This window comes from Nicotiana tomentosiformis, chromosome 3, assembly GCF_000390325.3.
Source record: "Nicotiana tomentosiformis chromosome 3, ASM39032v3, whole genome shotgun sequence".
Lineage (NCBI taxonomy): Eukaryota > Viridiplantae > Streptophyta > Magnoliopsida > Solanales > Solanaceae > Nicotiana > Nicotiana tomentosiformis.
The window spans coordinates 17,453,049-17,525,137 of record NC_090814.1 but is presented as its reverse complement, the minus strand read 5'-3'; the positions used below and the strand labels follow the sequence as shown (position 1 = coordinate 17,525,137).

General features: G+C 37.9%; 1 protein-coding gene across 2 annotated transcripts; it reads left to right on the top strand.

The window, feature by feature from the left end:
* Positions 1-43,069: 43,069 nt before the first annotated feature.
* LOC104104883 (bZIP transcription factor TGA10) lies at positions 43,070-50,285 on the top strand. Of its 2 annotated transcripts, none has more exons than XM_009613069.4 (11): positions 43,070-43,795; positions 43,917-44,017; positions 44,549-44,628; positions 44,789-44,923; positions 45,042-45,110; positions 45,219-45,278; positions 45,397-45,474; positions 45,590-45,665; positions 45,888-46,150; positions 47,312-47,551; positions 49,924-50,285. In XM_009613069.4, exons 1-11 carry the CDS (start codon positions 43,536-43,538, stop codon positions 50,071-50,073), a joined length of 1,512 nt encoding a protein of 503 aa, XP_009611364.1. In that variant the 5' UTR covers positions 43,070-43,535; the 3' UTR covers positions 50,074-50,285. The 2 variants fall into 2 exon arrangements, with proteins under 2 accessions (XP_009611364.1, XP_009611363.1); XM_009613068.4 differs by having other exon boundaries at positions 43,072-43,795; positions 45,879-46,150.
* Positions 50,286-72,089: the final 21,804 nt, after the last annotated feature.

The window sequence follows — 72,089 nt, the reverse complement described above, 5'->3', positions numbered from 1 at the left end:
TTCTAGAAGGTATCGGCACTAATTGGCGAAAGTTAGAAATTTGAAGGTTTGGAATGTTCATAAGTTTGACCGGGAGTTGACTTTGAGGATATGAGGTTCGGATTCCGATTCCAGGAATTGGAATAGCTTTGTTATGTCATTTGGGACTTGTGTGCAACATTTGAGCTCATTCCGGGTTGAATTAATATGTTTCGGCATGGGTTTTGGAAGTTGAAGTTCAAAGTTTATTTAAAGTTAAATTGAGGTGTGATTCGTCGTTTCGATATTGTTTTGTGTGATTTGAGGCCTCGATTAAGTACGTGTTATGTTATGGGAGTTGTTGTTATATTCGGATGGGGTCCCGAGGGGCTCGGGTGCGTTTCGGACGAGATTTGGATCATTTTGGAACAATTTGGTTAAGGCTGGTTTGGCAGGGATTCTGGTGTGACCGCACCTGCAGAGCTATGGGCGCAGGTGCAGAGCCGCAAAAGAAGCAGAGTGGTCGCAAGATCGGAAAGGGACATGTTTGGAAGCATCGCACATGCGAAGTTTTGGGCCGCATCTGCGTTATCGCAGAAGCAATGGCTGAAGCGCAGGAGCAGACGTTTGTGCAGATGCGCGATTAATATCGCACATGCGATGGCGCAGGAGCGGATGTTTATCTGCAAGTGCAAAGAGACATTTCTCTAGTTGATTCCGTAGAAGCGGGCTTCAAGTCGCAGAAGCGGCTAAGTTATTGGCAGAAGCGAACATGCCTGGGCAGAACTATATCTCGAGGTTTTGGTCGTTTATTTCACAATTTTGGATTTTGGAGCCCGGTTTGAGCGACTTTGGAGAGGAATTTCACCACACGAATTGGGGTAAGAATTCTTAACTCGGTTGTGATTATATTTCATGAATTAATCTTCGTTTTGCAGCGTATGATTATTGATTTTAAAAGAGAAATCGGAGGAATTGTCTATAATTTCATAAAATGAATTTTCGAGTTTTGAACATCGATTCGTAGTCGGAATTGAGTGAAACTAGTATGTTTGGACTCGTAATTGAATGGTTTTCGGAATTTGTGGTTTTCGTCGGGTTTCGAGGTGCGGGCTCGTGTTTGACGTTTTAGTTGACTTTGGTATTTTGATTGGAAATTCGACCTTTATTATTTGGAATTGTTCCATTAGGCGTTATTTGATGTATTTGGGTTACTTTTGGCCAGTTGAGCCATTCGGAGGTTGATGCGTGCGGAATTGAGTTGTCCGTGCGGATCCAGATATTGATATTATAGCATGTGAGTTGTCCGTACGGTTGATATTGATATGAGCTTTGGGAGAGTTGGTTACCGTTAATGGATCAGGTTGAACGCCTCAACGTGCTGATATTTGGTTATTGCATTTCATTTTTACATGCAAATCCCTTGACTGATTACCTGATTTACTTGTATATCTTCCTTATATGCTGGATTGTTGACTGAGCATAACACTTTAAAACCAAGAATTGTGAGCATAAAAAATGGTTTTACCTGAGATTGTTCCTGATTTGATCATACACATGTTCTATATTTGTTGGAAATATTGAACTGCACAGGTGTTAGGGAGTATCATCTATAGTTCTTGCTTTTTTTATCTCGCCGAGGTTAGTTAGGATACTTATTGAGTACATGGGGTCGGTTGTACCCATACTACACTTTTGCACCTAGCGTGCAGATCTTTGTGTTGATGATGTTGTGTACGGCGGGGGCTGATATTGAAGATGTACCTGCGTTCCAATTATGGCTATCACCTGTCCTTGGTAGCATTAAATTCAGATTCTGTTCATTTACATTTCAAACAGATGTTGTAATTATTTCAATTTAGTTTTGTAAAAATTTAAATCTTAGTAGCTCATGACCTGTACTACCAGTCCTTGGAAATATTTTGTATAAAAGTTCAGTTATATTATCATCATTTCTCTAAGAAAATCTTATTTGAATTAGATTATTGTTAAATTGGCTTATCTAGCGAGTCGAGTTAAGTGCCATCACGAGCGAACCACTTTGTAACTTATTTATTTTTCTTCTGTAACTATCATGGGCCAACATGGCCACAACCCATAATAAGTGTAAGTGGAAAAACATTGTATCACTGAATCATTTTTCTTAAAACATGAATACATATGGTCCGTCAAGGCCTCTGACATACTGTACAAAATGGACCTCTGTCTACAAAGTCTCTAAGATTATTTGACATCAAATGGGATAGGGTACCGGCCTACCCATAAGTCTTTAGCAAAACTCTGACACGATGACCCAGAGACTCGGCTGCACTCCGAATGAGGTGGAGTCTTACCGATCCTTTGCTGAATGCCAATCTCGTCTACTATGAGGGCTCGTCAAACTGATTATATACACCTGCAGGCATGAATGCAACATCCCCAACAAAAAGACGTCAGTACGAATAATGTAATGAGTATGTAAGGCAGAACTGAAACATAACAATAAGTCAACATTAATTAAAGACATATAAGAATTAACTTGAATCTCTGAAGTGCCATCGTATATGCATACTTATACTTATATATATAATACTTATCTTTAAATCTATTATCCATATCGTATGATGCATGACTGTCCAACTGATCAGTGGTAACTGTCCGACCGGCATTCGCACGGTGGTAAATGCATGACTGCCCAACCGGCCGTAGCTCGGTGGTAAATGCATGACTGTCAGACCGGCTGTAGCTTGGTGTAAATATATAACTGCCCAACTGACCGTAGCTCGATGGTAAATGAATATGTATGACTGCCCAACCGGTGGTAAATAATAATACATAACTGCCCAACCAGTGGTAACTGCACGACCGGCCGTAGCACGGTGGTAAATGCATGAAGATGCATGTATATGTATCACTTTATGAGAATGAACAATATAGACATCTGTCACGACCCAACTGGAGGGTCATGACTAGCACCCGGGCCATACTTGCCGAGCACCAATGTACATTTTATCTAACCTTCCTTATTATCTTTAAGGGTCGACAAGATCAATATAAATGGTAGACATGGATCATGAACATCCAACAATGAAAGATAATGTCATGAACATACATAACATGGGACGACAAGACTGTCAAGAAACTATATATAAGGTACGAGCTACCATGCTGCCGTGAAAGACTATACAACAAAAATCAGCCGACAAGGCATTCCAAACCATACATGAGTTGACACCTGTCTATGAGCCTCTAAAGAAACATAAGTGCTACAACATTGCCGGAACAGGGCCCCGACATACCCATAATGTCTATAACAAAAATGCATACCAAGACCACGGCAAGTCCGGAGAAGGGATCTCGCCAATAACCGCTGAACTGGACAGCCTACTGTGGTGGGGGAGCTGTGTCTACCCGTCTATCAGGACCTGCAGCACGACATGCAGCGTCCACAAATAAAAGGACGTCAGTACGAATAAAGTACTGAGTATGTAAGGCAGGAAAGCATAAGTGAGAACAGTAATGTAAACAGGGATAGAGAATATACAACCTGTGACATCTGGGTACCTCTGAGGGCTACTGACATGAAATACATGATACATACATATATATACATAAACTTTTAAAACATACGCCTTTGTGGGCATCACCATCATCATATCGTACCCGGCCATAATAGGCTCGGTAAAACGTACCCGGCCATCATAGGGCTCGGTAGAATCGTACCCGGCCACGTGGAGCTCGGTAAAACCCAACTGATCAGTGGTTGCACAATAGGTGCCATACCCGGCCGACTATAGCGCGGCTCGGTAGAGTAAAATAGATACATATATATGATGCATGCTGGACTCATTGGAATCACATTTTGAACCTTTCGGAGTGACGTAAGGTCGGTATCCTTCGTACACGTTATTAGGATTAACTCTTCATCAAGAATCTTATAAGAATCAGGAACTACCAACAACATTGATAATATAAGAATAAGAGAAGTAACATCAATATCAATCGTTTCATAAGAAGGGCAGCAATGTAAGTACTGCTAGCTTCTAAGAGTAGAGTATCTTTGGGAGCTCGTTCATTACATTATGTACAATCGGAGTCGTGCAAAAGAATGAAGGGGATAGCCTCACATACCTTGTATATACTGCCCAACCTCAAGCTATGCAAATGTCACGACTCCTTAGTCTACAATAAAAGAAATGACACTATCATTATCGTTTAAGCGTCGTAACTATTATGTATCGACCGCAACCTATTTTACGATGAAACGGACAGCACCTCCCCTATTTATATGACTTCACACAAGTCAATACAATCACCAAACAGCCCAAACAACATCATTAATAATCATATTGAGCCTCCCAAAACAGTCCACCAACCAACAACATTACTACCAAGCCTTTCGATATATATTTCACAAGTTCTAGCTTCAACGACTTAGCCGCAACTTGGATAATCTTAAATATATATAGAGTAAGAGGTTCCTTACCTTTAAAAAGAAATAACAACTCCAATTTGACCTTAATTTTCCACGAAATATCCATCCAATTCTGCCACAAGAACAAGGAAGCGAAACTAGTAATTAATTCGGGTTTTTCGGCACTAGAATTACTTTAGAAGACTTGAAATCACCTAGGGTTGATATTAAAAACTTGAAGGAGTATTTACAGAACATAAAACACTTAAAACAACCTCCCACACGAGCTGGAACAACACAAAAATCAGCAACAACAAGAAGAACAAGAAACTTACTAGCGCCACGGGATTCCCGACATTTGATTTGTGTTGTTTGCCCTTTGTTTGGGTCTTGGATCATGAGAGAACCTTGAGAGAATGTTTTTAGGGTTATAAGGTCTGAATATACTGAAAAATAATGACTTAAAACGGGGTTGAGTTATCTTATATATGTCCAAATGTCTTAAACCGCCTTTGTGGGCCCCATAGAGAGCAGCTTGGCGCACTCTCGCGAAAACGCGAATATCTCTCTATTCCGAGATCGTATCGACGAACGGTTTAATGCGTTGGAAACTAGACTCATAGATCTTCAATTTGATAGGTAGATCACCCCATAATTCCAAGCACATTGGGAGTAAAATGCAGTAACATTTGACCTAAAGTTTAAGTAAAATTATAAACGTAAGTTGCGATAACTTTTATCGACTTTTGTTTCATAACTCGCTTGAATTCAAGACTTATGATAAGGATATTATATGATTAAAATACATTAAAACATGACCTCTTGGGACAATTAATCACCTCTAGTGTTACCCAAAAATACGGGTTACAATATCCTTGATTCGTTTAACTTCTAATACTTGTTAACCACTCTTATACACCCTTGTATCGTTTAAGACCAATAGGATTAACTTCTTATCATCTCAAAGATAATCTCTTCTTGGATTTACATCGACTAACTTACGGCATGATCTAAGGTACGCGAATTTGGGTTGTAACACCCTTTCCCCCTTAGGAACATTCGTCCTCGAATGTAAGGGTTTATGGGGTGTCTAACTCATCATGGATTTCGACAGAAATTTCCGGCTGAGTTTCCCCTATAAAATGGAAACTAGCCAAACTTGCAAGCAGTTAAACCCAACCTATGGCCTTACAAGATTATACAAAGCATTATGGATATGTACATTATCTGCATATCACCATTTTGTAATAAAAAAAAGAGTATTCACAAGCTATTGCTTACCTCATAGAGTCGTTTCACCTTATAATGCATCCTTCTTTCCCCCGACATCCTCGTTATCTTCACTCTGGAATAGGTAAAGGTATTTAGACTTCATCTCCTCTTCTGCTTCCCATGTCATTTCTTCTATATTCTTGTTCCTCCATAATACTTTGACGGAAGCTACATCCTTTGTTCTCAGCTTGCGGACTTGTCGATCTAATATAGCCACTGGCACTTCATCATATGATAGATCCTCTTTAACTTGTACATCTTTGATAGGGACGACCCGAGAAGGGTCTCCAATACATTTCCTCAACATAGATACATAGAATACCGGGTGGATAAATTCCAATTCGGATGGAAATTCTAACTCATAAGCAACCTGTCCAATTCGTCGAAGAATTTTGTACGGCCCAATATACCGCGGACTCAACTTACCCTTCTTCCCAAAACGCATAACACCCTTCATTGGCGAGATCTTCAGGAAAACCCAATCACCAACCTCAAATTCCAGATCACGACGTCGGACATCAGAATAAGATTTTTGCCTGCTTTGTGCCGTCCTCAGTCGCTCTTGTATCACTTTCACCTTCTCAATGGCTTGGTGAATCAAATCTGGCCCATATAATTCTGTCTCACTGACTTCGAACCATCCAACAGGTGATCTACATCTCCTCCCATACAGTGCCTCATACGGGGCCATTTTAATACTGGAATGGTAGCTATTATTGTAGGAAAACTCTATAAGTGCCATGTGGTCATCCCAATTCCCCTTGAAATCTAGAACACATGCTCGTAGCATATCTTCAAGCATCTGAATGGTACGTTCAGCCTGTCTGTCAGTCTGCAGATGGAATGCAGTGCTGAGATTTACTTGTGTGCCTAAACCCTTCTGAAAAGACCTCCAAAAGTTAGCCATAAATTGAGCTCCTCGGTCTGATATAATAGATACCGGCACACCATGAAGCCTAACAATCTCCTTGATATACAACATCGCATAATCTTCAGCCGTGTAAGTTGTCTTAACTGGCAGAAAATGGGCAGATTTTGTAAGTCGATCAACTATCACCCAGATGGAGTCGAACTTATGATAAGAGCGAGGTAATCCAATAATGAAGTCCATATTAATCACCTCCCATTTCCAGGTCGAAATCTCTATATTCTGAATCAATCCACTGGGTTTCTGATGCTCGATCTTTACTTGTTGACAATTAGGACACTGGGCTACAAATTCTGCAATAGACTTTTTCATGTTATCCCACCAATACTGCTCCTTAACGTCATGATACATCTTTGTCGAGCCGGGATGGATAGAATATCGGGACTGATGAATCTGAATCATAATCTTCTCTCGCAACCCTGCCACACTAGGCACACATAATCGGCCCTGGTATCTTAGTGTCCCATCTCCTCCGATCTTAAAAGCTGTAATATTACACTGCTAAATTCCCTCTCTCAATCTTACTAAGGTAGGATCTTCATATTACCGTGCTTTTACCTCGGCTACCAAAGATGATTCTGCTGTATTCTGTACAGTAACACCTCCGTCGTCAGAGTCCAACAATCTGATTCTCATATTGGCCAGCTGGTGAAGCTCTTTGGTCAACCCTTGTCTACCTGCCCCAATATGTATTAAGCTTCCCATTGACTTACGGCTGAGAGCGTCTGCCACAACATTGGCTTTACCGGGATGGTACAATATCTCGACGTCGTAGTCTTTCAGTAATTCAAGCCATCTACGCTGCCTCAAATTCAACTCCTTCTACTTAAAGATGTATTGTAAACTCTTGTGATCTGTGTAGATGTCAACATGGACGTCGTATAAGTAGTGCCTCCATATCTTCAAAGCATATATTACAGCAGCCAATTCCAAATCATGAGTCGGGTAATTCTTTTCATGCTTCTTCAATTGTCTTGATGCATAAGCAATCACCTTCCCACGTTGCATTAATACACACCCCAAACCTATACCTGAGGCATCACAATATACCACATAACCTTCTGTTCCTTCTGGGAGAGTGAGCACTGGCGCGGATGTCAATCGATTCTTTAGCTCCTGAAAACTATGTTCACAAGCATCAGACCACTAGAACTTGGTAGCTTTCTGTGTTAACTTAGTCAATGGTGCTGATATAGAGGAAAACCCTTCTACAAACTGCCTATAATATCCTGCTAGCCCCAGGAAGCTGCGGATTTTTGACGGTGTTATAGGTCTCGGCCAATTCTTCACTGCATCGATCTTCTGAGTGTCGACACTAATACCCTCATCAGATATCACATGGCCAAGGAATGCTACTGAGTTCAGCCAGAATTCACATTTAGAGAGCTTAGCATATAACTTATGATCCTGAAGGGTCTGTAATACTATCCGCAAGTGGCCCGCATGTTCCGCCTCCGAACGAGAATACACCAGAATGTCATCAATGAATACGATCACGAACACATCAAGATAGGGCCTGAATACACTATTCATGAGATCCATAAAAGCTGCTGGGGCATTTGTTAGCCCGAACGACATCACCAAGAACTCAAAGTGCCCATATCTTGTCCGGAAGGCCGTCTTTGGAATATCCTTCTCCTTAACCCTCACCTGATGATACCCTGAACGCAAGTCAATCTTGGAGAAATACTTGGCACCCTGGAGTTGGTCAAATAGGTCATCAATCCTTGGAAGTGGATACTTGTTCTTTATTGTAAACTTATTCAACTATCGATAATCAATACACATCCTTAACGACCCATCTTTCTTCCGCACGAACAAGACCGGCGCACCCCAAGGTGAAGTGCTAGGCCTAATGAAAGCCTTATCCAGCAAGTCCTTCAACTGCGCCTTCAACTCTCGCAACTCTGCCAGGGCTATCCTGTATGGAGGGATAGAGATCGGTTGAGTGTCAGGCAATGCATCAATGCTAAACTCCATCTCCCTTTTAGGAGGAAGGCCTGGGAGTTCATCTGGGAAAATATCTGGAATAGGTAAAGGTATTTAGACTTCATCTCCTCTTCTGCTTCCCATGTCATTTCTTCTATATTCTTGTTCCTCCATAATACTTTGACGGAAGCTACATCCTTTGTTCTCAGCTTGCGGACTTGTCGATCTAATATAGCCACTGGCACTTCATCATATGATAGATCCTCTTTAACTTGTACATCTTTGATAGGGACGACCCGAGAAGAGTCTCCAATACATTTCCTCAACATAGATACATGGAATACCGGGTGGATAAATTCCAATTAGGATGGAAATTCTAACTCATAAGCAACCTGTCCAATTCGTCGAAGAATTTTGTACGGCCCCAATATACCGCGGACTCAACTTACCCTTCTTCCCAAAACGCATAATACCCTTCATTGGTGAGATCTTCAGGAAAACCCAATCACCAACCTCAAATTCCAGATCACAACGTCGGACATCAGAATAAGATTTTTGCCTGCTTTGTGCCGTCCTCAGTCGCTCTTGTATCACTTTCACCTTCTCAATGGCTTGGTGAATCAAATCTGGCCCATATAATTCTATCTCACCGACTTCGAACCATCCAATAGGTGATCTACATCTCCTCCCATACAGTGCCTCATACGGGGCCATTTTAATACTGGAATGGTAGCTATTATTGTAGGAAAACTCTATAAGTGCCATGTGGTCATCCCAATTCCCCTTGAAATCTAGAACACATGCTCGTAGCATATCTTCAAGCGTCTGAATGGTACGTTCAGCCTATCTGTCAGTCTGCAGATGGAATGCAGTGCTGAGATTTACTTGTGTGCCTAAACCCTTTTGAAAAGACCTCCAAAAGTTAGCCATAAATTGAGCTCCTCGGTCTGATATAATAGATACAGGCACACCATGAAGCCTAACAATCTCCTTGATATACAACTTCGCATAATCTTCAGCCGTGTTAGTTGTCTTAACTGGCAGAAAATGGGCAGATTTTGTAAGTCGATCAACTATCACCCAGATGGAGTCGAACTTATGATAAGAGCGAGGTAATCCAATAATGAAGTCCATATTAATCACCTCCCATTTCCAGGTCGAAATCTCTATATTCTGAATCAATCCACTGGGTTTCTGATGCTCGATCTTTACTTGTTGACAATTAGGACACTGGGCTACAAATTCTGCAATAGACTTTTTCATGTTATCCCACCAATACTGCTCCTTAACGTCATGATACATCTTTGTCGAGCCGGGATGGATAGAATATCGGGACTGATGAATCTCAATCATAATCTTCTCTCGCAACCCTGCCACACTAGGCACACATAATCGGCCCTGGTATCTTAGTGTCCCATCTCCTCCGATCTTAAAAGCTGTAATATTACACTACTGAATTCCCTCTCTCAATCTTACTAAGGTAGGATCTTCATATTGCCGTGCTTTTACCTCGGCTACCAAAGATGATTCTGCTGTATTCTGTACAGTAACACCTCCGTCATCAGAGTCCAACAATCTGATTCTCATATTGGCCAGCTGGTGAAGCTCTTTGGTCAACCCTTGTCTACCTGCCTCAATATGTATTAAGCTTCCCATTGACTTACGGCTGAGAGCGTCTGCCACAACATTGGCTTTACCGGGATGGTACAATATCTCGACGTCGTAGTCTTTCAGTAATTCAAGCCATCTACGCTGCCTCAAATTCAACTCCTTCTACTTAAAGATGTATTGTAAACTCTTGTGATCTGTGTAGATGTCAACATGGGCGCCGTATAAGTAGTGCCTCCATATCTTCAAAGCATATATTACAGCAGCCAATTCCAAATCATGAGTCGGGTAATTCTTTTCATGCTTCTTCAATTGTCTTGATGCATAAGCAATCACCTTCCCACGTTGCATTAATACGCACCCCAAACCTATACCTGAGGCATCACAATATACCACATAACCTTCTGTTCCTTCTGGGAGAGTGAGCACTGGCGCGGATGTCAATCGATTCTTTAGCTCCTGAAAACTATGTTCACAAGCATCAGACCACTGGAACTTGGTAGCTTTCTGTGTTAACTTAGTCAATGGTGCTGATATAGAGGAAAACCCTTCTACAAACCGCCTATAATATCCTGCTAGCCCCAGGAAGCTGCGGACTTCTGACGGTGTTGTAGGTCTCGGCCAATTCTTCACTGCATCGATCTTCTGAGTGTCGACACTAATACCCTCATCAGATATCACATGGCCAAGGAATGCTACTGAGTTCAGCCAGAATTCACATTTAGAGAGCTTAGCATATAACTTATGATCCTGAAGGGTCTGTAATACTATCCGCAAGTGGCCCGCATGTTCCGCCTCCGAACGAGAATACACCAGAATGTCATCAATGAATACGATCACGAACACATCAAGATAGGGCCTGAATACACTATTCATGAGATCCATAAAAGATGCTGGGGCATTTGTTAGCCCGAACGACATCACCAAGAACTCAAAGTGCCCATATCTTGTCCGGAAGGCCGTCTTTGGAATATCCTTCTCCTTAACCCTCACCTGATGATACCTGAACGCAAGTCAATCTTGGAGAAATACTTGGCACCCTGGAGTTGGTCAAACAGGTCATCAATCCTTGGAAGTGGATACTTGTTCTTTATTGTAAACTTATTCAACTGTCGATAATCGATACACATCCTTAACGACCCATCTTTCTTCCGCACGAACAAGACTGGCGCACCCCAAGGTGAAGTGCTAGGCCTAATGAAAGCCTTATCCAGCAAGTCCTTCAACTGTGCCTTCAACTCTCGCAACTCTGCCGGGGCCATCCTGTATTGAGGGATAGAGATCGGTTGAGTGTCAGGCAATGCATCAATGCTAAACTCAATCTCCCTTTCAGGAGGAAGGCCTGGGAGTTCATCTGGGAAAATATCTGGAAATTCATTAACCATGGGGATTGATTGTAGAGTAGGCGGCTTCGCCTCCGCATCCCTAATGCGAACAAGATGATAAATGTAACCTTTTGAGATCATCTTCCTTGCCTTAAGATAGGAAATAAACCTACCTTTCGGCGTAGCAATAATCCCCTTCCATTCAATGGCGGGTTCACCAGGAAACTGAAACCTAACCATCTTCATACGACAATCAACATTTGCATAGCATGAGGCCAACCAGTCCATTCCCATTATCACATCGAAATCAACCATTTCTAAATCAAATAAATTTGCCGAGGTTTGACGACTACAAATCATCACAGTGCAAACTCTATAAACCTTTATAGCAATCACAGAATCTCCTATCGGAGTGGATACCGCAAGTGGTTTACTTATCAATTCAGGTTCAATGCCAAACTTATTAGCCACAAAAGGTGTAACATATGATAAGGTAGATCCTGGATCAATTAGCGAATATACATCATAAGAAAACACAGACAATATACCTGTAACAACATCCGGAGACGACTCGAGATCTTGTCGACCTACTAGAGCATATGTTCGATTTTGAGCACCACTCAAACTCGGCACTGAACCTCTACCTCTACCACGACCTATCGACTGTTGAAAATGTTGTGCTGGAGGTCGAACTGATGAGGAAGAACCAGACACAGATCCAGTCGGCTGAGCCATACTACCACCTCCTCTGTTAGGACAATCCCGCATTATATGGCCAGGCTGTCCGTAAGAATAGCACGCATCGGAACCTCGACGGCACAGTCCAAAGTGGGCCTTGCCGCACTGATCACAACGAGGTGTTGGGGGTCTCGTCTGACTAGTATCTCTATGAAATTGTGAGCCTCATGCCCTCGAACACTGACCTGAACCAGAATAGGTAAATCGATCATACCGAGGCCTCTGAAACTGTGGAGGAGCACTAGCTATAGGTGGCGCCGAACTCCTCAAAGACTGGGGCCTGATACTGCCTCTGAACTCATCAGAATACCCTGCAAATCTCACCCTCTTATGCTGCCCCCTATACTGCTCCCTATCTACCCTTTGCTGGCGCTTACGATCCTCTAGGGTCTGGGCATAAGCCTGAATACGGGAAATATCCATGCCTTCTACCAAGGAGGCTGTTGTGCACTCATTTATCAGATGTGGTCCCAACCCGTTCACGAACAGGTGCACCCTATTACTCATCTCGGCCACCATATGGGGAGCATACCTTGCTAAAGAATCAAATTGTATACTATACTCTCGTACACTCATATTACCCTGTTGAAGATTCAAGAACTTATCAGCTCTAGCTCGTCGTATCTCAACTGGCAAGTAGTGACGAAGAAAGGCCTCAGAAAATTCCTTCCACACGGCTGGAGGAGCGTTTGGACCCCTAGATCTCTCCCAACTATCATACCAGAAAACCGCTAAATCCCGTAACCGATAAGAAGCCAACTCTACTGCCTCCGTATCACTAGCATGCATAACCCGCAATGTACGATGAACCTGATCAATAAATGTTTGCGGGTCCTCCTTGGGGTCTGATCCGGTGAACACTGGAGGGTCTAGATTAATAAAATCACGAACTCTTGCACTAACCGGTTTATCAGCATCACCGGTATTCTGCCTCTGAGCCTGAGCAGCTACCAAGCTAGTCAACAACTGCACCGCACTGCACATATCGTAGTCTGTAGTGCCAGACAGAGGAATTGGATGTACTGGGTGCCTCCTAAAATCCTCTGGAGGAGACGGAGAGGTATGAGACGGCATCTCACTCTGAGCCTCACTTTGGCCTGCTCTGGCTGGAGGCACCTGAATGTTACCCTCTCCCACAGCTGTATCAAGCCGTTTACTAATTGCTTGCTTCCTAGTCGAAGGCATCGCTGAAAGAAAACAAGGTGAATATTAGATATGAACACTTACTACTCAACTCTACGCACGATCTAGATTCAGGAAGAAGGTAACAACCCTAGATGTCACGTAGCCTCCTGATTATAAATGTGGCGCGCTACACATCCATAATCAAAACTCTACTAGACACGGCTCATAGACAACCCCTAGGACAGACTTGCTCTGATACCAAGTTTGTCACGACCCAACTGGAGGGTCATGACTAGCACCCGGGCCATACTTGCCGAGCACCAACGTACATTTTATCTAACCTTCCTTATTATCTTTAAGGGTCGACAAGATCAATATAAATGGTAGACATGGATCATGAACATCCAACAATGAAAGATAATGTCATGAACATACATAATATGGGACGACAAGACTGTCAAGAAACTATATATAAGGTACGAGCTAACATGCTGCCGTGAAAGACTATACAACAAAAATCAGCCGACAAGGCATTCCAAACCATACATGAGTTGACACCTGTCTATGAGCCTCTAAAGGAACATAAGTGCTACAACATTGCCGGAATAGGGCCCCGACATACCCATAATGTCTATAACAAAAATGCATACCAAGACCACGGCAAGTCTGGAGAAGGGATCTCGCCAATAACCGCTGAACTGGACAGCCTACTGTGGTGGGGGAGCTGTGTCTACCCGTCTATCAGGACCTGCAGCACGACATGCAGCGTCCACAAATAAAAAGAACGTCAGTACGAATAAAGTACTGAGTATGTAAGGCAGGAAAGCATAAGTAAGAACAGTAATGTAAACAAGGATAGAGAATATACAACCTGTGACATCTGGGTACCTCTGAGGGCTATTGACATGAAATACATGATACATACATATATATACATAAACTTTTAAAACATACGCCTTTGTGGGCATCACCATCATCATATCGTACCTGGCCGTAATAGGCTCGGTAAAATGTACCCGGCCATCATAGGGCTCGGTAGAATCGTACCCGGCCACATGGAGCTCGGTAAAACCCAACTGATCAATGGTTGCACAATAGGTGCCATACCCAGCCGACTATAGCGTGGCTTGGTAGAGTAAAATAGATACATATATATGATGCATGCTGGACTCATTGGAATCACATTTTGAACCTTTCGGAGTGACGTAAGGTCGGTATCCTTCGTACACGTTATTAGGATTAACTCTTCATTAAGAATCTTATAAGAATCAGGAACTACCAACAATATTGATAATATAAGAATAAGAGAAGTAACATCAATATCAATCGTTTCATAAGAAGGGCAGCAATGTAAGTACTGCTAGCTTCTAAGAGTAGAGTATCTTTGGGAGCTCGTTCATTACATTATGTACAATCAGAGTCGTGCAAAAAAATGAAGGGGATAGCCTCACATACCTTGTATATACTGCCCAACCTCAAGCTATGCAAATGTCACGACTCCTTAGTCTACAATAAGAGAAATGACACTATCATTATCGCTTAAGCGTCGTAACTATTATGTATCGACCGCAACCTATTTTACGATAAAACGGACAGCACCTCCCATATATATATGACTTCCCACAAGTCAATACAATCACCAAACAGCCCAAACAACATCATTAATAATCATATTGAGCCTCCCAAAATAGTCCACCAACCAACAACATTACTACCAAGCCTTTCGATATATATATTTCACAAGTTCTAGCTTCAACGACTTAGCCGCAACTTGGATAATCTTAAATATATATAGAGTAAGAGGTTCCTTACCTTTAAACAGAAAGAACAACTCCAATTTGACCTTAATTTTATACGAAATATCCATCCAATTCTGCCACAAGAACAAGGAAGCGAAACTAGTAATTAATTCGGGTTTTTCGGTACTAGAATTACTTTAGAAGACTTGAAATCACCTAGGGTTGATATTAAAAACTTGAAGGAGTATTTACAGAACATAAAACACTTAAAACAACCTCCCACACGAGCTGGAACAACACAAAAATCAGCAACAACAAGAAGAACAAGAAACTTACTAGCGCCACGGGATTCCCGACATTTGATTTGTGTTGTTTGCCCTTTGTTTGGGTCTTGGATCATGAGAGAACCTTGAGAGACTGTTTTTAGGGTTATAAGGTCTGAATATACTGAAAAATAATGACTTAAAACGGGGTTGAGGTATCTTATATATGTCCATATGTCTTAAACCGCCTTTGTGGGCCCCATAGAGAGCAGCTTGGCGCACTCTCGCGAAAACGCAAATATCTCTCTATTCCGAGATCGTATCGACAAAAGGTTTAATGTGTTGGAAACTAGACTCATAGATCTTCAATTTGATAGGTAGATCACCCCATAATTCCAAGTACATTCAGAGAAAAATGTAGTAACATTTGACCTAAAGTTTAAGTAAAATTATAAACGTAAGTTGCGATAACTTTTATCGACTTTTGTTTCATAACTCGCTTGAATTCAAGACTTATGATAAGGATATTATATGATTAAAATACATTAAAACATGACCTCTTGGGACAATTAATCACCTCTAGTGTTACCCGAAAATACGGGTTACAATATCCTTGATTCGTTTAACTTCTAATACTTGTTAACCACTCTTATACACCCTTGTATCGTTTAAGACCAATAGGATTAACTTCTTGTCATCTCAAAGATAATCTCTTCTTGGATTTACGTCGACTAACTTACGGCATGATCTAAGGTACGCGAATTTGGGTTGTAACAACATCCTTAACTGCTAAGAGTAGAACCACTTATGAAATATCGTGTACACATCGTTACTTGGATCATGCCAAAAGAAAAAAGGATTAGCCTTAACATACCTGGAGTAGGAAAAAAATCCGTATGATATTTTTGAAAGAGGTTGAACCATACTCCCTTATAATTGTAAAATCTCACGTTGCTTTGAATTGTTGAAGATCTTATCTTGCTTATGTGACTTACGTTAATAACACACAAACAAAACCAAGTTGGTGTGACAAGCAGAAGAAGACGGAATTGCGTAGCAAGTACACCAAAAGTAGAGGAGCACTTTATGAGTTTGAGCACTTATCGGATGCCAATAACAATAAGCAATCTCATCAGTTGTATCATCGATGAACATAAGCATCTGACTTGAACTAAAAATGGCAGCAGAATACACTATGCACACTCGTGAAAAGAATTTAACTTAGTTGAGAACTTCCATATAACACCAGTTTTGATAAAAGCTTAAGAGAGATGAAAATATTCAATACCTATAGTCAAAGACCTGGGAACTTGCCCTTACATCCTTCATAACTGACACCATACTTCCAATGAATATTAATATATGACTCTTACTTTATTAAATGGAATGACTAAGACTTTGCCACATACTAATATGACTTTAAGAGTCATCTTAACTAATCTTATATGGCTGCCACGTTAATATTTATTCCAAAGACCTTAATTAATTAGCTAATCTCCCACCAAAAATAATTAATTACCTCAATTATTCACATAATTAAGAATTATCCCGACTTACATAAAATACTACTATTAAAATATTAAAATCTTAACAATTTATGGTATCATAAAAAATCAATAGATACATTTTTATTTTATTAAAACATCATTGTAAAAATGCATATATTTTCTCAACTTCTAATTTTCATAATCTCATATAAAGAGTACAAATTCTCGTACGCTTAATTCTTAAAATGGTAAAAAGATAACCTTCTTTTCTTGTAAGAAAATAATTTCTATCTTTAAAATAAAGAAAATCTCATAAACTTTCTTATATTATGTGTATAATTTACCATATTCGAAAATAGTAATAATGATAACTATCCAAAATTATACTTATAAAACTTTTATTAAAATACTCCATTTAAAAGAAAATACTACATTAACATAATATGTAACGGTATCGATGTTGTTAAACTTACGGTGTCTTACGGTCACAAATCCTCATAAGAATCTGTCGAGTTCTTACTCGCCTATTCAAGCTAACCTAACGCCTATATGTCTATGGAGTTAGAATCAACAAGAACGCATTTATAATTCCTGTAAATCAACCAAGCAAGGCAATTAGGTAAATGTCTATCCTAACCACGAATCTATTCCCCGATGCCCGAATTCAAGAACTTGCTATACTCAATCCTATATGCAATCTAGAATTCTCACTTTCGAGTTCAATTCTAGATTCGTAGATAGTATTCAATTGGTGATCAAGCAATTAAATAATTAAGCGCAAGATTGAATAAATAAACCAATATGATAAATCAAGAAGGCAAAATCAATATCCGAATAACATTAGTCATGAAAGAACCACAACCCTAGAACGTGAAGTTTAGCTCCACATAGACATGGTAGCCAAACAACAAATCATACAAAGAAACATAAAAATTACTAAGTTTGGTGGGAGACAGATGGAACTTGATGAATTCCGGCCTCCACGGCGGCTCTGTGCTTGTGTTTTCCTCTCAAAAACGTCCTCCCCTTTTTAAAATAGGTTTAGGTTGGCTTTTATATGAGTTGGGGGCGTCTTGGGGTCGAAATAACTGAGTCCCGGTCGAAATAGGACTTGTTCACGTTTTTGAGCGTCCAGGGCAGTGTGGGGTGCTGGCCCTGGCGCTCAAATATTTTAGCTGCTGTAAATTGCGCCACAGCCAGCGCCCCACGCTAGCTGTGGCCCTCAAATTTTACTTTTTGCCTTTTTGTCCCGATTTTACTCCAATTCGCTCTCTTTCGTCCCAAATTGCATCCGAATGATCCCTACACATAGAAATACCAAACTTTAGCACAAATACTCATATTAAACATCTTAAATCGTCGAGACATGAGCAAAATGTGAGGCGGTATATATCAAAATATGCATACATTAAGCCGATTATCAAGTTACATCAAGCAAATAAATCAGGAGTCTAATTATTAGACCCAGAAAATTATAGAAATCGTGATTAAGAACATTGCAGACTTACTCTAATATCAGAGGTACAAGAGAGATAGTACAACAACCATATTCTATAACGTCTTTATGATAAAGCCAGTTAGAAGAAATACCAGCCTCATAAGAAGTCAGTATGAAGCTCCCATCGGATTGTGTATTCACCAAAGGTGCAAGTATTATAATAGAGCTTCAAGTTGTGGATGTGAATTATACCTATGTGGAAGGAAGGTTATGAAAGAGATAAAAGATGTGATAATAGTCCATACTTCAGATAGAAGGCTAGAACCGTTGGGATTCAGTATCCAGGAATGATAGTAGCGTTGTCAATGGCATACCTTCCAGCCTATGGTTTCTAGGTATCGAGAGGTCTAGTTAAGAGAGTAAAAAAGAGTTTGAAACAATGTGATATCCCGCTTGATGTTCCAGAATAACACAAGGAAATCTATGGTACAAGCAAGTTGAAGGAAGGTTGCGAGTAGTATAAATGAATATGTGTAAGTCGCAAGCTAAAGTATGGTAGAGTGACAAGGTTTTAGGAAGACAGGAGATAGGATAAGAAAAGGCGAGTGAGAAGGTGACGAAAATGGATAAGTCCTCGGGATTAAGCCCAAGAAAACAAGAAGAGCTCATGGTTTCTCTAAGTTATAGAAAACTCAGTATAGCCTGAATAAACTCAAAGGAGTCTAAGACTAGTAGCATTTAGAAGAGATGGAATACTGCCCTAGTAGTAGAATGAGGGTGTGATTGTGATAGATAAAGAATGACGTTTGGGCCTTCAATTGAGTAATGACTTGAAGAGGATTTCATGAATTGTACGAGATTAAAATACCCATGTAAGGTGAGTCATATTGGGATGCTATAAAATACGGTTATGGAAGTATAGTATCATCCCTAGGTGGATCAATCTAATCATTTCAGATATTCTTAGACGAGACGTAAGCCCTAGCGGCAGTGTTACATAAAAGGTCAAGTTATCAATGGTAGATTATAGATCAATATTGAGGTGAATCAACAATGGATGGATAAGAGTTACAAAATATGAGATGAGAGTAGGTTGTCATTCTTAAGATAAACAGTAACTAGGAAGCATTAAAAGACTTAGATTTATATATCTATGATAAGAAGCGAGAGAGTAACCTAGAATTAGGTAGCAGACCTCGATAATAATAAAACCAAGGTAGCAGTTATGGTATAGTATGACCTACCTAGATGCAGTAAAGTCATACGGGTGAATAACCACGTCTATGAAATAAGATATAACAATATTCGTAAGTTCGACAAAGTACCGAGCAAAGAACTTCAGTATACCTATAGATGCCCAGAGGGACATCTTATTAAGCTCTGTATATATTTACAAAGTGAGGCCTAGAGATTGGCTAAAAGCTAGAGGAAAAAAAAAGGAGAGAAGAGCCGCATAGGCGCACTTACAAAGTCAGAGTCGTACAGGCTACATGATAAAAGGTAGCAACAGTTACAAGATTGGAAGGATTCCTGCCACGAGTCGTGGTGTGAGAAAGAGGCCTAAAGGGGGGAATGCCCTGGCCTTTGGATTTATTCACAGAACAGTTGCCTAAATGGCAAAGACAATATTAAAACCATTCGTAAGAAACATCCGGTTATGAGACTGATAAATGCATTAGTCAGCATTCGAGTACGAATGTTTCCAAGGGGGAAATGATGTTACGCCCCGCAGTATTACATCGATGTTACGCTCCGCAGTATTATATTACGACGATGCTATACCCTGTAGTGTTGTACGTTGAATTTGTCATAAGATAATTGACATCAGTTCAAGGACAAGATTATTTGAAGATTATGAGTATTATGCTATTTCAAGCAAGTGACGAGTAAATTCGTGAAAGTGAGAGGGTAAGCAAATCGAAGAAAATGAATTTCGTCGAAGTTTGACATTTTGAGATAAAATACGGTCCAAGCTACAATACCTCGTATTTATTGATTAGTACCATACAAGGTACTACATGACCATGATAGTATGATGTATAAGGTGTATTAAAAATGAGTAGTATTTTATGTAGTTTGAGATAATTCTTAATTATGTGGGTAATTGATTAATTATTGGATAATGGAATATTTCCTAATTAATTAGGGAATTATTAGATAAAGATTAAATTTCTCAACGTGGTAGCCCACCCTTAAAACTAAGTGACTCATAAGTCAAATTGAAAGGTGGCAAACTAAAGTTATAAACACAAGTCACTACAATCTTCATTACGTATAAAACATATACTTAGAAGATTTGTAACCATTCTGCTTCATTTGGTCTTTAGATGTTCAAGTGATTCAATTATAATGTTCTTTCTATTACAAAGACATGTTAGAATGTATTAAGAGAATACATAACATTTTCCTACTACAACAGTAAAATAACACACGATGGAGCACTTAATTTCATTGCATCTTAAGCAACGTGAGATTTTGCGATTCTAAGGGAGTACGGTGCAATCTTTCTCAAGAATATCATACGGATTTTTTCCTACTCAAGGTATGTTAAGGCTAAGCCCTTCCTTCATTTTGGCATGATCTCTTAATTACACGAGTTTGATAACGAGGCATAAAGAGAAGTTCGTATTCCTGAACTTATGTACATTATCCTAGTCTTATAAATTATAGTATTCTCCCTTATCGGGACTTTATATTCAATTGAGTATTGTCTACTTTCAGTCAAGAGAGAAGAGGTTCTATATATATATATATACAGTATTACAGTATTTTCACCACCATCGAGCTATAATCGGTGGACAGGCCCCTATTGAGCAACCTCTGATCAGATGGTAAGTTATATACCGAGTCTACTAAGGACAAGCACCTATGAGCGAGCCCGGAATGGCTGAGATACAGAGCCTAGTATGGCCGAGTGCCTATGAGCGAGCCTACTATGATAGAGCAGTTATTTATACCGAGCCCTATATAGCCGGACAACTATTTTACTTATATATTGAGAGAGTTGAGTCAGTATCAACATGTAAGCATATCTTCAGATTATCTTTGACTCCCAGTTACTTTCAGTTATTATATTATCAGTTCAGTTTCAACTTTCAGTTATTTTGTTGCCTTACATACTCAGTACATTATTTCGTACTGACGTCCCTTCTGCCGAGGACGCTACATTTCATGCATGCAAGTTCAGACAGACAGACGAGTAGACCTCCTCAGTAGGTGTTGCCCGAGTTCAGCTTGATCGGTAAGCTCTGCATCCTTCGGAGTTGCCGGGTCTAGAGTTTTACATACATCTTGTGTATATATGTATATATATGTTATGGGTAGGTCGGGGCCCTATTTCGATCACAGTACATCCATCAGTAGAGGCTTGTAGACATATCCTATCAGTTAGTGCAATATGTTGAGCTTGTAAGCCTTGTATGTATATTTTGTTGGTTTGCCAGCTGTAGTAGTTATGACGGCCTTATCGTCCCATCTTTATATTGATGTTTATTCAGCGTTCGTAAATTGTCTTACAATGTGGCCCATGGCCAAAGTATGATATTATATGTTCAGAGTCTCTTAGTCGCAAGTTGGTATGCAAGGATAGGTGAGGCACCGGGTACCGGTCTCGCCCCCCAGGTTCGGGGCGTGACAGTTATGTTCTTCCTAGTTGGGCGGAGGCTTATGCACCAGATGATGTCATTACATATATGGTTTCGGTTAATTATAGAGATGTATTTGTGTTATGTAGATCTGGTCCCATTTATTGGTAAGATTCATCCTACCTTGCTTCAAATATTATTGTGTTTTGTGATTCTTGTACTCTTATCATGTGTTCACGCCAGTTGGGGAACTCTATTGTGATAGTCGTGTCTATCATTCTGGTTTAGTTGCTAATGCAGGTCATAAGACTTGGGGGCGACTTTCTATTAGTTAATACCGTAGGTTTTAATGTGATTTCTAGGTGATTTGTCCACGACTTGTGATTCGGGTGTTGTATAGGTATGAGAGTCTGTTATGTGTTGCAGTTTTGGTTTTATGAGATTTAGTTAGTAGAGTGTCTTAGTTGTTGACATGTTTATTTTACTCATGATTCTGAGTGAAGGATGGGGACCCGGTGTTCTTTGTGGATAGGTGTGTTTATATTGGGCTATGCGCCGCGGTGGGGTTATGTTAGGGAAAGATTCGTTATGGTTGTTGCATGTGTCTTGTTCCTTCCAAGTAGATTGAATCCGTAATAGGGTATCGGTGGAGAGTTGTGCCCATTGGACTTGTTTGATAGGTCTCTCATGTTTTCCTCTCTTCATATTCAGTCGTATTCGAGTTATGTTATCAACCTGTGTTCGAAAATAATTTTTGCAAAAAATAAAATAAAACAGAAGCAAAAACATAATAGAAACAAAATAAATAAAAGTTCCGAGCCCAACAGAAAATTGTGTTTCCTTAAGAAATTTAACCCCCTCATTGCTGCCTAAGGTTATTAGATTAATCCCTCCCAGGACAGAACGGAACAACTATTCAGTAAGCAATGAAAATTACAGAACTTCGTCGAACTCAACAAACGACAGTAAATCACACTTATGCTTATGTTTTGCTTTGAAAACAATAGTGCATAAATGCAGAAGAGAGAGGGAGAGTATGCAGATTTTCGGTGGTTGAAAAGTTAGGCAAAACCTCTGAATTTATAGCTAAACAATCTGGGTTGAATAGGTGTGAAGGTACCTATTCACATGAGGTACCATTTCGGCAGAAGTTTGGTCGCGAATTTTAAATTCAAATCGACCGTTAGACCGTTAGGAAATTAACCGCAAAATAAAATCCGCACTAAAAAATATCAGGAAAAAGAAAAATAAATAACGGAAAACGGAAAATACATTTGGTCCAAGAAGTTATCAATCAGTCGTATCAATGGACTGAATCCGAATCTGAAACCGAAGTCGAGTCGAGCGACGGCGACAGCGTGAGGCACCATGTTTTTCTCAACTCTTTAAGAGCTAGAAGATGTGCTTCTCTATATAAGCACAAAGATTTTCTTTTCATGTTTCGATGAGGGACAAAGGGAATTAGTAAAGGAAACACTTCAAACTTTTCGTTTCCCTCCAAATCTTTTCCCTCCATTTTCTATTTACACCTCTTATCTAATTAGATAAAAACCCAACAAGTTGTGCTTATTGAGTTTGGATTGCGATATATGTGCTCGAGTGGCATTTGATGTGAGTCTGTTTGCTAGTACCGGGCTTGGTAATGTGCCGCTATTGTGGTCAGAGTTGTTGTCATAGTCATATGGGTGATGTGTTATGTCGCGTGGTTGTATCTTGTGGATGTATTCATAAGCTATTACAGCTAGTTGAGGATTTTATAGAGTGTGTGATGATAGGGCACTTAGTAGATATTAAAATTTAATTCTAAGGCTTATCTCCATGAGTAGAAGGAATAATCATCGGTTGAGATGATGTTGTCGGGCCTATGCAGATTGGGGTGACGTTGGATCGCCCATGGGTACGTGTATGGTGAGTTTGTGATTTGATGACTTGGGAAAGACTCTTGGCACGTTCGAGGATGAACGTTTGTTTAAGGGGAGGAGAATGTAATGGCACGACCGGTTGTTTTGAGCTTTTATGTTCCGTTTAGTGATTCTAGGACTTGAGTAGCTTCATAAAGTGTATTATGACTTGGCTGCATGGTGGGGTTCGATCTTCGGATGTTTCAGGATCTATTTTGATGAGTTATTGTCATTTTAGAAGCTTAAGTTGAAAATGTTAACCGAGGTTTGACTTTTGTGAAAACGACCCCCTAACGGTCTTTTGATGGATCAGATAGGTTCATATCATAATTTTGGACTTGCATGTATGCTCCAATTCATGGTTTCATATGTTATTTCAGTGATTTGATAGCGCGAGCGAGTTTGTGTTATATTTTTAAACTTGTGTTGATGTTTGGTTTGGAGCCTCGAGGGCTCAGAAAAGTTTCAGACATATTTCAGAGTGTTTGATAGAGTTCAAGTTCTGCTGGTTTTGCACAAGTACTTCAGATCTCGCATTTGCGGGATATGGATCGCATTTGCGAGATTTGGATGTAGTCTTCTAGGTTAGCATTTGTTAACCCAGAGTTCGCATTTGCGATGGGGGGTCTGGGTGAGCTTGTTTGCATTTTCGATCTTGAGGGTCGCATTTTTGAAGTGTTCGATGTTCGCATTTGCAAACTTAATGTAACATTTGAGACGTTAGAAGGATTGTGAGGGTCTTCGCTTTTGTGATCTCTTTCTCGCATTTTGCAGGGTTCATATTTGCGAACCCCACGTCGCAATTGCGATACCTGCGCCTGGATTTTAGTCTCATTTTAACATTTTTGAACCCTAGACTCAGTATGAGGCTATTTTGAAGAGGGATGTTTATCTACAATCATTGGGTAAGTGATTTTATTTAATTTCCAACTATTTTACATGATTATATGTGAGTTTTAACATCAAAATTATGAGAGTCAAAGTGAAATTTTGAGAAACTTTGTCTATATTTTAAAAAAATAGAATTTGAGTTTTGAGAGTCTATTTGGACTGAGATTCAGAAACAAAACACATGTGTAGTCGGAATCTACCCTTGGACACGGTTTTGACCGGGTGAGCCCGGGGTTGACTTTTGTTGACTTTTGAGAAATTGTGCAAAGATCATAGCTTTAATTATTGGAATTGATTTCTCTTGCATTATTTGATGTTATTGAGTTGATTTTGGTTAGATTTGAGCCGAGCAGAGGTGAATTGTAAAGAAAAATCTATCTTAGAGTACTGATTAAGCGCTTTGAGGTAAGTATCTTGCCTAATGTTGTGTGGGGGACTACTACCCTGTAGGGATTGGTTTGTTTGAGCTATTTGAACTACGTGAAAGACGTGTACTCGAGGTGAAAAGTGTGTACACGGATTAATATGTGGACTTGTAGGGGGTGTTTGGTTTTGGTTTGGGTAAGTTTTGGAGTGAAATGGGACATATAGTCTCTAAGTCGGAGGCTTAAGTTGAAAGAGTTATCCGTAGTTTGACTTTTATATAGATGACTCTGGGATATAGTTTTGATGGTTTCAATAGCTCCGTATGGTAATTTTGGACTTAGGAGCGTATCCGGATATTGATTTGGTGGTCTGTAGGTCGTTTTAGCTTGAATTAGTGAAAGTTAGAAAGTTGAAGGGTTGGAAGGTTGAGAAGTTTGATCGGGAGTTGACTTTATCGATATTGGGGTCAAATTTTGATTCCGAAGGTTGGAATAGGTCTGTCATATCATTTATGACTTGTGTGCAAAATTTGAGGTCAATCGGAGTTGATTTGGTATGATTCGGCGTTAGTTTTGGAAGTCGGGAATTCATAGTCTCAATAGGCTTGAATTGGGTTGCGATTTATTGAATGAATGTTGTTTGATGTGATTTTTGGCCTCGAGTAGGTCCGTTATATGTTTCGGAACTTGTTGATATATTCGGACGGGGTCCCGGGGGCCCCGAGTGTGATTCAGATTGAATCCAGAATAATTTTGGACTTGTATGATTGCTGAAGCTCTAATGTATCTGGTGCAATCGAACCTGCGCACTTTGGGTCCGGGGTTGACTTTTAGAGTTGAAGTTTTATTTCTCTTTAAAGATTGCAACTTTATTGTGAATAGCATCCTATAGTTTATATTTATGTTATGAAGAGTTTTTTGCTAGATTCGAGCCGTCCAGAGTTGGATAATCGAGGGAAAGGCTTACTAGTGGATTGAGTTAACGTGTTTTGAGGTAAGTGTCTTGCCTAAGTTTGTGTAGAGGAATTACCCCTTAGGATTGGTATTGGTTTGTGTTAATTGTGATATGTGGAAGCCGTGTACACAAGGTGAGGAGTGTGTACATGGGCTAAATGTGGTACTTGACTAGTTTAGCAATGTAGATTCCTTTCTTGCCTTTAATTGAGTTACCATAGCATGCTATATTCATCATCTTTAGTCTATCTTCACGTGCTCTACTTATCTTATCTCTTACTTGTTAATTTCCTTTACATGTTTTTTTAAAGTTATTGTTTCCTAGATCTATTCCATATTCATTATTTAACTGTTGAGTTCATTACTTGAAGTTGTTATTTTTGGAATATCTTGTTGTTGGAATTGGTATTGAGTTATAAAGGTCGTGATTCATATTGAGGCAAAGTTGTAAAGTTTTAAAATACTATTCTTGTTGAGTTATTCCCTTTCGATTGTTATTGTTGAGACTCTTGTGCATATTGTGGTTGAGCCATGGGCTATTTATTGTGAAAACACCATTATTGTTAACTTCTTTGGCAAATTGTAATATTGGGCACTTGAGGTGCGATTTGTGATACGTTATGATATTGATACGCATGCGGTGGTATAAGGATTGGGGTTGAAATGCATGCGGTGAGATAAGGTGGGCTTGATACGTGTGTTGCTAGTAGGGCAACTACTTGAAGCCACATGGTATGATAAGGTGGGCTAAAACGCGGGAAGTTATTTCGGGAAAAATGATTTTCGAAACTAAATGCAAGGCTCCCGTGGTGATATAAGAAAAGATTGTGAATTGTTTTGTGATTTGAGACTACGAGGAGGTACTCGGTAGTGATTCTTGTTGATACTTACTATTACTTCACTTGTGTTTTCGTTGCTTAGTTTCCTTGGCATATAATTCTTTATTTTCTTCCAAGATGCGTTATTGCCTTAGTTCAGTGTAGCTAATCTTTGTATATTTCTTTATCGTTTCATTTCCATTGTTATCATTATTACACTGTTATATACCTGTTCAGTTTCTTATTTATTCCAGCAGGGCCTTGACCTGACCTCGTCACTACTCTACCGAGGTTAGGCTTGGCACTTACTGGGTACCATTGTGGTATACTCATGTTACGCTTGTACATATCTTTTTGTGCAGATCCAGGTACCTCCTACCAATCTAGGCACCAGTGAGACGAGATCAGTTTCAGAGACTTCAAGGTATACATGTCGGCGTCCCCAGGCCTCGGAGTCACCCTCTATCTAGTCTACTTTATTTTCTTTCCCTTTTATAGACACTGTTGTATAGGGATGATCAATACTTATTTGTAGAGCTTGTGACTTGTTATCACCAGATTTTGGGAAGTTTGTTATGTTGAGTTGTGAAGTTTCTTTTATGATAGTTGTTGAGTATTAGAAAGTTTTATCATTATTTCAGTCATATTCCGCATGTATGTTAGGCTTACCTAGTCTTAAGAGATTATGTGTCATCATGACATCCTACGGAGGAAAACTGGGGTTGTGACACCAAGTCCAAAGGAAGAAAAGGTTAAAGTAGGTGGTAGCATTCTTCTTGATATTGTTGATATTTGGACGTTCCATTTACAATTAAATAATAAATTTGAACTTATTTTAGATAATGTGTTTTGTATTCCTAATTTTGGACAGAATTTAATTTCTATTCAACTATTGGACAAGAATGATCATCTTGTTACTTTTGGAAATAATAAAGCTAAAATATTTTATGACTCTAAATGTGTTGGGATTTGTTCTTTAGTTGTTGATTTGTAAAAATTACTTTTGGTTATTTGTCACGGCCCAATTCCCACTAAAGGTCGTGATGGCGCCCAATATCACCGTAACTTAATTATTTATTTTATTACCTTTGAAATCATAATTTCTTATTAATTAAATAAAATTATGCATTACTGTAACGAACTGACTGGTCGTTTTGAGAATTTGCACTTCACTTGGTAGTTTACGAGCGTGAATAGCTCCGTCTGATGTATTTTGACTTGTCTGAATCGTCGGTTTTGGTTTTCAGGTTATTCGGGACTGATTTGGAAGAAGGATTCTCAACTAGGGAGCTTTAAATTTGAAAAGGTTGATCAAGTTTGACTTTTTAGCATTTGACCTCGGATTGGAATTTTGATGGTTCCGTTAGTTCCGTTGGGTGATTTTGGACTTAAGAGCGCATCTGGATTGTGAATTGGAGGTCCGTGGTTGAATTTGGCTCTAAATGGCAAAAGTTAAAATTTTGGAAATTTTGACCTGAAGTGGACTTTTTGATATCGGGGTCGGATTCCGATTATGGAAGTTGGAGCAGGTCCGAAATGTCAAATGTGACTTATGTGCAAAATTTGAGGTTTATCGGACGTGATTTGATAGGTTTCGGCATCGGTTATGGAAGTTTGAAGTTTCAAAGTTCATTGATTTTGAGTTGAGGTGTGATTCATCATTTTGATGTTGTTATGTGTGTTTTGAGGCCTCGAGTAGGTCCGTGTAATGTTATGGGACTTGTTGGTATGTTAGGACGGGGTCCCGAGAGGCTCAAGCGTGTTTCGGATTGATTTCAGATCATTTTCCTTCATGTTTTCACTGTTGTGTTCTACTGGCTTCTGGTGTCTCAGTCCTTCATCACGTTCGTGTGGCAATTATCGCGAACGCGTAGTGTATTCCGATGGCAGCAACAAATTATTCTTCGTGATCGCGAAGTATGTCCCGCATTCACGTAGAGTTGGGGCAAGTCTTCTTCGTGTTCGCGTATGGAGGATCGCGTTCGCGTAGTGATAAGGTTGGCAGCTGGGAGTTGGAGCATTCTTCTATGCGATCGCGGAATGTGAGTCGTGTTCGCAAAGCCTTGGTAGCAGTGGTCATTGCATTCGCCTGGGGTGTATCGCGAATGCGTAGAGTCTTTTGAGGCAGTGTGAGTTTTATTCATCGCGAACACGGTGAATTTCCCGCGTTCGCGAAAGAGGGGTCCTGGGCAAATTATAAAGTACTCTATTTCGAGGGTTTCGGCCATTTTTACATTTTGAGAGCTATGGAGCTCGGATTGAGATGATTCTTGAAGCAATTTCACCATATGAATTGGGGTAAGTGTTCTCTACTCGGTTTTGGTTATATTTCATGAATCTATCTTCATTTTTGGTAATTGGATTGTGAATTTTAAAGAGGAAATTGGGGGTTTTGGCCTAAAGTTTCATAATGTGAATTTTTGAGTTTGGAACATCGATTCGAAGTCGGATTTGAGTGAAACTAGTATGGTTGGACTCGTAATTAAATGGGTTATCGGATTTTGTGAGTTTTGTCGGGTTCCGAGGCGTGGGCCCAGGTGTGAAGTTTGGCCGGTTTTTGGGTTTTGATTAAGGATTCGATCTTTATTATTTGGAATTATTTCCTTAGGCTTTATTTGATGTATTTGAGTTTCTTTTGGCTAGTTTTGAGCCGTTCGGAGGTCGCTACGTGCGTGATGGCATCTTTGGAGCATCGCTTCGTTTGCTTGGCATTGGTATTGGCTTGTTCGAGATAAGTAACTCTTCTAAACTTAGTGCTGAGGGTATGAAACCCCGTAATACGTGTTATGTGATTGGTATTGAGGTGACGCACATGCTATGTGACGAGCATATGGGCGTGCACCATGTGAATTGGGACTCTGTTGCTTCTATGGAACTGTATAGTGGTCCTACTTTTTTAATATCCGTGTTTTCACCATGTGATAAAGTAGTTAAGCTGTCAATCATGCTAGATATCATGTTTAGGCATTATGCTGATACTATTTTGACCCATAGTGGTCGTTTCTTACTGTCATCTCATTGATTTTATTGATATTTCGTACTCGGTCATATCCATGCATTCATACCATATCTCAGTCTCAGTTATTATTTATTGATACATCATATCATTATTATCGAGCTAGTTTCATGACATTGTGAGCCCGTGAGTGAGGCTGGAGAGATTAATGACTGAGTGAGAGTGATATTTTGGGATCGGGCTGCACGCCGCAGCATGTTATATTGATTACATATTTTGGGATCGGGCTGCACATCACAGCATGTTATATTGATTACATTTTATAGGATCGGACTGCCCGCCACAACGATATAGCGCTTAGACTGAAGGAGCCTCTCCGGAGTCGCAGTCGACTATATATATATATATATATATATATATATATATATATGTAGATCGGGTTGCACGTCGCAACAGGCCTTATAGTCATATGTGGATCGGGCTGCACGCCGTAGTAGGTACTGTACAGTACTGAGTGAATGAGTGTGCTGAGCATTGAGCATAGTGAGAGGGAATGCGAGACAGTGAGATTGAGTACTCTGAGAGTGTGAGTACATGAGCTCATCATTGAGATGCATTGCATTTGACATGCGTACTTGAGATACATGCATAAAGATGCATTTCCTTCTGCTACCCGATTTTGTGACATTTATGATTTTACCTGTATCTTGACATGTAGGTATAGAGACGTACTTTCCTCATGCTATCTGAAAATGAAACATCTTACTTATTATTAAAAGGAGTTTTGGGAAAAATCACAGTATTCAAACTTACTCGTATTTTGGCATTTTCGGTAAAAGATTTGGGTTTTCACTGAGATACTTGAAAAGAAATGCTTATTTTTCTGGAACTGTGACCGAACTGAGCATTTTATTTCTGAGATACCTCTTTTATTACTTGTACTATGTTGTTATGAACTGTTGTGGAATATTAGTGTTTGACCCGACCTTTGTGTTAGCTCGTCACTACTTTCAACCTAAGGTTAGGTTTGTTACTTATTAAGTACATGGGGTCGGTTGTACTCATACTACACTTCTGCACCTTGCGTGCAGATGTTGGCTACTGATGTTGCTGTGTTCGATGGGAGTTGGATTTGATAATGTACCTGCATCTCGGTTGTAGCTTCCTCTTGTTCATGGTAGCCTTAGATCTACAAAACTCTATTAATGTATTTTTTTCGTAAATAGATGATGTATTTACTTCATTTCATCTTTGTAAACTCTATTCTTAGAAGCTCATGATTTGTACTACCAGTCCTTGGAAAATGTAGAAGATTCAGTAAATTACTTTTGTTTATTGTCTTGTTAATATCATTAGAATTTGATAGTTGTTAATTGGCTTATCTAGCAGGTTGGGTTAGGTGCCATCACGACTAGTTGAATTTTGGGTCGTGACAATTACAAATCATGGTACATACAATTTGGTAAAATAAAAATAAAAGTGTGACAATGTTAGCAAAACCATAAATAATTACTAGAATATCCCAAAACACGATGTCACAAGTGCATGAACATCTATTAGGAAGTATAATAATAATACAACCTATGTCTGGAATATGAGATAGACAGAATAAAGTAAATAAATATGATGGGACCATTTGCTAAATATTTTCAAGACACAAGAATCATTGGTCAAGTAATCATACTTGTACACCCTGAGCAAAATGGTGTGCCAGAAAGACGTAATTACACATTGATGAAAATGAAAAGAAGCATGATAGATCGGACCAATATCCCAAAACATTTCTGGGGTGAAGCTATTAAAGGTACTGTCTATATCCTGAATCGAGTTTCGAGTAAAATTATTCCTAAGACTCCTTTTCAGTTATTGACTAACACAAAATCAAGTTTGAATTATTTTTGAGTTTTGGAATGCCTTGCATAAGTCAAAATATTTGATCCGCTCTAAAAGAAAACTAATCCTAGGACTATTAACTATTATTTCATAGGATACCCAAACCATACAAAAGGGTACGGATTTTATTGTTCTTCTCGTGGCATTAGAAATATTGAACCTCGTACTGTTAAATTTTTGGATATAGATTTAGCTGATGGAAATAACTCTCAATCTAATGAGCCAGGAGAACAGTGCACATGATATTACCCCTGTGGTGATAGAAGATGAGAATATTCAAGCTAACAAATTATTTTATGAAGCTCCTGATAGTTCGTTTCAGTGATTTTAAAGAGATAGGAGATTGGCTATTTTTACCGATTATCAAGTGTATTTGGGGTGAGACTGATTATGACATTGTCCAAATTGAAGATTATATGACATATATAAAGCTATTAATAGTCCTGAATTAGAAAAATAGTGTGATACTATGAAAGATGAGATAAAGTTCACTTACAATAATGATGTCTCGAATATTATTGAGTTATCGGATGAGAATAATCCAATAAGATGAAAATGAGTTTATAATACCAAGAAAGATAATCATGGATATATTAAATTGATTTAAGGATGGGTTAGTGAAAACGTCTTTACTCAAAAGAGAAAATTGATTATAATGAGAATTATTATCTTGTATCGAGTAAAGATGGTTTCAAAATGATTGTGGCATCGGTGGCCAATTTTGACCTCAAGCAATACCAGATGGATGTTAAGATAACTTTTCTAAACGGGGAGTTATATGAGGAAATTTGTATGAAATAACCTGAAGGTTTCATCGAAGTGGAAAAGAACACTTAGTGTGTAAGTTCAAAAGTTCTGATGTAAACTTTTGATTAATAGTATTTGAAATTTAATAATGTTGTGATATCATTTGTTTTTGTGGAGAACAAGATTGATGAATGCATCTATTTGAAGATTAGTGGGAGAAAATTCATTTTTTTTTCATCTACGTTGATGATATTCTACTAGCCAACATTTATCATGGAATTTTTTTAAACCAAATAATTCTTGTCAATACACTTTGAGATAAAAGATCTTGGGGATTCTTTTTTTGTTTTGGGCATCGAGATTTTTTGTAATAGATCTCGTAATATTCTTGGGTTGTCTCAGAGATCTTATGTGGCTCATATTCTTTTCAGAATTAATATGCAATACTGCAAGCCTTGAGCTGTACTAGTGGTCAAGAGAGACAAATTGAGCAAGAAGCAATATCGCAAAAATAATATTGAAAGCAAAGCCACGAGAATTTTTTTATGCTAGTACAGTTAGCAGTTTGATATATACTCAGGTTTGCACTAGACTTGACATAGCTTTTGTTGTAAACATCCTTTGTAGAACTTGTCTGATCTTAGTCATGATCATTGGGTTGCGGCCAAGCCTATATGTTGATCGGTTGAGATACAAAAGTGTTGATATTGTTGAATTAGTTGGTTATTTTGACGTTGACATTGGCGGTTGTACAGATGATTATAAATTCATATCTGGTTGTATTTTCACCCTTGTTGTTGGTGCCATTTTCGAGAAGAACGTAAAACAGATGTTGGTTACGTCGTCAACAATGTATGTTGAGTTCGTGTCTTGTTATAGTGCATCCACTCAAGCTGTTTGGCTCCAGAATTTTATAACTCAAAGTTGTTGAGTCAATTCATAGATCCATTGCAATCTATTATGATAATCAGTTGTATAGTGGAACAAAACACATGCAAATCAAGTTTTTAACAGCCAAAGAGTTGGTAAAGCAGGGAGACAATATTTTTTAAAATATTCATACAGATGAAATGCTAGTTGATCCACAAACTAAAGTTCTTGGACCCATTGATTTAAACGTTATGTTATAAATATGGTGGAGTCTTTTGATTCTTTAATTTAGTGGGAGTTCTTCATATTGTGTAGTTTTGAATATTTAATTTATGAAATAAAATGCGTATTTATTCTTATATTTTATATTTATGATGATAATCATTTCTATTCATATTATTTATTAGTCACATCATAGTATCTTGAGGTGAAATAAGGGTCGCCGAAGAATTTTTCAGACATGCAGTTATATGTAACTTTAGTTGCTCTATAGATAGAGAAGATGCATTTTAGTAATACTATATCTTGATATAAAAACGGGTTCGTCAAAAAAGGCATCTATTTTTGTCACGATCCAAATCTCACATGTCGTGATGATGCCTATCACAATACTAGGCAAGCCGACAATCACAACAAAATCACGCATCTTTAATCAAGGCATAGGCCACCACATTGGTCTCTCGGACTCCCTCTCCTCACGCTCCTAACTACGGACCAACTCTAGCCACCGAGCAATATCAACCACCTCGTCGAACATAGCACTTGATATATTCTCTCGAGCCATAACAAAGCGCAATCCATAGTTGAGGCTGTCAATGAACCTCTTAATCCCCTCCCTCGCTGTGGGAACCAACCAGATCGTGTGACGAGCCAACTCTGAAAATCTCATCTCGTACTAGGTCACAGACATACCCTCTTGGAGTAGCAACTCGAACTGCCTACGCAACTCCTCCCTGCGGGTCGGTGGCACAAACTTCTCCAAGAAGAGAACGGAGAACTCGTGCCATGAAAGTGGTGCAACACCGACTGTCCTGCTCCGCTCATAGGTCTCCCACCATCTGAAGGCAGCCCCCATCAGCTGAAAAGTAGTAAATGAGACTCCACTAGTCTCCAGAATACCCGCCGTGCAGAGAATCCGCTGGCACCTATCCAAGAAGTCCCGAGCATCCTCTGAATCAGCCCCACTGAATGATGGAGGCTTGAGCCTCCCAAATCTCTCTAGTCTCTTCTGCTCCTCATCACTCATAACGGGACCCATCTGGGCCTGAGCAACTGCAATCGACTGGGCTAGTAGCACCCACGGTGTCTGAAGTCCCTACAACACTTGCTCTAGAGTATGGTCGGCGGGAGTCTGAGCACCTCCCCTGGCCTAAGAAGTGGCTGGTGCGGCCTAAACTGAAACCGTCTGAGCAAGGCTAGTACAAACAGTCAATATCTGGGCCAGAGACTCCTGAAGGCTTGGAATCACAATGGGCACACCTAGTGCCTGAGCTAGTCCCACGCTCAACCACATCTGGAATCTGCTCCTGAGATGGAATAACGGGTAGGTCTGCATGTGCTGTTATAGCTGCTATACGAGCTACACCTCGGCCTCTACCGTGGCCTCGGCCTCTCGTGGCCCAAGCTGGTGGTACTGGTGGCCGTCTACTTGATCCGATAGCACGTGTCCTCACCATCTGTGAGATAATAGAATAATAGAAGGTTAGTTCCCGGAATCAACAAATTCGCACGACAAGAATACAAGAATGTAAAGTTTTCCTAAGGTCTCAGTAGCCTCTCGAAGATAAGTACAGATGTCTCCATACCGATCCGTAAGACTCTACTAAACCTGCTCATGACTCATGAGACCTATGTAACCTAGGCTCTGATACCAACTTGTCACGACCCAAATCTCACATGTCGTGAAGGCACCTATCGCAATACTAGGCAAGCCAACAATCACAATAAAATCACGCATCTTTAAATTTGGAAACACATAGTAATATAAGTTCAAGAAAAAACTTCTCATAAATACTGATAAGAAAATACCACGACTCAATAAAATATCATCCAAAATCCGGGTGTCATCTATACAATAATATGTTCTGACTACTGAAACACTGTCTAGGAAGGTAGAATGGTATAAGTAAAACTAAAAGATAAATGAGGAGAGTCAAGGTCTGCGGACACCAAGGAAGCTACCTCGATAGTCTTCGAACTGAATAAGCTCCAACACTAGCAACCTCTATACCCGAAAGTACATGTATCTGCACACAAAGTGCAGAGTATAGTATGAGTACAACCCACCAAATGTACTCAATAAGTAACAAGACAACCCTTGAGCTGAAAGCAGTGATGAGCTCAACCAATACAGTCCAAATACAGAATTTAGCGGAACAGAAATGACAAGAAATATGGCAATAATATCTCAAAAAATCTCATAATATGTTGGTACACAGTACAGGAATGTAGACATGCTTCCAGGTTTAACAGTTAAGCTCAACACAGATAAAATATGCCAAGTATGACTGACATGAGGAATATTACATCTCTATATCTACATGTTAATGTGCATGTCACATGAGATGCAGCACAGTGAAAATCTCACGTACTCACACTTTCATTGTACTCAATATGACTGTCTCAATTCTCGCTCATCACACTCAGTCACTCAGCAATGTACAGTACCTGTGCTCACTGTTATATGTTAGACTTCGGAGGGGAGGATCCTGCCCAAGCGCTAATAAAACCTGCTGCACCGTGCAGCCTCATCCCATCATGAATCAATAAATACATGCTGCGGCGTGCAGCCCAATTCCATCATGAGTCAATAGTACCCGCTATGGAGTGCGACCCGATCCCACCAATATCACTCATAAATAGGCCATCGGCCTCACTCAGTCATCAATCTCTCCAGTATCTCGGGCTCACAACACCCATGCCAAGCAGCCCAAATCAATGATACATGATGTGACAATAAATAATAATAGAGACTGAGATATGATATGCATTGATGGATGCGACTAATTACATAACTGCAAATTAAGCAAATAACTCAACAGCAAAAAAGAACGATCGTTGTGGGTCCCAATAGTACCATCACATAGCCTAAACATGATTTCTAACATAAATCACAGCTCGAATTCTCTAACACATAGAGTACAGTAATAATATTCAGATAAGATGACAACACAGTTCCACGGAATTGACTGAGTCACAATTTCTACGGTGTACGCCCACACGCCCGTTACCTAACATGTGCGTCACCTCCACAATGATCATACAACACGTAATTTAGGGATTTATACCCTCATAACCAAGTTTAAAAGTGTTACTTACCTTAAATCGAGCAAATCTCTACTCCAATAAGCCCTTGCCTTGTGAATCAGCCTCTGAACGCTTCGAATATTTCCACAAACAACTCGATACAATCAACTCAAGCTATAGGAATCAATTCCATATGAAAAAGCTAAGTTCTCGGACAAAAGTCAAAAAGATAACTCAAAAAGTCAACCCCGGTCCCACGTCTCGGAATCCCATAAAACTTAAAAAATCCAAAGACTCATTCAACCACGAATCCAACCATACCAAAATTATCAAATTCCGACATCAAATCGTCACTCAAATCCATAAATTTTACTCTCTAATCCCTAGTCCAAAATTCCCAAAATTTCACCTTAAAAACACACAAACTAGGTGAAATTCAATGGGTATTCAATATTAATGAATAAAATAATCAAAAGTGACTTGCCTCTTGAAATCTAATGAAATCCCCTTCAAACATCGCCTCCAATCGAGCTTCTAAAGTCCAAAAATCATAAAATCTCGGAAACCCTTCGAAATATATTCTGCTAGTGCTTTCGCACCTGCTCTCAACTTGACCGCACCTGCGATCCCGCAGTAGCTACCATTCTTCCACTTCTATGGTTTCCCTGAAGACTTCCTGCCCCTGCCTGCGAATAAGGCTCCGCATTTGTGGAGCCGCACCAACGACATCCTATCTACTTCTGCGGAGACTGCTGCCACACGCCTTCATCTCACCTGCACTTCTCTTCCTGCGATCTCGCACATGCGGCCAAAAACCTTGCACTTGCGCTGCCTCACAGCCCCAGCTGAACCCGCTCCTACGATGCCTCCTTCGCTTATGCAATCGCACACCTGCAACCAAATTCTTCGCAGATGCAATCGCACCAGACCTGGTGCACTTCAACAATCCCTCAAGTCCAAACTTCGATCCATTAACCATCTGAAATCCATCCGAGGCCCCCCGGGAGCTCAACCAAATATACCGACAAGTCCTAAAACACGATACGAACTTAGTCGAGGCGTCAAATCACTTTAAACAACATCAAAAATATGAAACGCATCCCAATTCAAGCCTAATGAAACTAATGAATTTTTAACTTCTACAATCGATGCCGAAACCTATCAAATCAACTCCGCTAACCTTACATTTTGCACACAAGTTATAATTGACAAAACAGATCTATTCCAACATCTGGAACCAAAATCTGAGCCCGATAACCACGAAGTCATCTCTCAGTCAAACTTCTCAACTCTCCAAACTTCTAATTTTTCAACTTTCGTCATTTCAAGCCAAAATCACCTACGGACCTCCAAGTCAATAATCGGACACACTCCTAAATCCAAAATACCATACAGAGCTATTGGAACCATCAAAACTCCATTCCGAAGCCATTAACACACAAGTCAATATCCGGTCAACTCTTTCAACTTAGACTTCCAACCTTGGGACTAAATGTCCCAATTCATTCTGAAATATCCCCGGAACCAAACCAACTACTCTGACAAGTCACATAACAATAATTGAACATAGAATAAGCAGTAAATGGGGGAACACGGCGATAACACTCAAAACGACCGACCAGGTCGTTACAATTTTTGATATATGAAGCATTTTGGTAATACACAATTGTAATGTAAATACGGGTTCACCCAAGAGGTGCGTCTGTTATATGTCTTTCTGATATATAGAGGATCGATAAAGTAATAGTGCATGAATACATAATTTTATTATGTATATATATCACATGCGACACTATTTCTTACTACACGCGCGAGACCTTGTTTTTGTTGACTTAATTGAGGACATTGTGATTACGGAAAATCATATTTTGATAATAATACATAGATCGCCATAGTCTGGTGTTCAAGATTGAGTTGGCATTGGTCAATTAAAGTTTATGGAGTTGGTTTTGAAAAGGTAGCCACAAATATTTTCTTTTGTCACTCTGAAAAAAGAAAAAAAAACTCTTTTTAAGAAAATTAAATTTTCTTCTTTTTTTTTGTTTTAAATTTTTTTGTGTGCTAATTTAGCACAAGTGGGAGAATGTACGAAAATAGACTTATATTATTAAATATTTTATTTATATTTTGATCCGAGTTTGATGATAATCCATAAACAATGGGAAGGCACATCAAAATTTTATTAATTGGAGCTAGGTCCCCCCCTTTAGTCCGTATATAAATACACAATCAGGGTTATTTTATAACATTTGTTGTGTGTCTTTCATCAATTCGTGATATGGTTTAAAAAGGTATCCATGCATTCTTGCCAATTTAAATTATATTGTGTCCTAATATCATGTTTGATCTTGGGTTATATTGTATTACTAGTATTCTTACGTGATGGTCACTGCTCAGACAAAATTATTCCATCCCAACTCGGATGTTGTTTGGGATAGCTTGTTGGTCCTTAATCAGGCTCACATTTTTACCTTCAGCAGATGTACAACTGAAATGTGTGAAAACAATTGGAGTATTTTACAACAGTATTGTGGTTTTTTCTTTTCTAAATGTAAGGAAACGGAATTTAAATATATGGTTTCTAATCAGTAAGCGTTGTGTCACGACCCCAAATCCACTAGTCGTGATGACACCTAACCCAACCCGCTAGGTAAGCTAACTAATAACCATCCAATTTCAATAATATTAATAAGACAATTGAACAAAAGGAATTATCTGAATCTTATATATTTTTTCCAAGAACATATAATACAAATCATGAGCTTCTAAGAATAGAGTTTACAAAGCGGAAATGAAACAAATACATAGTTTGTTTGAATAGTACATAAACAGAGTTTTACAGATCTAAAGCTACCACGAACAAGAGGTAGCTACAGCCGGGATGCAGGTACATATTCAATCCAGCTCCCATCGAACACAGCAAAATCAGCAGCCAACATCTGCACGCAAGGTGGAGAAGTGTAGTATGAGTACAACCGACCCCATATACTCCATAAGTAACAAACCTAACCTTAGGTTGAAGGTAGTTACGAGCTAACAGAAAGGTCGGGTCCAACATCAATATTTTCCAACAGTTTAGAACATCATAGTACAATAACAAAAGAAGAATCTCAGAAATAAAAGGCTCAGTTCGTACACAGTTCCAGAAAAAAAAATAGGCATTTCTTTTCAAGTATCTCAGTGAAAATCCAAATCTTTTACCGAAAAGCCAATATACGAGTAAGTTTGAAAACTATGATTTTTTCCAAAACTCCTTTCAACAAATAGTAAGATGTTTCATTTTTCAGATAGCATGAGGAAGGTACTTCTCTATGCCTACATGTCAAGATACAAGTAAAATCATAAATGTCCCCAAAACTGGGTAACAGAAGGAAATGCACCTCTATGCATGTATCTCAAGTATGCATGTCAAATGCAATGCATCTCGATGATGAGCTCATGAACTCACACTCTCAGAGTACTCAATCTCATTGTCTCGCATTCTTTCTCACTATGATCAGCACACTCAAATACTTAGCGTTGTACCATACCCGCTGTGGCGTACAGCCCGATCCCTATTTATAGTCGACTGCGCTCACTGAGGGTGTGCAGACTCCGGAGGGGCTCCTTTCATCCCAAGTGCTATAATCTGCACGGACAACTCACGTGCTGCACGGACAACTCACGGGCTGCATGAAAAACTCACGTGCCATAATATCAATATCTTGAATCGCACGGACAACTCACGTGCTATAGTGACAACATTCCTCACAAACAGGCCCCCGACCTCACTCAGTCATCAATCTTTCCAGTCTCACTCACAGGCTCACAATGTCATGAAACCAGCCCGACAACAATGATATGATGTATCGATAAATAACTGAGACTGAGATATGATATGAATGCATGAATATGACTGAGTACGAAATATCAATAAAATCAGTGAGATGACAGTAAGAAACACCACTATGGGTCCAAACAATATCAGCAAAATGCCTAAACATGATATCTAGCATGATTAACGGCTTAACTACTTTATCACATGATGAAAACACGGATATAAACAAAGTACCACTATACAGTGTCATGAAAACAACAGAGTCCCAATTCACATGGTGCAAGCTCACACGCCCGTCACCTAGCATGTGCATCACCTCAATACCAATCCCATAACACGTATTTCGGGATTTCATACCCTCAGCACTAAGATTAGAAGAGTTACTTACCTCGAACAAGCCAATTCCAATACTGAGCAAGCCAAGCGATGCTCAAAAATGCCATCTCGTGCGTTCCGACCTCCGAACGGCCCGAAACTAACCAAAAACAACTCAAATACATCAAACAATGCTAAAGGAACCAATCCCGATCGAAAAGATCAAATCTTGAATCAAAAGTACAAATCGGCCAAAAGCCCAACCGGGCTCGCACCTCGAAACCCAATATAATTTATAAAATTCGATAACCCATTCAATTATGAGTCCAACCACACTAGTTTCACTCAATTCCGACTCCAATTCGATGTTCAAAACTCAAAAATTCATATAATGAAACTTTAGGCCAAAACCCCCAATTTTCTCTTTAAAATTCATCAACCAAAAGCTTGAATCGAAGATAAATTCATGATATAAAATCAAAAATGAGTAGGGAACACTTACCCCAATTCATATGGTGAAAATTGCTTCAAGAATCGCCTCAATCCGAGCTCCATAGCTCCAAAAATGCAAAAATGGCCGAAACCCTCGAAATAGAGTACTTTATAATCACTGAGCGAATTAATGAATCGCGGTCGCGGAAATACCTTCGCGATCGCGAAGAAGAAAATGCACTGCCCCTGAAAATACACTATGCGATCGCGTAATAATCTATGCGATCGCGAAGCACAAACTGCTCAGTCTCGAAAAGAACATACGCGAACGCAGCCCCAAGCTCGCGAACACGATGAAGAAGCCATGAAGTCCTGCCCAGCTCAGCTCTACAATGCGAACGCGTGCACACCTACGCGAATGCGATGCTCGATCTGCAATAACCTATGCGAACGCGGACCCATATTCGCGAACGCGGTGAAGAAACACCCAGCCTCAATTTTTCTCATTACGCGATCGCATCTCTCAGTTCGTGATCGCGAAGAACACTGTGTGTACCAGACATCAGCAGAACCAGCAGTGAAGAATGAAGGAAAAACAGCCCTAAACCAGTCCGAAACTCACCCAGGCCCCTCAAGGCCACGTCCATACATACCAACAAGTCTCATAACATAACACGGACCTACTCGAGGTCTCAAAACACACATAACAACATCGGAACGACGAATCACTCTCAATTCGGATTCAATGAACTTTGAAACTTCAACGTCCACAACCGATGCCGAAACCTATCAAATCACGTCCGATTGACCTCAAATTTTGTACACAAGTCACATTTGACATTACGGACCTAGTTCTACTTCAGGAATTGAAATCCGACCCCGATATCAAAAAGTCCACTCCCGCTAAAACTTTCCAAAATTCCAACTTTCGCCAGTTCAAGACAAATTCTACTACGGACCTCCAAATCACAATTCGAACGCGCTCCTAAGTCCAAAATCACCCAACGGACCTACCGGAACCATCAAAACTCCGATCCGGGTTCAAATTCACCAAAAGTCAAACTTGATCAACTCTCCCAATTTAAAGCTTCAACAATGAAATCCATTCTTCCAATTTGATTCCGAAATACCTGAAAACCAAAATAGACGATTCCCACAAATCAAAATACATAATACGGAGCTACTCACGCCCGTAAACTGCCAAGCGAAGTGCAAATGCTCAAAACGACGGATTGGGTCGTTACACGTTGTCTATCCATAGTTCTATCTTGAAGATTTTCAATTTTGTGCCAATCCGCGTACTTGAAAATAGCATCAACATTGGAAGTTCAAAGGACATAAAATTGCAAATATCTACAACTCACTTTTCTCCGTAAAAGTAACTCGAACTAAAATCAAACCTATCAACTTCATATTTGTATTTTCTGAGAGTAATATTTGCATTAGCTAGAATTGTCTTCTAAAAGAAACATTATTCCTTTTTTTGTGTGTGACAAGGGATGTTGTGAGTTGTGACTGCTCGTACAAGGTACTCTTCATCAGCAACAATTTTCTTTTTCAAACAATTGACCTACGATCAAATAACTCCCACGAGCTGTTGTAAATCATTATAAGTTAGAGGCAAAGTGTGATGAATTTTGTACTCCCTTTTTTTTCCCCTCTCCACCTTTCTCCAAATTTTATATTTCATTGACATTAGAATTAAACTCACTTATTGCGGGGGAGACTCCTATTAGTATCACTTGATTGTAAGTCTTGATGGTAAATATTAATTGAATTTAGCTTTTATACACTATTAGTTCAAAAGAGTATCTATACTAGTAGCTAATTAATTACCTAAAATAATTAGAATTAACTGAAAATAATAAGTGGAACTAACTATATGATAAAATAAGGCAGGCCGAGAATTGATAAAATTACACAACTAATATAAAGTTAATTAGTGCTGCATTAATGTATATAAATTAAATCCGTATTCTCCTCCTCAATTCAACACTTGTACGTGTTAGTTCAAATAAGCTACAAGAAAATGTCAATGGAAATAAACACCAAGTATCAAAGGCATAAGAGTCATTACAGAAAGTCGAAGACTGAGATAGATGGTCGGACAAGGAAGCTCAAAAGCGGTTTCTATACAAACCAAAAGCCAAAGACTCAGATAGCTAGTAGTAGTAGTATTATTATTCTTCTTCTTTCTTATTTTCCTCATAGTCTTCAGTGATTTCGCCGAGTGGAACCGTTTTAGAAAGAGAAAGTGTTGAAACTCTATGTGAATATTATCCGCTTTATCATCCTCGTCTTCTTCTTCTTTCTTTCTTCTCTACCTTTTGTCTTTTTGCTTCTTTAGCATTCAATTCTTCATTTTCTTATCTTCTCATCAAAAACCTTAGCCTTTTTCTTAAATAACACCACCGACTGGACTATCCTTTCCTCTCTTTGGTTTTATCTGATTATGGTGATCTTGAACAACTCTATAAGTAGCTCCGTAGTACAAGCAAATAGTAAAAGAATAGTTATCATCTTCTGCTTTATAAATTTGAGAAATGGGATTTGAGAGAGCTTTTGTTGAGAGTTCACCTGAGCAAGAAAATAAGCTTTTTGTTGGTGTTTCTTATATGGATTCCTCTAACAAAAACCAAGACCCGTTAGAGAGTAATAATCAGATATCATTTGGAGGTCAGCATCAACATCATCAACAACAGTTTTTTTATAATCATCATCAACAACAGCAGCTTCAAAATAATAATCAGATATCTTTTGGGATGATGCAACAATCATCTTCTGCTATTCCTGGAAGTCTCATGTAATTAAATTCATTTTCCTTGTTTGTCATATCAAATTTAGAGATGCCTCAAAAAATTAAATCCCATGTTATCATTTATTTTTTATTGACTTTTATTTTTCTTGGTTTTGTGGATGAGCAGAAGCAAAGACAGTGCTGGAGCTTATGATTTAGGTGAACTAGATCAAGCACTTTTTCAATATCTTGATGGCCAAGACCCTTCATCAATCCAAGAACAAAGACGTGAGCTTTTGATTTTTTTTTCCTTCTTTTTTTGTCCTTTATTTTTCATGTCTTCTGAGTTCTGATCAATAAAGGGACTTAGCTTTTTGTTTATATTTAATTTTAGGTCTTTTCCGTTGAGATTCTCTCCATGGGGAATAGTTATTTTCCAGTCATGAGAAAAGCATGCTTTCAGATAAATTGAAATCTCTCATAGCACTCCTTTGACCAGATCCTCTCACAGCAAAAACAATTTCCCTTTCTTTTTTTTTTTTTCTTTTTTTTTTCTGATTTCAAGAAAATAAAAGTAGCTTTCAGCCTTTTTCAGTTTCAGCTCATCTTTTTGTTTTCTCACATATACCAAATCTGCTTCTACTGTAAAATGTACGAATTAAATAAAAGATTTTTTTTTTTTAATCTCTGTTCTGAGCTTCTTTTGAGAGACTAAAGTGCATGACCTGTCAGAAATACAGAAACTCTCTTTCTTGAGAAGAAAGGATCTTTGAAATCTTAATTTAATTAAAAAGAATTTTGTCTGTGGTATAATTGCAGAAAATTCAGGGATGAGACCACCAACTCTGAACATATTTCCATCTCAACCCATGCATGTCGAGCCATCAACAACAAATACGGTAAGTTAGATTATATAAATATGGATAAAATATAGGGTATCTATATTCAAGAAACCGTTAAACATTTTTTTTTTATTTTTCTTGCTATTAACAACTTTATATAGGTTTTTTAATTAAGACCTACTGAATTATTTTCCTTGTTATTTCCTGTGTTTGGTAGATGAATACTGGATTAGTTTCTCCAGCAATGAGTGGTTCCAAGAGATCATCTCAGCCGTCCATGGAGTTGTCCAATAATCTCAAAAATAACGATGCTCCTTCTGCTTCTGGTCCTGAACCACCAAAAGCTGCTAAGGTATTTTAATGCAAAATTTCATTTTTGTATATATTTGTTCTTTATAGATACTATAGTATTTCGTTTTTATTTTAATTTCTTCTTAAAGATCTAATGTTTTCCTTCAATGTGGTGACAGCGAGAGGGAAACAGGAAGGGTCCAACTTCAAGTTCAGAGCAAGATGGACCAAAAACACCAGATCCGAAGGTGAGACTTCTGGTTTTATCAATTGAGGAAATTTTATCTGTTTATCTTCCCTTTTACTAATTTACATAGTATTAATTTTGTGGAATTTTAATTTAACTTTCCTTGCAGACATTAAGGAGACTTGCTCAGAATAGAGAGGCAGCAAGGAAAAGTAGGCTTAGGAAAAAGGTACTCCTTATTATTCACTTTTGAGTTATTGTTGTTGTTTCTGTTAAAACATTTTCTTTGGGCATTATTCTGTGGAAAAACTTTGTTTTGATCTACTTAGCTTGCTATTTCGTTACAGGCTTATGTTCAACAGCTAGAGTCAAGTAGAATCAGGCTTACTCAATTAGAGCAAGAGCTACAAAGGGCTAGAGCACAAGTATTATATTTCCCTTCTAACTAACTCATCTTATTTTAGAGATTTACCTACTTTAGTTTTTTTTTATTAAATTTTTTCAAGAAAATAAAAATTCCCTAAAATTTGCATTTTTTAGGGATACTATTTTGGAGGAAACTCTCTTTTAGGAGGAGAAAAAAACCTTCCTGTTAATATGGGCAACATGAGCTCAGGTACATCTGCATTTTTCCCTTTATTGTTTGTTTCTTTTTTTACATTTTGGATTTAACTTATATATTCACTGGCAGTATATTTAACATATAGCAAATAGCTACCTCATTTTTCAGGATACTAATCCCAATTATTAAGGAAATTACCTATAGTTATCTTTTTAGATAATCTGTGTAAAAGTTTGTTTATGTGGAGCTGATTTTGCTTGAATGTAGATGCTGCAGTTTTCGACATGGAGTATGCGAGGTGGCTAGAGGAACACCATCGACTAATGTGCGAGCTTCGAAACGCAGTGCAAGAGCATTTTCCAGAAAACGAGCTTCGAATCTATGTCGACAATTGTGTAACACATTACGACGAGATAATGAACCTCAAGAGTATGCTTGCAAAATCTGATGTCTTTCATCTTGTTTCTGGTATGTGGAAGACTCCAGCTGAACGTTGCTTCATGTGGATGGGAGGGTTTCGGCCATCTGAGCTCCTCAAAGTACGTATACGTAACAAAAACCTAACAGAAAATTACATCACAATCAAGAATGATTAAAGATACATGCATGCAAACCCTAATTTACATATGATAAAATGTTCTTTTTTTATAATCACAATATTCGAACTAACTTGCGTACCCTTTGACTATTTTATATACTCACAAAACAAAATAATTTTTGCACCACCTAAAATATAATTGCAAGTAATATTTGTAAAAAGTAGGATTAAAAATCTAAAAAATATGGACAAGTACTTGATCAACAGGTCAAAATATATTGATAATTCTAGTATTAGCGTATCGGAGTATGAGTTAAATATTAGGATAAATGTACTTTTTAACTCTCTTTTTTCTCATTTTATATTGAGTAGTAAAATTTGTGTTTAAATTTCCAACTGGGTTGACAAAGGTTGGAGAGACATCATGAGATGCCTCACGAGGGATACAAGAAGTTAATTCCATGGGTGGAACTTGTGAGAACATCTCATGATGTTCTGTAATTTCTGTTATGTACGTAATACTATCAATGAATGACGAAGTAAGACATCCCCAAGCTTTCCCTTTTAGGATCACGTTAGGTATTATTCCATACTCAACCATAAAGCCATGTCTGTTACCACCTTTCTTCTGGTTTTCTTCCCATTATATTTCTCCCTTATATCTAGTTGAATATTATGTGTATGCGTGTTTATACACATAATGTTCACTTCTTGTTATCGAGCTCTTATTTAAGTGATCTATAGTGTAATTCTTTTTTTTATATCGTGGGTATAACTAAAATCCTTATTTTTTTAAAATACACACAAGAAAAACCTATATGTGATAATTTCTCGATATCTTATACTATACGTGTAATAGTGGGGTCGAGGAGTGATGAATCTTGCACGGTTATCAGATACCCTATCTCTATCTTTGTCTCTATATTTCATTGACACAAAGAAACAGTCATGCTTTCTTCTAGATCTATCAACCTTTAGTTCGGGGTAAGAAGAAACAAAAGACCTTTTGGTAATTATATTGTGAACTACAACAACCTCCACGTCTGTTTTTTTTAATCAAGATCGTACTTTCTGATTATTGTTAATAGTATTTTGGAAGTTTATATTTGGATAAGCTAATGATCTTAGTTTGGTTTCATTTTTTTTTTGTTGGAATGATTAGATTATCCTGAGTCAGATTGAGCCATTAACAGAACAACAACTTATGGGGATTTGTGGGTTACAACAATCAACACAAGAAGCAGAGGATGCACTCTCTCAAGGGCTTGAAGCTCTTAATCACTCTCTCTCAGACACCATTGCCTCTGATGCATTGTCTTGCCCTCAGAACATGGCCAATTACATGGGCCAAATGGCTCTTGCCATGAACAAACTTTCCACTCTTGAAGGTTTTGTTCGACAGGTACGTGAAGTTATAAAGCCTCTCCGGTAAAATGAAGAGTTTAAAGTTAAATTATTTTTAATTGTAAAAATGTGTCCTTCTTTTTGGAACGCACGAATAAAAAAAGTGTATCATCTAAATTGAAACAAAGGGAGGAATAAATAATTTTTATACCATCAATACATAACAGTTAATTTTTAAAAATTTAAGTGATCTTAAGGAATACAAAGGAATACACTACCTTTTCCCACAACAGTATTATAACAAAGAGATAAAGTAGTGCAAGTGATGTTGATGGATAGGTAGGGCCAAAGAGAAGAAGAATCTGCTCCTACTTGAGTTGGAAAACCTACTCCATCTGATGACCTACTACTTTCTCCAGCTGATTTTCTATATCTAATTAAACAAATACGTACATGCCCTAAAATTAATGGCCGTAAACTATAGGGAAACCCTCGGCTACAGAAAGATGTCATTGGTTTTGGTCACACAGATTTTCTAAATATTGCTGTTGATCTCGAGGAAAAAATATGTGGGACCCCTAGTGAGGATATATTATTTCTGTCCCATATGTGTCCTCACACATATACATAGGAAAAGAACGAGAAGTAACAAATTTAATATCATTCTGAATTAATTCTCTAATGTTCGAACATTTCTCATCCATAAAATTGCTTAAGTTAATTACCTTAACCAAAAAAGGGAAAAAGAAATAATATAAAGAGTACATCATCTTCTTTCATTCCAAATTCAAATACAATGGGAAAGGCAATTTACAGACACATTAGTTTTCTTATGGAGGAAAATGGCTTAATGCTGTGAGAACTAGGAGCATATAAGACCTAATAGCATAGAGTATCTTTAATTATCAATTTTGCAAGAAATTTCTCAATCAAAGTCACAAGGAAGAACAGATTTATAGAAAGGACACTACGAAATAGGGGAGTGGCTCAAAAATATCCATATCATATACTCTCTCCGTTTCAATTTATGTGAACCTATTTCATTTTTAATCTGTGCCAAAAAGAATGTCATTTTTCCTTATTTGAAAATAATTTACCTTAATGCAATGATTTATTTCCTTATTTGGAAATAATTTACCTTAATTTACCTTACCTTATATGTGCCTCATTTTACACCACAAATTCAAAAGTCTTCTCTCTTTTATTAAATTTCGTGCCCAGTCAAATGAGTTCACGTAAATTGAAACGGAGGAAGTATAATTTAGGCCCATATAAGTATGATGTCATAATTAGAAACCTTTTGACTTAAACTACATTAAATAGACCATACATTTATATCCACCATGACCCCCTAGTTTCTTAAAAGAATGGGAGAGAAAAGGAAATCCATTATCAACTTCACATAATTACATGAAAGTCATGGAACTTGACTCTCTTAAGTCATTCTTTTACTCAACATAGAAACTTAGGGACTTTACTTTTGAAACTTATAATTCTTGTATTTATAATAAATGTGAAAGATCATTTCTTGGTTCCTTTTCTGTTGTGTTTTCTTTTCTTCTCATGGTTGCTAAATGTTGACAAAACGTTATGATTGTTAATTTTTAGAAAGCCACATTTTCCCCTCATTGTAAATTTGAGAATACATTGTTGTTTTCTAAATTGTACCTTAATTGTTTTTGTTATCCAAAAATAAGACAGCTGACTGTTTGTCTTTCCAAAAGGTTGTTTTCAATAATCTAATTATTTCGACACTACATATAAAAATAATTTATTCTAAATATATAGATTGTATTTCAAATACTCCAACGTAAAACCATTAGTTTCTAATTGAGATGCCACCTACAAGGTAGTATAAGCTGATTTTCTCGTTGAAACTACTAACTTTTTTTTTAATGCATCTTTCCACCATAGATTCTCTTTATAATGCCTTTTCTATGCATTTTATCTGTACAAAATTTGCATTAGAGTGGTCGATATACAATTGCTCACGCCGCCAAGATCCAACTATATATTATTTCCTTTCGTAGTTCCCTCATAGTTGTTCTCTTACCTTTACCAATGTCTAGAAAATTAAAGGAAAGTAACTGAGGGGGTTTTTTTGGGGGGGGGGGGGGGGGGTAACGAAGTCGGATTAAAAAACTAAGTTTTATAAAATCGTAAAGTATGTTCGTAGTCCATTCGACAATCAAATCAATCACTACAAAGTCAGAAGATTATAGGATTGCCACATATTTCTGAACTCCTTGTCAATATTAAACTCTTAATAAAAGAATAAAGTAATCCCTTCAAAAGTCAAACTTATATGCATGACTTCTTACTTATTTTGTTTATTTGATTTCACCTACAATTATGTTGAATAAACTAATTCTTGACAAAATTAAATTAGAAACATTGGAGAATAAATGATTGTTTATTTTTCACTTACAGGCAGATAATTTGAGGCACCAAACAATTCATCGGCTGCATCAATTACTCACAACTCGTCAAGCCGCTAGGTGTTTTCTGGCAATCGCTGAATATTTTCATCGGCTTCGAGCTCTCAGCTCTCTTTGGCTTGCGCGCCCTCGACAAGAATAAGATGAAAAAAAAAGTACTTAATTTTAGTTAGCTAGCTGAGCTTCTATAATCTTTCTTTATCTATTTCCCTTCAATATTTATGTTTTTTATTTTATTTTCTCCCTCCCTACTCTCTCCAGTTAACCTTTACTTTTCATAGAGATGTATAGATAAACAAAAGAAATAACTAGAGTAAATGATAAAAGTAGAAGCTGGAACTCCACTTTCTTTGATCTTGTTATCTTGTTGGATTGAGAAATCTTGGTTAATTTTCAACCTAAGGAAGCAGCCTTCTCTGACTGAGAATTTTAGACTGTGGTAAATAATGAATGATGATTGGGGTTTTGAACATGTACCCACAACATATCTCTTAATGAAAAAAAAAAATTAGTTGAGATACAACATCAACAACAACAACAACCCAATGTATTCCCACAAGTTGAGATACGATCTGTAGATATCTTTTATGTGAAAAATCAACTTGACAAATTAGAACTGATCATAAAAAAAGGATTAAAAGGGCATTCAGTGTACGAAACTCTCGCTATGCATATGGTTTTCAAAAATGTCATACCATATTAAATCTATTATAATTGGTACACCATCTTGCCTTACTAAAAAACATTAAAAATAAAATAAAATTATTGAGTAATATTTGTGGGACCTTCAAGGAGGAAGACATTTGATAAGAGAGACAAAATGGGCAATGGATGTGTTGTGACATTCATTCATCCATTTGGACATTGTTGCAACTGCTCACAGGGTATTAGATGGCATTTTGTGTAACAGAAAACAAGACCAACTCTGGTAGCTATTCAAATTTGGTTTGTTTTACATTTTCCACTTGGAAATAAAATTGTGTTGTACCTTTTCAAGATTCCATGGTATTCTGGATAGTTATGGACTTATGGTGGAAGACTATTTTGATTGCAACAGGAAAAGATTAGGTGATTTAAATTTCTGAGTATATGCAAATCCTAACCCAAAGTCAAACAAACATAATCATATTTAAAAGGATTAGCGAAAGAAAAGGATTAGTTAGACTATGAATACAAAATTCAGCAATGAAACTTTAGGGTCGTACACATTTCATGCCTAAATTAGAATTCTTTGTTTATAGAATTAGTGTCCAATAATAGGGATGCTTCACCTGCTTCCTTTACCTCTAAGAATTATTAGTTTTTTATGGCAATTCAAAAATGCTACTCTAATCATCAAAAGGTATATATGGTTATCATGGAAAAGATATTCTCTTAGTCTCATTTTTTATTGCCATTATTATTTAGAAAGTCAAAATAGTTTTCTTTTGATCATAATATTTTTAAACATTCTTATATGATTTTAATTACATAAAAAGATTGAGTAAAATATAAAATATATTGATTTACTTTTTCTAATTTTAAATATGCAAATTATAAAAATAATTGTGTCCGAATCGAAAAGCCTATGATACTTTAAATTTGGTTTTTTTTTTTTAGACGAAATAATTAATTTATATATTATACTCTATGACTTGTTAATTATGACCTTTTTTGTGTGTGTGTTACTTTAAGTTGTTAGTCTGAATCTGTGGCTTGACAAATTAAACAGAGGTTGACAAACAGCGCAGATATCGTGTAGGATATGACAAGTTAGATATTTTATCTCACAATCTGAAATTTTAACTACGAGGGCATGATGACGCCTAACATCCGATTGCTAGGCAAGCTAATATTAGGTACAATGATATTTACTTTTACAATTTTAAAAGCAAATTAATGAGAAGATAAAGTTATAAAACTTTAAATTACATAATAAACTCCATACACATTGTCCAGTCTAATCCCAGAAATCCGGAGCCACAGGTACATAAGCAACTAGAATGCTACAAATATAGTTTGAAATAAAATACAATTGTCCGAAACAAGATAAACTGTAAAACAAGATAGGAAAAGGACTTCAGGGACTGCGAACGTTGTGCAGCTCTACCTCAAGTCTTCTGGATAGATCTGATTCGAGCAATCTCCTTTATGCGCCGCTAGGACCCACATCGAGATCTGCACAAGAAGTGCAGAAGTGTAGTATGACTACAACCGACCCCATGTACTCCGTAGTGCCGAGCCTAACCTCGACGAAGTAGTGACGAGGTTAAGACAAGACACTCACTAAAACCTGTATGACTAATAAATAGAAGACAACAGAAATATGGATAAAACGTATAAACTCATAACAACGAGACCAGAAGGTCAACTAACAGAGGGCCCCAAAATAACATCATCTCACAACACAGAAAATAGAACACCACAACTGTAAATAGTTATAACACATTATTTCCCGTTGCCGCGCGCAACCCGATCCTATTACCAAAATAACATTTGTTGCGTGAATAACCCGATCCCAATATCATTTCATTTTCATTCTATTGCGGCGCACAATCCGTTCCAAATATCATCTTATTTCAATTTGTTGTGTCGCGCAACCCGTTCCCAATATCAATTTATTAATATTAACAACTCAATACAAATGAATTCCAAAATATCAACCAAAAAGGGAACTAAAGCGTATGAATCACCAAGGTTATACGAGTGTAAATATAGAACAACCAACAACTCGAGTTCATAAAGTATCCTCACATCATAAGCTAGTACGAACCTCGATAAATCATTAATGCAAGAATAGCCAAAGGCTCACACAATTGAATATAACATAATAAAGTGCAACAGGTAACATGTAAAGGCAAGTAAAGGCATGAAATAGTAAAGACGTTCATCTAACTCAGGTGAGAGAACATAACAGGTAAAAACAAATAATATTCAAGGGAGGAATAAATGAAAACATGTAACTATTAATGACAAGTAACAAGTAAAGGCTTAAATAACAAGTAAGAACATATAGCAATTAAAGCATGTAACAAGATATAACATCGAATAAATGATAACATGATGATAAATGGATCGTCCCGCATACTTGAACCCATAACAGCGCATATACACTTGTCACCTTGCATATACACCGTCCCTACACATAATTCATGTAGCAAATAGACCAAACAAGTTTTAACTCCTTCAAGTCAAAGTTAACCACGTTACTTACCTCTTTTCGAAATCAAATCAACAATCAACCACGACTATTCCTTTAAATAAAGCCTCCAAACCAATCGAATCTAGCCAAATATAGTTCAAATAATTCGAAACAAGCTTTAGAAATTACCCACGAGTGAAAACGGTTCAATCTTTAACTATATTGAAAAAGTCAACAAAAGTCAACCCCGGCCTCGCTTGGTCAAAATTCGAGAATCGGACCAAATTCCGATTATCTATTTACCCGTGAGCTCGGATATGTAATTTGTTTCGAAATCCAACCTCAATTCGAGGTCTAAATCTCAATTTTATAAATTTTTTAAATTCTACCAAACCCCTAATTTATACCCTTAAACTACTAAATTTAAGGATAAAAATCAATGGGTATTTATTGAAATATATCAAACTAGATGAAAAGCACTAACCAATAAAATTGGGATGAAAATCTCTTCAAAAAGCTCTCCAATACGTGCTCTAGGTCTCAAAAATGGTGAAACATAGTCAAATTCCGATTTCAGCTTGTAGTATAAGTGGGCGTCAGGTTCTCTTCCCACTCGCAGAGCACCTGCCGCGTTCGCGAGGTACACATGCCAACTGGCCTTCACGTTTGCAAAGTCCGCACCGGGTTAACGAAGGCATCACCCCAGCCAAGCCTTTACATTCACGCTCAAGAGGTCGCGTTCGCGATGGAGACCACATCTGCCCTCCCCAAACATCCCAAGCCTACACGTTCGCATGAGGGCTGCAGCATTTGCGAAGGACAGTCCCCCCATGCCTTTGCATTCGTTGTAAAGTAACCTGCCCCAGTCCCAAGTATCCCCTTCACGACCGCGATAGAGGCTTCGCGATCACAATGAACTGAGATACACCAGAAAATCAGCTAACTCTATGTCACGCCCCGACCATGGGGAGCGCGACTGGCGCTCGACCGAGACATCCCAGTCAAGCAAGCCTACTTGCTGACTTCTACCCAACCTTACCCATGAACAATTTAAGAATCAATAACAAGAAATAGATATGAGAAGAGTAAAGTGTACCACATCCTTTTTGCATTACTTATATGAGCTTCATTTACAATTTCCAAAATATTACAAATTCATAGTTATGAGGGAAAACCATGTTTGACAACTACAATATTTCTAGTTTATTACCCCAAATTGAACACCACCCAAAATATGTCTACGTAGCCTCTAAGTGTTACAGAAGAGTAGTATGAAAGTGCCGATAACAAGGCCCCAGCTATACCTCAAAACACAATGTACAATATCAAGTGACATAAGACCTCGAAATAGAGTAGGGCTCACCAAAATCTGCTGAGTAGAGGGTAACTGCTAACGAGTATCAAAGTTGCCCGCTAACGAACCACCTATATCCATTAAAGATGCATTACCCCCGGCCTGAACGTTAGTACATATAGAATAGTACTAGTATGTAAAACTAAATACCCTCTCATGGAGTAGAGTACCAACATAAAAGGAGGTAAATATGGAATCAATAAAGAACTCAAGTAATACTAAATTCCAAGTTAAAACATAATCAATTCCAATTAAGTATTAAACATTTTGGTTAGGAGATCATTAGCCACCGATCATATCACCATGCACGAGGTATGGAGTCCAATCACAACTCGATCGGCTAAGCCATCTCTCCACGAATGAATATGGATCGACATGTGATATGAATCAAATACAATTATAAGAAGAAGGAACCACCATGGGTGCGACATGACGTCTGATTGCTACCCGATCGGCTAGATCGTCTCCCCACATATGTTGTGTGAGTCGATATCATCTTTTGCTATCAATAACCTCATCCCAATTAAGGGGAATAATCTTAATACAATATTCCACGAGAATTCATCCCTCAATAAACTCCTACACCGGTACGTGTAGTTTTAGGTGTGGGCCTTTACAACCCACCCTTCCCCGGGTCACTAATGATCCTTCCAAAACTATTTTTGTATACAAACAACAACAACAACCCAGTATAATCCCACTAGTGAAATCTGGGGAGGGTAGTGTGTACGCAGACCTTACCCCTACCCTGGGGTAGAGAGGCTGTTTCCGATAGACCCTCAGCTAGGAATATAAATGTATTCATATAATAACCTTCAATACTATATATAGCTTCATTAACACTTTTAACTACTCACATCATCTTTATTTCATTGGCTCTCTTGGCCATACCTAGAGTTCTTCATTCATGGCACGATGGTCGCATTTTATATTTCACACTTTCATTTCTTTACTTCCAAGGATCATTATCATAAACATCAACATATATAACATTCGAAAAATCATGACTCTACGTTCATTAGTAATGAGTGCTTTAAACACAATAGATTTCATTCAAAGAGTGAAGCATAATGATTGGCAATCAAAACACAAGTTAAAATCATAAGCGATTAATACACCATTTATACTTGGAATAATTTTCCCGAAAGGGGAGCATGATATCTATTGCTTCAACTCATGAGTATCTAAGAACTCAAATGCATTGGAAATACTTACAAAGGAGAGCATGGTGATTTACAATTGAAATATGAATTCAAATCATATGCATTAGTTACAACAACCATATTTGAACATCGTCCCACTAAGGGGAAGCATAATAGGATAGGGACAATTCGAGCGTGACTCGAGTGCATAAACATTTGGGTAAATCAATCATTGGAAAGAATTTGAAATAGTAGGAATATGAGTTTGAACAAATCGCATCTAGAACTTACAAGGAACTCATGGATTTTGATTCTACAAAAAGAGTTTAGCCAACATACCTCAAATTCTCCCCGTAATGATACTACAATGATCCACTATACTAAGCAACTTTAATCTACAATAACAACATCCAATGGGACAAGTATTAGTAATAAATTCCATAATTTAGGCAATTTAGGCACTTTATCAAACACCTAGTAGGCATAAATCTCTACATCTCTTAACCGTAGAATTTGTTCATCCAACTACCATCATTTACCAACTATTTATCCCACTATAATACTTAAGTAATTTATAACTTCCAACATCATATGTATGTCTAACCATCAACACCAAACCAACAAAATTCCATCAAATAATCACCCTTCAATATCTACAATGCCTAAGTATTTAAATTGGGAGCTTATGGCTTCAGATCACATTCCCATAAGTTCCATTACTTAATTTATACTCATATACTAATTGACCCATGCATGTAAGTCTAAGGGGGTTAGGATTACCTTTAAGAAAAAATCTTGCAAACCCCCCTTTGAGTTCTTGAAGAAGTTTTCTTGAAAATCTAATAATTTCATGGTGGATTGAGTTAGTTCTAGTGTGGAAATGATAGGATTCACAGCAAGACAATAGTTATTTCTTACCTTGAATATGAGAGGAGTTGGGAGTCTTGAGCGAGTGGAGGAAAGCTCAAAAATTCGTCCAAGTGAAATGAGGAAAAAGTGCCCCCGAATTGACTTAAAAGAAATCTTAAGCTGGGGCGCTCCCAGGCTGGAAAAGTGAGCCTCACTTCGCTATCCACTGCATGCAAGGGAAGACAGGATCTGCGCTCGGTCTGGCAAAGTGAGCCTTGCTTAGCTGTCCGCCAAAATAACTAGGTGGTCTGACTTTAGTAATTTGATCATAACGTTTAGTAGGAATGTTCAAATGACGAACAGCTTAATGCGTTTGAAACTAGACTCGAAGGGCTACGCTTTGGGGGAAAATTTCATAGAAAATATCTTTATATTATTAGATTTAATCCGTTCAAGATCAAGTGTTGTGCGAATTAAGACATCTTTTCCACTTGATACTTCCAACTCATTCCAAATAACTTCTCCAAACTCATAAACCTCCTTAATATGTTCTAGAACACCTTTCACAGATATTTCCTTGTCAAAATTATGTGGTTATATACCATATGTTTCCTTTCATACTCAAAAACATTATTCCCATTTATCGTTGGTGCACTATAAAGTCTTAAATCCTTAGAAAATTCTACGGGGCCTCACATCCTCCCCCACTTAGGATCATTCGTCCTCGAATAAGGGTTAGAGTTAGTCATAGACACCCAACACGACTTAACTCATTATTCACACACCTGAACTTCCAAATTTGACTAACTCCCCAAATCGCCAAAAATTTCAACAGAGCCCCCCCTCCCACCCACCCCCTCACCCCATAATTGGGCCTATCCATTTGTCAGAGAGCCCCAGAAATCAATCATAGCAATATATTCATAATACAACCATGCACCATAACATGGAAACAACATCAACCATATCATTATAAGCATTGTATTGCACAAAGAAGTGTCTTAGCATAAACTGTACATGTTTGAATATAGAAAAGGTAAACTTCTAATATTCATTTAATCACTACTATTTGGTTACACAAACAAATAAGGGTTTTATCTTTTCATTTCTTCCTCGGCTTCTCAAGTAGCCTCTTTGACTTGTTGGTGTCGCCATAGCACTTTGACGGAGGCAATCTCTTTATTCCTCAACTTCCGAACTTATCTAATAAAGAAGACAATCAGGTACCTCTTCATAGGTCCATCCTTCCTTAATTCCAACACTCTCCACAGGGGCAATGCGCGACAAATCCCCAATGCTCCACAGGGACATATGAAACATAGGATGCTTGGAGGAAAACTATGGAGGTAGTTCGAGCCTATACGCCACTTCACCAACCTCCCTCCAAATTACATAAGGTCCGATATACCTTGGTCGCAATTTACCTTTCTTAGCAAAACACATAATGTATTCATGGTGAAAATCTTGAGAAGCACTCATTAACTTTCTTCAAACTCCAAATCTCTACGTCGAACACCCGAACTAAACTTTTGGCGACCTTTAACCTCCTCCTCCTCCTGCTCCTCCTTATTCTACGACGTGTGTGAATGAACATAACCATAGAGGTTCCTACCCAATATATTTGATCATGGAGTGATACTTTTTACATGTTTGAACCTTCAATCCCCGATAGATTAATACAAATTGGAACAACGAGGTTTGAGATTATGCTGGAATTGTTCAAGAATCTGACAATGTGTTGAGTAGCGGCGTTTTTAAGAGTTATATCCTAATAAGTAAACATGGCGATAAAATCATTGATTCAACCGAAAGAGACCTAGAGTCTACTAGTACATATGGATAATGTTATAACCATGTATATGATCCCAAGATGTATAAGTAGTGAGTCGTTTTAGACATGTGATATATCAGAGGCATGGCTGGGAGGATAAAGACAATGGCATAGGTTACCTTTTGAGGACAGAGAGTCAAGAAAGAGATAATGATTTTTTCTTCATACCATATGCGCCCAGTTTGGCAATGATAAGTCTAAGGAGAAGTAGCCAAACACGTTAAATAAGATGTCTCCTTGAGTGTAGGGAAAATCAGTTGAACTCAAATGAGGAGATCCTTGCACCATGAATGTGATGTAGAAAAATACATGAAGTTGCATTACACTCTTAACGGTAATTGGCACCAAAGACTTAGGCCCCAAGCCCATGAGATTAAAAGTAAAGGGTTTAGAACTTGTGATGTTATTACTCTGGCAACTTAAACCTTCCCGATAGTTGATCCTATATGAGAGGATTAAAGATATGATACACTTGCCCCTCAAGTCGAGACGTTCAAAACATGAGTCAAAATTTGGAACATCCACCCCAAGTAGGGAAGGAAAGGCCGTGGTAAGGCTACTTAAGTTCAACCACACAAAATTGAGACCATGTAGTTAGGATATCTTAATATTGGGATGAAATCATGCATTGGTTAGAGAGGTTCTAATGGTTAATGTGATGCTCCATAGGGAAATGCGAAATAAACCCTCGCCCACCCAAGGATGTGGAATGCTAGGGAAAGTAAATTCTCCGCACATGACAATGGCATAGTAAATGATTCTAGAAATCGAGTGTCAAAGATAACGGAACCAAGGGAGGCACCATAGAGTAAACATGAAAGTTTTGCGAATGTTCATAATGAGTTCACCATGGGTTTGTGACCTAGAAAGTACCCAGATGCTAATGAAGGATGGGACAAACATGAGAAACAGACATGATGCTACGATAACCCCAAAAGTGAATTTGGACTTGATAGAGAGCTCCTTAAGAGTCCTATGAGAAAGGGAGTGTTAAAGTGACACATGGAAGGATACACTCTCTAATAGTTATCCGAACAAGTGTCGGGAGACTAGCGCAATAAATTTACTAACTAAGGAACACAATCAGAGTATGTTGCAAAGGTGGAAAGAGAGAATGAACACTTGTTATGAGCTAGACATGTTTTTGCCATAATAACCCTCAAACTACAATACCAGGCCATGTCACAGGTAGATACAATACTGAGAACAAGAATAGTTACTTATTGAGGATGGAGTCAAGTGGACTAAGTTTACTTTTAGAAGGGAAACAAGAGGTCGTCCTATAATGAATTTGTGAGGATTTCAAATTTCAGAGGAAGTCCTATACAGACAAGTGGCCCTGTCGAATTAAAATATATGTATGAAGGGTGTTGAGATATGCTTTTATGTCGTTAGACATCGAAAAGGGTTCATGATAATATTCATTAAAGGAGTAAAGTGATTACTCAAATTTTGTGAGCCACATACACAAGAGAGGAGAGAGAGAGAGAGAGAGAGAGAGAGAGAGAGAGAGAGAGAGAGAGAGAGAGAGAGGGTTAAGAAAGGTGTCAATACATGGTTGCTTTACATTAGACTTGATGTCATGTAGGTTAATGCTAGAAGGGAACGTGCACAAGCCAAAAGATGTTATTCATTTGAAATAGAGAATCCCATAAGAAACTTATCAAGCAATGTCCTTTATTGAGAATTGGGAGAAGCAAGTTAAAAGTATTAACCTAGGGTTATAACTTGATTCAAGGAAATCATTATAGAACTAAATTCCTTAAGAGGTTGTGTACGATAATTGTGGTAAAGAGGCTCCACAAATAATACGTCTCGTTCAAAAAGTAGTTACATGCAATGTTTGGTGAGTCAATGTCGTGTCAAGATCATGTTTATGTTGGCTCTTCAATATATATATATGTTGGCTCTTCAATATATATATATATATGTGTGTGTGTGTGTGTGTGTGTGTGTGTGTATGTGTTTGTGTGTGTGTGTGTGTGTGTGTGTGTGTGTATGTGTGTGTGTGCGCGCGCGTGCGTGTGTGCATTTATGACAAGGAATATTATGTGGTGTTCATAATGATGTACTAATGAGTGAATTACTTGGTGACCTCAGGTTGCTGGGGCAGTGCCTTAACTGATTCCCCTCAACTCCACACCCATAACATGCATTGCTAATATAGCGGTATACCCCTAAATGACACCTCCTACACTTCTCGAAACGAGGATGAGGTTCGTTAAGCTAGCTCGCCCCACTGACCTGATATTACCCTTTTTGCATACATCATAAGCACCCCATATCCTTCCTCCATGCCCCCATAGCGGGAGTAACAATCTCTGTACCGGCTTGCTGTGTAGGACTTTGGAATAGCCCAAGCCTGCCGCCCCTAAAACGCTTCTGAGCATGCTTGCGACATGGCGCCAAATGTTCCCTCCCGTATGTCGGGCAGACTGGGTTGGGTGTACCCAGCCTGGGGCATTTGTTCTTCTTGTGCCCCTCACTCCACAACCATAACATATTTCAAGAGTCATCCAACATACCCCCAGGTGTCGCTTCTTACAAATCGAACATTCTGGCTTGTTGGTACAAACAACCCTCCTTCATTTCTTAGGTGCTCGCGCCACATGATTCGGTGGCATGGTGACATTAAGGGGAACAAAAGCATTTCCCCTAGTAACTAGTGCTTCCAATCACTCTACGGATTGACCCATTCTCCCAACGAACTCTTATGCTATCTAACGATTCAATGGCAGGGTCACTTCCTCCTCTCTTCTTTGAACTCGTGGGCTACTCATCTAAAAAAGGAGATACAATGGAGATATTAGCTTCCTACCTTGAGCTCTATAGAACGATCTAGGATTTCAAAGAAGGTTGACATTCCTAAAGTCCCAAATAGCCTCCTAAATATAGATGTGGTCGCTAACACACCGATAATAAGGACTCTACTAGACACGACTCTGAGACATCCGAGGACACTTTAAAACCTTAGGCCCTAATACCAATCTTGTCACGCCCTGACCTTGGGGAGCGCGACAGGTGCTCAATCGAGACATTCCAGTCAAGCAAGCCTACTTGCTGCCTTCTACCCAACCTTACCCATGAACAATTTAAGGATCAGTAGCAAGAAATAGACATGAGAAGAGTAAAGTGTATCACATCCTTTTTTTCCATTACTTCTAGGAGCTTCATGTACAATTTCCAAAACATTAAGAGTTCATAGTTATGAGGGGAAACCATGTTTTACAACTACAACATTTCTAGTTCATTACCCCAAGTCGAACACCACTCATAGCATGTCTACACAGCCTCTAAGTGTAACAGAAGAATAGTATGAAAGTGCCAGTTACAAGACCCCGACTATACCTCAAAACACAATGTACAATATCAAGTGGCATATGGCCCCGAAATAGAGTAGGGCTCACCAAAATTTACTGAGTAGAGGGTAACTACTAATGAGGATCAAAGTTGCCCCTGATGAACCACCTGCATCCATTAAAGATACAGCGCCCCCGGCAAAAGGGACGTTAGTACATACGAAATAGTACTAGTATGTAAAACTAAATACCCTCTCATGGAGTAGAGTGCCAACATAAAAAGAGGTAAACATGGAATTAGTAAAGAACTCAAGTACTACTAAATGCCAAGTTAAAACATAATGAATTCCAATTAAGTATTAATAACTTTGGTTGGGAGATCATTAGCAACCGATCATCTCACCATACACGAGGCATAGAGTCTGATCACAGCTCGATCGGCTAATCCATCTCTCCAAGAAAGAATATGGATCGACATGTGATGCGAATCAAATAAAATAATAAGAAGGAGGAACCACCATGGGCGTGATATGGCATCCGATCGCCACCCGATCGACTAGGTTGTCTCCCCACATATGTCGTGTGAGTCGACATCGTCTTTTGCTAGCAATCACCTTATCCCAATTAAGGAGACTAATCTCAATTCAATATACCATGAGAATTCAGCCATCAATCAACTCCTACATTGGCACGTGTAGTTTCAGGTGTGGGCCTTTACAACCCACCTTTCCTCAGCTCGCTAATGATATTCCCAAAAATATTTTTGTATACAAAGGAAATAGGAATATAAATGTATTCATCTCATAGCCTTTCATACTATATATATCTCATTAGCACATTTAACCACTCACAACATCTTTATTTCATTGGCTCTCTTGGCCATACCTAGAGTTCTTCATTCATGGCACGATGGCCGTATTTTATATTTCACACTTTTATTTCTTTACTTCTAATGATCATTATCATAAATATCAACATATAGAACATTATAGAAATCATGACTCTAAGTTCATTAGTAATGAGTGCTTTAAACACAGTGGATTTCTTTCAAAGAAAGGAGGTTGTGATGGGTGATGATAGTGTTATACGACTTCAAGTCCAGATTTCTGTCACAAATGTTGATGGGTTGCGAGAGTTGATCCTTGAGGAGGATCACAGTTCATGCTATTCCATCCACCTAGGTGTCAAGAAGATGTATCGTGACTTGAAATAGCACTATTGGTGGCGAAGAATAAAGAAATACATCGTTGCTTATGTATCTAAGTGTTTGAATTGTCAACAGGTCAAGTATGAACATCAGAAACCGGGTGGATTGACTTAGAGATTGGAGATACGGGAGTGAAAGTGGGAGTGTATCGCTATGGATTTTGTGGTAGGCTTACCACGGACCTTGAAGAAATATGACGCAGTCTAGGTTATTGTGGACCAGTTGACTAAGTCCGCACCCTTCATTCCAGTGGTGACTTCGTATTTTTCAGAGCGATTAGTGATAGCATTCTAGGAAGTGCAACTCCATTCAAGGACAAGGATGAAGCTTTGGAATCTCAAAGAGTGCCTTTAACAAGATGTCAAGCTAAAGAGTTGCAAAATAAGGTCATTAGACTTCAAGTGCAAATAAAGAAGTTGTTAACTGCGAGTAAGAGCTCAAGGATAGAGGATATGAATTGGCTAGGTGTTACAATTGCTTTATGGTTCAAATTTATGTCTAATAAGAGGAGGATTGGATCCCAAGATACATCCTTTGAAGAAGGTCCTAATCAGTCCGCTTTTTGGACCAATTTGGCACCTAAATTGTGTCAAAACTTGCATCCCAAGTAGTCCTACATAAAGTCACATTTTTATAACATAAAAAGGACTTACTTGCTTTCCAAGAAGAGTACAATAGGCGTGCTAGAAGTGGAGTGCAAGTTGGTTCCAAGTTGCTTGTAAGTTGTCTTCAAGATTTCCAAGATCCTATCCAAAATTGGTTTGGAACTTTCAAGATCCTGTCCTAGATTGGTTTTAACTTATTTCCATATATTTTGGTACTAGATTTATTGCTTTCCTAGGTATTCAAGGTTATTCTTTCCTTTTCCTAAGATTGACTTGGTTTTTGTTTTTTAGTATTTTTTCCTTTTCCTAAGGTTGTTGGACTTGTTGTCTAAAGTAGTTTAGGAATTTATTTCCTTATTTTTAGAATTAATTTCGTGACACCCTCCTACTATATAAGGGGTGTCTTCTTTATTTGTAGATATAGATTATTGCGGACTATTATCAATAAAAATTGTGAGACTTTTCTTGCACTCTTCTGTATGACAACTCTTGGATTTATTCTTCAACCTTCAAGACTCAACTTAAGGTGGTAAGATTAAACCCTATTCTAAATCTTAGATCACTTTTAGGTATTCAAGAATGGTGATAAGTTTAGGCTTATTGTTGTTCTTGTTATTCTAAAGGGTCGGGTTTCACAATCTATCTCTTATTTTTAATTATCTATCAAAGGTGATTAGTTCTTTGTTTGCTAATTGTTGTTGTAAGGATTCAACTTCAAGAATAAACTTCTTGAATTCATGAAACTCTTTCTTGAATTCAATATATCTTTAATTTCTATCTTCTTTTTCGTTTCTCTATTTTTTTTTTAGCTTCCGCATGTTTCTTGGTTTTTTTTTTTTTTTGGTAATTCTTGAATCCCCTATCGTGTTGTTATCAAGTGGTATCAGAGCATAGGCTATTCAAGATTTCAATCTTGATAGGTTTGGGAGGTTCTTGAGCCAAAAAGAAAAACGAAAATCAACCTTAAAAAAGTGTTACCGCTCATTATTATTTTTAGAATTCATGTATTATTTGGCTTCCAAGTTAAGAAAGGAAACAAGAAGAGGGGATCTTATTTCTTGAAGATTAAGATTTGGTCCTTTATTTTTCTTTTCTTTTTATAACTCCACATTCTTATCACTAAGGTTGTGACTAGTAAGGTTTATTAATAAATCTAAAGATTAACGACCAAGAGTTACTTTGAGTGGGAAAAGGCAAGATAAGTGAGAACATTAGAGAGAAAATGTCAAATTTAAAAGATAAATATTTCTTCTAATCTATGTCAAGATGTCTCAAACATGTAGTTATAGTGAAAGGAGGCGAGCTATGACTCAATAACTTGAAAAATCAAACTTACATTATACTGAATGGAAGGAAGACAATGGTAAAGTTATTTTCAAATAAGAGCTAAAGTAATATCTACCATTTATGCCCTTAGAATTGATAAAGAGTTTGGCTATAACTCAATTAGCACTTATATGGTTGAGAAATCGAACTTACCTTGTGTTGAGCATATTGAACCCTACATATTGAGAGGAGTAAAGATAGATAAAAAGGTGTTACTACTATTCTCTATTGAAAGGTATGAGGATGCAATCTGGTGTGATGTGATTCCCATGAATAATTATCTTATATTGATGGGAAAGCCATGGTATGTCTACAAAAGAGCTTCATATAGCATGGAAAAAATAAACTCTTTTGAGGTTAACGAGAAGAAACTCATTCTTGGGCCTTTGGCTCCCTCACAAATTTGGGAAGATGAAATGACTGTTAAAGAGAATATGAAAAAATATGAGAGAGAAAATAATGAGAGGAGTAAGGGAGTGTATGTTGACATTACAGGAGAGGAAAAAAGAGAAGTTGTATTGAGTGAAAAGTGTGGGATTTCAAGTGAGGTAAAGAGAGATCTTGAGAAAAAAGAAAAGAGAGAAGGCAATGAGATTAAAAAAAAAAGTCTGAGAGGTAGAGAGAGAAAAACAAGGTTGGCGAAATCAATTCTTGTTGGATGGTGGAAGATAAAAGCTTAGTTAAATTCTTTGTTATTGAACCTTTTGACTATTTTAATTCTTATTTATAGGTTTATGACATGGAGCTCCCTAAATCCATTGCTAAGTTGGAATCATTGCATAAAAGAATATAAGGTGATGCTGTTCCATTAATAAATAAGTCCAAGTATGGTATGTATAATTGGTTTATTCGCATTCTTGGTCTTTCTAGAACACCTCAGGTATTTTTGGAAGTAATGAGCTATACTCTTATTTTTTATGTTGGTGATTTTATTATTTTTGTGGATGATGATATTTTGATGCATATCAAGTCATTAACTGTAATATCTAAGTTCAAGCGCAAGAGTAATTTGCTTCCTTTTAAAATTGAGTATGACATAGATGATTATGCATTCCAACTTGGTGGAAAGAAGCATGAAATTTATGAGAAGAGACTTGCTAATGAGTTAAATGTTCTTTCTTCTCTTATTCAAGTATCTAATGGGTTTTCATGTGATAAATTACTAGAATGTGAGTATTGTTTTGTGATAGGAAGACATTCTTCTAGTCATGTTGATTGTGAGCCTGTAAAAGTGTTTGCTACTGGTAAAGAGGCTATGTGTGATTTTTGTGACGTTAATGATCAAATACTCTTTCATGAGCCTATCTATGACTCTTTTTGTGACAGTTTAAGCAATTGTTTTGAATCCTTTGATGTTGAGAATATTATTGGGAAAGTTATAATCATGAGTTTGAATGTATTGAAATTTTTATTTTGGAATTTATGGGTTCTTCTGACCTTTCTAAGAATTTATATGCTTGTTTGAATAACTTACATGTAGAAGAATGCATGAGATTTGTAATTGATACTTGTCTACATCATAAAAGTGTCTTATTTGATACATGTGGTAGAGATACTTATTTTAAATGGATGCGTGATCAATCTGTTGTAATTTGTTTTCCATGCACATTTTTTGACTACCTTATTGACAAGATGAATTGCAAGTTCTATTGCATAGTGCATATAAGAGAGATTTTTATTGTACTAATATATGTAGGCATAAATTTTATTGGGATGATGATGTCCATATGCTTTATAAGGCAGTATTTACACCTATTAGGCTTAATAGGGTTAAGTGGACACATGGTCACTATCTTATTTTATTCCTACCATTTGTTTTATATTAGTGGATGCCATTTACTAGTGCCTGTTTTCTTTTTCTTGCAAGGTTGAAATTTGAGGACGAATTTTCTTCAAGAAGAGGGGAATGATAGCATCCTAGGAAGTTCAACTTTATTCAGGGACAAGGATGAAGTTTTGGAATATCAAAGAGGGCCTTTAACAAGATGTCAAGCTAAAGAGTTGCAAAACAAGGTCATTAGACTTCAAGTGCAAATAAAGAAGTTGTTAAGTGGGAGTAAGAGCTCAAGGATTTGGTACCTAAAATGTGTCCAAACTTATTTCCATATATTTTGGTACTAGATTTATTACTTTCCTAGGTATTTTAGGTTATGCTTTCCTTTTCCATATATTTGGTACTAGATTTATTACTTTCCTAGGCATTTAAGGTTATACTTTCCTTTTTCTAAGATTTTTAGAATTACTTTACAAGATTGACTTGGTTTTTATTTTTTAGTATTTTTTCTTTTCCTAAGTTAGTTGGACTTGTTGTCCAAAGTAGTTTAGGAATTTATTTCCTTCTTTTTTAGCCTTAATTTCATGATCCTCTTCTACCTATATAAGGGGTGTCCTTTTTATTTTTAGATATAGATTATTGCAGACTATTAGCAATAAAAATTGTGAGATTTTTCTTTCACTCTTGTGTATGAAAACTCTTGGATTTATTCTTCAACCTTCAAGACTCAAATTAAGGTGGTAAGATTAAACTCTATTCGATATCTTAGATCACTTCTAGGTATCCAAGAAAGGTGATAAGTTTAGGCTTATTATTGTTCTTGTTATTTTAAAGAGTCGGGTTTCACAATCTATCTCGTGTTTTTAATTATCTATCAAAGGCGATTAGTTCTTTATTAGCTAATTATTTTTGTTAGGATTCAACTTCAAGAATAGACTATAATCTATCTTTAATTTCTTTTTTCTTTTTTGTTTCTCTATTTTCTTTTAGCTTCTGCACGTTTCTTGATTTTCTTGTTTTTCTTTAGTAAATCTTGAATCCCCTATCGTGTTATTATCAGTTAGCTCAGATTTAAATCCAGGAGATTACATGCCTACACAACGTGCCCATTTCCATCATTTCAGACCAAGGAATGCAGCTCACATTGTATTTTTGGAGAGCCGTGCAGCGTGAGTTGGGCACACAGGTAGAGCTGAGCATAGTGTTTCATCCTCAGACCGTCGGACAGTCCAAGCGCACTTTTCAGATCTTAAAGGACATGTTACGCGCTTGTGTTATGGATTTCAGAGGTTCATAGGACCGGTTCTTACCTCTAGCAGAGTTCGCCTACAATAGTAGTTACTAATCGAGTATTAAGATGGCGCCGTATGAGGCCTTATATGGGAGGCGATGTCGTTCGCCGACTGGTTTGTTTGAGCCCGGAGAGGCTAGGTTGTTGGGCATTGATTTGGTCTATGATGCTATGGAGAAGGTTAAGGTGATTCAAGAGAGACTTCGTATAGCTCAGTCCAGGCAGAAGATTTATGCATGCGGAAGATTCGAGATGTAGCTTATATGGTGGGTGAGAAGTTTCTTCTCCGAATCTCCTATGAAGGGCGTGATGCGGCTTGAAAAGAAGGGCAAGTTGAGCTCGAGTTTTATCGGGTCATTTGAGATCTTAGAGAAAGTTGGGGAGGTTGCTTACAGGCTTGCATTGCCTCCTATCCTAGCAGGAGTACATCTGATATTTCATATTTCTATGCTTTAGAAGTACCACGAGGACAACTCACATGTTTTGGACTTTAACATGGTGCAACTTGATGCAAATTTGGCCTATGAGGAAGAGCCGGTGGCTATTCTAGCCTGGCAGGTTCGAAAGTTGAGATCTAAGAGTTTTTCTTCTGTGAAAGTGCAATGGAGAGGTCAGCCGATCGAGGCAACTACGTGGGAGTCCGGGTCCAATATGCAGAGTAGATACCCCTACTTTTTTACTAGCCCAGGTACTTTTCTATGTCCATTCGAGGGCGAACATCTTTTTTAGAGGTGGAGAATGAGATGACCCGATAGGTCATTTTGAGTACTAGCCCTTATTTCCATATTTTGAGACCTCCATTAGCTTCATTTGATATTTCTTGATTTGCGTGCATGGTCCGTATCATTTTCCGAAATGTTTTAGGTAAATATTTGAAGAAAAAGTGATTTTAAGCTTAAAATGGGTCTTGAGTTGACCACGGTCAATATTCTTGATAAATGATCTCGGATCGGTATTTTAACCCCCAGCTATTTAAAAGTTGAAAGTCAGGATTCTTTTACAAAACACCATTTTTGAAAGCTAGAGCTCGGCCTAGAGGTTATTTTGAAGAGATTTTCATCCCCACTTTATTGGCTAGTGATTATTAACTAGTTTTGATGCATTTTCATAATCACCCATTGATTTTAACCTTTAATCTATGAATTTCATGATAGAAATTTGAAGTTTTGGGTAGAAAATAGAAATTTTAAAATTGAGATTTAGACGTGAAATTGAGGCCGGATTTCGAAAAAAATCACATAATCGGGCTCGGGGCGATGGGTAATCGGGTTTTGGATTGAATCTCGGGTTTTGACCAAGCGAGCCCAGGGTTGACTTTTGTTGAATTTTTCGAATTTCATTAAATGTCGAATCCTTTTTACTCATGGGTAGTTTCTAAAACTTATTTTGAATTATATGAACTATATTTGGCTAGAATTGATTGGTTTGGAGGCTAATTCTAAAGGAAAAACCGTAGTTGAGCATTGATTGGGTTGCAGAAAGAGGTTAGTCTTGTTTCTAACCTTGACTTTAGGGAATTAGGAATTGTTGGACTATTTCTTATGTGAATTATGTGGGAAAACGGCGTATATGCGTCGTCATAGGATTATGCATGTGGGATTGAGCTATTTACTTTCATGTCTTCATTTTTTCCATGTTATCTCTTGTTATATGCTTTAATTGCCACATATTCTTACTTGATATCTATGCTTTACTTGTTAATTATTATTTAATTATTACTTATTTTGATTTGTTCATTCTCACTCAATATGTGCTTACCTGCTACATGTTCTTACTTGCCTTAATTGTATATTATCATTGTCACATGTACTTACTTGCTTTCATTGTCCTTATATTATTTGATGCACTCTATTATATTATTTCAATTACGTGAGCCATTTAGCTATTCTTATATTGATGAATCATCAAGGTTTGGGATTACGCGGTGTTGGGCATTCTCCGTTTGTACTGATAGTTCTTTAATGTCCCGCACGTTTCATTATTTGTTGTGTTGATATTTCATATATAGTGGTATTGAGTTGTTTATGTTAATAATTGATATTGGGGGACCGAGTTACGCACCACAACAGTATCGAGAGAAATTAATATTGGAGGGTCGGGTTACACGCCGCAACAGGAAATGATATGATATGATATTGGAAATGAGTTTTACGATGTAACAGGTATTGTGTTGAAACTTGGGATCGGGTTGCATCCCGCAATGTATTTATTGTGTTGTAGTTGTTTGTGGCTGTAGAGTTTATTCTCGGTATTGTGATATGAGATTTGAGATCTATGTTATTCTGGGACCCTGTTGTAGTTGACCTTCGGGTCTGTTTATATGAGTTTGCTGCTTTATTTGTATTCCTATTTTATGTTATTATTATTTCGTACGGGTTTATTGTGAGTGACTTACCATAACCTCATCACTACTTCGTCGAGTTTAGGCTTGGCACTTACAAAGTACATGGGGTTGGTTGTATTCATGCTACACTTTTTCACTTCTTGTACAGATCCCTGAAGTCCCTTTCTATCATGTTTTACTGTTTATTTAGTTTCAAAAAGTTTTACTTTCTATCAGACCGTATTTGTAGTATGCTAGTTGCTCATGTACTTGTGGATCCGAATTTCTAGGAGTAGATTTAATATCATGTAATTTATATAAATACTTTGGTTCATTTCTGAATTTATCAGGTTTTAATCATCATTACTATGTTATATTTTGTTAAAATTGGTTAGTTAATTATCCAACGTTGGCTTGCCTAGACAGTAGATGTTAGGTGCCATCACGACTCCACGATTGGGATTTCGGATCGATACAAATAACTAGCTTTTAATTTAATTATTTTTCATAGCTACAATGAATTTTTAATTTATCCATCATAGCTATACCAAATATACAGAGTTATTACACTGTATAATCTTTTCTCTCAACCCACTTTCTCTCTTTTCTCTCAACTCTCTCTCATTTTGCCTGTCTCTTCTCCCTCGGCAGTAGAGAAGTCAACACTAACTGTCTTCTCCGGGGAAGCTCTAAAGGGGCCCAACTAAACAGTCGTATCTTTCTCTCTTCTCCACACATCACCTCCCTCTGCCGTGTACCCCCTTCACCATGAATCACCCTTAAACACAGTCACCATTCACCGTCAGATCTAGATCTGAAATCACGAAGTTGCGATCAATCCATTATCGGCGGCGAAAACAATGGAGGAAGAAGATCGGAGGCGTCACCGGATCTGGATCTAACAGAGATGCCGGATCCATGGCTTCTTCTCCTTCTTTGTATTTCACATCTGAGTGTATTCGTCTGACCTGAAACTTATTACTCAACCACTACTTTTCACGCCGGAAAAAGAAGCCACCTCTTTCTTCTTTGCTACCTTTCACGTCGGAAAATCATTGTATAGTGTAGTGTATTTTGTATTTTCGTCAGAGATCTAAAGTGTAATTTGGATTTTCGCCGAAGATACGACGGGGTTTGATTGTATTCTTCATTTTTAAATACAGCGTATTTTATACTCTCATCGAAGATTTGACTGTATTCTTTATTTTTTTTAGTTAAATACAGTTAATTTTTAAAAGGATTTGAATGTATTCTTCATTTTTTAGTGTAAATACAATGATATTTTGTATTTCGCCGGAGATCTCTAATTGGGTTTGATTGTATTCTTCCTTTTTAAATATAGTGTACTTTGTATTTTCGCCGGAGATTTGAGTGGATTTGACTGTATTCTTCATTTCGTCATTTTTTTTAGTGTAAATACATTCAAATATAGTTGAATATGTTCAACCTTGCCACATCATATAAGGTTGGATACAATTGATCTGTGTATTCAAATACACGTGAAAAAAATAAAAAAATAAAAAATAAAAAATACAGCTGAACAGTGTATTCAAATACACTCGAATGCAACAAATTATTCAAAACTAGCCACGAAACGTAAATACATAAAACGTAAACACATCCTTCTTCTCTGTTAACTTGGATTTAAAGTTGTCAAAACTGCACATCGGACTGTCATCTTTTTTATAGGCAGCAATATATCTTGGTACTTGAGAAGGTGATTAAGCGGGCGTTTGGACATAAGAATTGTAAAATTTTGAAAAAAAGTGAAAAAACACTTTCAAATAAAAATGATATTTGAAAATTAGAGTTGTGTTTGGACATTAATACAATTTTGGGTTATTTTTGAATTTTTGTGAGTGATTTAAGTGAAAATTTTGAAAAATAATTTTTTGGAGTTTTTCAAAATTTTAAAATATTCTGAAATTCATCTTCAAGTGAAAATTAAAAAATTATGGCCAAACATTGATTTCGAAAAAAATAAAACAAAATTCGAAAAAAAGTAAAAAGTTTTTTATGGCCAAATGGGATCTAAA

Excerpts from the sequence above, each read along its gene's own strand:
- LOC104104883 (XM_009613068.4), top strand. The coding sequence starts at position 43,536 with ATGGGATTTGAGAGAGCTTTTGTTGAGAGTTCACCTGAGCAAGAAAAT. Across the intron at positions 43,796-43,916 it reads GCTATTCCTGGAAGTCTCAT|AAGCAAAGACAGTGCTGGAG; the intron begins GTAATTAAATTC and ends GTGGATGAGCAG. Across the intron at positions 45,666-45,878 it reads TATGGGCAACATGAGCTCAG|ATGCTGCAGTTTTCGACATG; the intron begins GTACATCTGCAT and ends GCTTGAATGTAG.